The 72,089-nt window shown below is 39.8% G+C and overlaps 3 protein-coding genes across 3 annotated transcripts; 2 read left to right on the top strand and 1 right to left on the bottom strand.

The window, feature by feature from the left end:
* The first annotated feature begins 13,400 nt into the window (after window positions 1-13,400).
* Window positions 13,401-22,612, top strand: LOC130928089 (coxsackievirus and adenovirus receptor homolog). Its single transcript, XM_057854317.1, has 4 exons — window positions 13,401-13,586; window positions 14,901-14,959; window positions 20,189-21,107; window positions 22,461-22,612. Exons 3-4 carry the CDS (start codon window positions 20,190-20,192, stop codon window positions 22,491-22,493), a joined length of 951 nt encoding a protein of 316 aa, XP_057710300.1. The 5' UTR covers window positions 13,401-13,586; window positions 14,901-14,959; window position 20,189; the 3' UTR covers window positions 22,494-22,612.
* A 5,862-nt stretch (window positions 22,613-28,474) lies between these two features.
* On the top strand, window positions 28,475-32,279 carry LOC130928087 (uncharacterized). Its single transcript, XM_057854314.1, has 3 exons — window positions 28,475-28,577; window positions 28,690-28,812; window positions 28,993-32,279. The coding sequence occupies exon 3, from the start codon at window positions 30,057-30,059 to the stop codon at window positions 31,149-31,151; it is 1,095 nt and encodes a 364-aa protein (XP_057710297.1). The 5' UTR covers window positions 28,475-28,577; window positions 28,690-28,812; window positions 28,993-30,056; the 3' UTR covers window positions 31,152-32,279.
* Window positions 32,280-39,568: 7,289 nt separating this feature from the next.
* On the bottom strand, window positions 39,569-70,452 carry LOC130928054 (oocyte zinc finger protein XlCOF22-like). Its single transcript, XM_057854260.1, has 3 exons — window positions 70,089-70,452; window positions 44,662-45,063; window positions 39,569-43,930 (listed from the first exon to the last, which is right to left on the bottom strand). The coding sequence occupies exons 1-3, from the start codon at window positions 70,186-70,188 to the stop codon at window positions 42,690-42,692; spliced, it is 1,743 nt and encodes a 580-aa protein (XP_057710243.1). The 5' UTR covers window positions 70,189-70,452; the 3' UTR covers window positions 39,569-42,689.
* Window positions 70,453-72,089: the final 1,637 nt, after the last annotated feature.

Here is a 72,089-nt window from a genome sequence, read left to right as displayed (position 1 = left end):
TCTTTCCGAGCTGTCACAAATCCAACGTTCAGGACAGAAGATAGAGACTGTGTCCGTGCCTCTTATAGTGAAGAGTAGAAAATATAGTACTATAGGACCGATAATTTTTTTTTTTTTTTTTTTTATATATTTGGCGGAAAACACAGACAAGACTGAAAAAGCTGTTTCTGCTCTTGCACTCCTCTTTAAAATAAACTGCTGTATTTTAAGCCAAAAGAACTGTTGTGTTTGCTAGAATAATATGTCTGTATGCTACCATAGCAGATTCATGGCGCATTAGACCCCAGAACTATTCTAATTTGTCTGTTTTACCCCGGAAAGCTCCGTTTACAGACGTCGCGCAATCGCTTTTGTTTCAACCCAGCCATAAAACGAAGGTAATTAATCATATTTATTATTCAAAATACTGTTATATTTAGCTTAGAATCATTAATTGATGTTTAATATTTTGTTTGAAAAAAAACGAATTAAAAAAATTATTCACTCGCATATTTTAAACTTTTAAACAAATTACGTCACAATGAAAAAAAAATGCTGTCTGTAAAAAAGTTACGGATATCTAACTCAAAACTATCGCTTAATTGTATAATTGTGATAGTAAATAATCAAACCAAACAAAGAAAAGACGGAAAAAAAAACGTTTAGAAGGGTAAATATATGAAAAGGAAATCTCACCCACTCCTTGATGTCTGAATTTTCTGCATCACGACAATTGTTATATTACCATGTCTCACCCATAAAATCCCCCCAAAAATCCAGTTTTGGCCATTCACAGCTGTGTCTTGACACTCGATGATACATGCTACTCGGAGTTTTGTGATCGAAAAGAGGTAAGTACGCAATAATATTGCTACATATATATGACTGTTTTCCGCCAAAATATATGTTACATATATATGGCGGAAAACACTCACGTGACTTGAAGTTCCGCTGTGAGACCCCCAATTTGGCCAAATTTCACAATTTCCCAATATGCACGTGTGATCATTGGAAAGCTTAAAATTTCAATTTTGTAAGGGAAGAAAAATTTTGAACAGGAAGACATTTGAAAAAAAAAAGAAAAAATTAAACAGTGGAACCCTAACTGGAGGTGAGAGCACGCGAGAGCATGATTAAAGACGCCATGATTTTAACGCGATGTTACCGCGTACTTACCTTGTTTCGATCCAAATACTATGTAGCATGTATCATCGAGTGTCAAGACAGACACAGATGTCAATGGCCACAGCCGGATTTTGGGGGGATTTTTTGGGTGAAACATGGTAATATAACAAGGGTCGCGATGCAGAAATCGCAGACATCAAGGAGTCGTCGAGATGTTCTTTTTCATATATTTACCCTTTTAAACGTTTTTTTTTCAATGTTTATTCGTTTGGATCAATTATTTATCATCTAACATTTCGGGGAAAATGCGACAGTAATAAAAAAATAGTTATAGCCATAGTTATTAGGTAGATATCAGTGACTTATTTACAGACACCATTTTTTTCATTGTGATGTAATTTGTTTAAAAGTTTAAAATAAGCGAGTCAATAATTTTTTAGAAGTTTTTTTTTTAAATGAAATATTAGACAACTTAATGATTCTAAGTTAAAAATGACATTTTAAATAATATAATTACTTCCCTTCTTTTTATGGCTGGGTTGAAACAAAAGCGCTTGCGCGACGTCTGTAAACGGGGGTTTCCACGGTAAAGCGGACAAATTAAAAATAGTTCGCCGGCTTAATGCGCCATGAATCTGGTATTGCAGCATATAGACATATTGTTCTATCAAACACAACAGTTGGCTTAAAATACAGAAGTTTATTTTAATGAGGGGTGCAAGAGCAGAAATTGCTTTTTCATTCTTGTCTGTGTTGTCTGCCATATATTTGATTTGATTGAAGCAATTTTTTCTGGGACTGAATGATTTAGACATAAATGTCCTACTCATAATATGGCCCAAACGCAAAAAGGATTGCTTCAATCAAAGAGAAGTTTCGATGAAAAATTAAGTGCTCAAATGCAAATTTCTGAGTCTCAAATATTTTTTCTCATTCAAAAACTTTTTTTCTATATTTGAATTTTTATTTTATTTTGGACTGAAGTAATTTTTCTTTTGAAAATATTTTTTTTGTTTGAAGTAACTTATTGTTTGATTGAATAATAAAGACACAAATGTCCTAGCCAAAATGTGGCCCAAGCGCAAAACTACATTACGTCTAGGGCTGCAGCTATCGATTATTTTAGTAGTCAATTAATCGATGAACTACTTGGTTCGAATAATCGGAAAAGAAACATGAAAAATTAAAATACCTGAGTTGAGCCTCAAACGGTATTAAAAATAAATAAATGAGGATCTATGTACAGCAAAAGAACAATTGGCTAACTTACATGGCAAAAGTCCGCTAGCTTAAATGCTCTAAAATGCTGATGTTTTTTTTTCCAAATGCTCTTAACAAATGGTTCAGACTCGTATTCCCACAAAAAACGGCTAAATATACATATAAACTAAATTACAAATGCATTTTTAAAAAATTGCCCAAAGAAAAACTTAGCTTATGTTGGTCTTAACAGGGAGCAGTTGGATTCAGCCATGTGAAATGGGGCAGACCAAAGGGCAATGTATCCACCCTTATCAATAAACTAAATGTAAACACTTTCAAAATAAAACATTACAACGGCACTTTAATTAAACGAATACTCAAGGCAACAAAATTTAATTTGAATATTTTTTTCTAATTGAATACTCGAGTTAATCGATTAATTGTTGCAACACTAATTACGTCAATCAAAAAAGTTGTTTTAATCGAAAAAAATGACTTCAATCAAAGAAAATTAGTTTTCAAATGCATTTTTTGAGTTTCAAAAATTTATTTTTGCATTCAAACAGTCTTTTTTATCGAAGTGCCTTTTTTTAATTGAAAATATATATTTTGATAGAAGTGCCTTTTTTGGGGGGGGGGGGGGGGGGTTCAATAATAAAGACACAAATCTACCTCCATAGTCTCACAATTCGTTAATTTCCAACACACCAAGCAGGAGGATAATTTGACAATTTGTGGCGTTAAGTGAGGGAATAAAATCACATTGTCCGACTAAAAAGTACTCCGCACAACAATACAATCTTGTACATTATGGTAGGGCTGTCAAAATTATCGCGTTAACGGGCGTTAAACAATTTTTTAAATTAATCACGTTAAAATATTTGATGCAATTAACGCAGATGCCCCGCCCAGACACATTTAAATGACAGTACAGTGAAACGCTCACTTGTTGTGTTTTATGGAGTTTTGCCGCTCTCTGCTGGCGCTTGGGTGCGACTGATTTTTATAGGCTTCAGCACCCATGAGCATTGTGTAAGTAATTATTGACATCAACAATGGTGGGCTACTAGTTTATTTTTTGATTGAAAATTTTACAAATTGTATTAAAACGAAAACATTAAGAGGGGTTTTAATATAAAATTTCTATAACTTGTACTAACATTTTTCTTTTAAGAACTACAAGTCTTTCTATCCATGGATCGCTTTAACAGAATGTTAATAATGTTAATGCCATCTTGTTGATTTATTGTTATAATAAACAAATGCAGTCCTTATGTACCGTATGTTGAATGTATATATCCATCTTGTGTTTTATCTTTCCATTCCAACAATAATTTACAGAAAAATATGGCATATTTTATAGATGGTTTGAATTGCGATTAATTGCGATTAATTACGATTAGTTAATTTTTAAGCTGTAATTAACTCGATTAAAAATTGTAATCGTTTGACAGCCCTACATTATAGCTTACATTAGTATCGTATGATTAAAATTATTCTAAAGTAAGTTATCGTGTCATGAACAGCATATCTATGAAATACCGTATTAATAATGTTTTGTCAAAGCTATGTCACTTGCAAAGTGCAGTTGCACAAAACAACATTTATGGCTTTGATTGTTTAGGAATTTCACGGGTCCTATTATTCTCTTAATGAACAGATGACGATACACAATTGAGGAACAAAAAAGGAAGCAAAAATCACCTAAGATATGTTTATTAAGGAAAAAATAATTACAAGCTGGCCGGCCAGGACAAATATCCCCGAAAGCACTCCCCCAGCTGCCTTTGAAAGCATGGACGTCGCCAGACATCTTTCACTGGGGCCCCAGTATTGATATGCACTTCTGCTGTGCCCCAGTATAAATTTCACTGGAAAAAAATCAAATAAAAATAAAATACTTGGAGTTTTAGGTCTACATAGCATAATCGACAGAATGCACATATTTAATATGGTCATATTACTCTATTCACTCTATATACACAATCTGCACATGGCTCCTTAATATGGTAATTTATGTACGTAACGGCTGTGATAGGCATATGAGTTGACACTTCTCCGAAGCACCTTCGGTAGATACAGTGGGGCAAATAAGTATTTAGTAGGGTTGTTCCGATCATGTTTTTCGGCTCCCGATCCGATCCCGATCGTTTTAGTTTGAGTATCTGCCGATCCCGATATTTCCCGATCCGATTGCTTTTTTTTGCTCCCGATTCAATTCCAATCATTCCCGATAATTTTTCCCCATCATATACATTTTGGCAATGCATTAAGAAAAAAACGAATAAAACTCGGACGAATATATACATTCAACATACAGTACATAAGTACTGTATTTGTTTATTATGACAATAAATCCTCAAGATGGCATTTACATTATTAACATTCTTTCTGTGAGAGGGATCCACGGATAGAAAGACTTGTGACTTTGTATATTGTGACTAAATATTGCCATCTAGTGTATTTGTTGAGCTTTCAGTAAATGATACTGCAGTCATTGAAGCCGAATGCATGATGGGAAGTGGAACCATGACTGTGCGTAGTGCTACCAATGGATATATCTTCTCTGCATTGGGAAATACCATACGGTGTTAAGAAAAGGATCAATTGCTACCTTGCTTCCCCACATTGCTTCCCATGATAATTCTAATCGTAGGGAGAGGGACTGAAGGCCCCAAAGGCTGCCAAAATTCACTCTACTCCTTTTATGCTGCCTTTTATCTCTCTAAATGGGTAAAACGGCGCCATTACAGATTGCGCACGACAATACGTGAGTCGGTTGTGCAACGCATGCATTAATTGCGTTAAATATTTAACGTGATACATTTTTTAAAAATTAATTACCGCCGTTATTGGGATAAATTTGATAACCCTACCTTAATCCTAAACTAAAGACTCTGGATGAGTGTAACATATTATGTCTGTAACGTTAAATACAATTAGAAAACGATTTAATTAAAATATATATATATATATATATATATTAAAAAAAGGCATGGCCGATATTTTTTTGCCGATTCCGATACTTTGAAAATGAGGTGATCGGATGCCGATCGACATCTCTAGTATTGAGACAGATTGTGGGGGGAAAAAAACAGAAAGTCACATTGTTTGATTTTTTTATTTTATTTTTTTATTTCTTTTTAACAATTCTCGGTGGACAATCAGCTCCAAAATGCAAGCCACCCCCAAATTAAAACGTGTGCTATGATCCCACTATTTGTCATAATACAAAATACAATGTTTACTCACTTCCTCGTAAGTCCAGTGGTCCCGCAGTGGTAGGGCTTGTTTTGGCCAATATCCGTGGTGAACGGGAACCTTTTGAAACCCAAAAAGTGCTCACACGCATCTCCCTGGTGCAGCAACAATTTTCTGCAGCCGTGTGGCTAACGTGATGCGATAAATAAACTAATTAATCCGCAAAATTGGCTGAATCCGCAGTCCATCTGTATGCTATAAAGCAATGCTGTATTGTGAGACGCTGACCCAGGTGACATCACATTCGCATTCGTCCTAAACCCGAGACTGAAGCCGAAAGTCATTTTCATGGCGCGGGATTTAAAGAATTGAATATATAAAACAATCGCTTTCACACACATCCAAAGCGGTCCATTTCATTCAGGAGCATAAAACACCGCGTGAAATATGAAATAATCATTCTTTTTGGTGTCATAAGCACTTTACAATGGGCTACTTTTCTTTGTAGCAATCATGTTTTTCATCCCACATTACGACTAAACAACACATCAAAATGATTTTCTAACTTGGGAACTCAGATCTCCCGATACACCTGAACGCAGCATACAGTGGGGCAAATAAGTATTTAGTCAACCACCAATTGTGCAAGTTCTCCTACTTGAAAAGATTAGAGAGGCCTGTAATTGTCAACATGGGTAAACCTCAACCATGAGAGACAGGATTTGGAAAAAAAAACAGAAAAGGACATTGTTTGATTTTTAAAGAATTGATTTGCAAATTAGAGTGGAAAATAAGTATTTGGTCACCTACAAGCAAGATTTTTGGCTGTCAAAGAGGTCTAACGTCTTCTAACGAGGTCTAACGAGGCTCCACTCATTACCTGAATTAATGACACCTGTTTTAACTCATTATCGGTATAAAAGACACCTATCCACAATCTCAGTCAGTCACACTCCAAACTCTACTATGGCCAAGACCAAAGAGCTGTCGAAGGACACCGGTGACAAAATTGTCGACCTGCACCAGGCTGGGAAGACTGAATCTGCAATAGGTAAAATGCTTGGTGTAAAGAAATCAACTGTGGGAGCAATTATTAGAAAATGGAAGACATACAAGCCACTGATAAACTGCCCCGATCTGGGGCTCCATGCAAGATCTCACCCCGTGGCGTCAAAATGATAACAAGAACGGTGAGCCAAAATCCCAGAACCAGACGGGGGGACCTAGTGAATGACCTACAGAGAGCTGGGACCACAGTAACAAAGGCTACTATCAGTAACACAATGCGCCGCCAGGGACTCAAATCCTGCACTGCCAGACGTGTCCCCCTGCTGAAGCCAGTACACGTCCAGGCTCGTCTGCAGTTCGCTAGAGAGCATTTGGATGATCCAGAAGAGGACTGGGAGAATGTGTTATGGTCAGATGAAACCAAAATAGAACTTTTTGGTAGAAACACAGGTTCTCGTGTTTGGAGGAGAAAGAATACTGAATTGCATCCGAAGAACACCATACCCACTGTGAAGCATGGGGGTGGAAACATCATGCTTTGGGGCTTTTTTTCTGCAAAGGAACCAGGATGACTGATCTGTGTAAAGGTAAGAATGAATGGGGCCATGTATCGAGAGATTTTGAGTGAAAATCTCCTTCCATCAGCAAGGGCATTGAAGATGAGACGTGGCTGGGTCTTTCAGCATGACAATGATAGCAAACACACAGCCAGGAGTGGCTTCGTAAGAAGCATTTCAAGGTCCTGGAGTGGCCTAGCCAGTCTCCAGATCTTAACCCCAAAGAAAATCTGTGGAGGGAGTTGAAAGTCCGTGTTGCCCAATGACAGCCCCAAAACATCACTGTTCTAGAGGAGATGCAAGGAGGAATGGGCCAAAATACCAGCAACAGTGAGTGAAAAGCTTGTGAAGAGTTACAGAAAACGTTTGGCCTCCGTTATTGCCAACAAAGGGTACATAACAAAGTATTGATATGAACTTTTGGTATTGACCAAATACTTATTTTCCACCATGATTTGCAAATAAATTCTTTAAAAATCAAACAATCCCCAGATCGGGGCAGATTATCAGTGGTCTTTTATGTCTTCCATTTTCTAATAATTGCTCCCACAGTTGATTTCTTTACACCAAGCATTTTACCTATTGCAGATTCAGTCTTCCCAGCCTGGTGCAGGTCGACAATTTTGTCACTGGTGTCCTTCGACAGCTCTTTGGTCTTGGCCATAGTAGAGTTTGGAGTGTGACTGACTGAGTTTGTGGACAGGTGTCTTTTATACCGATAATGAGTTAAAACAGGTGTCATTAATTCAGGTAATGAGTGGAGCCTCGTTAGACCTCGTTAGAAGACGTTAGACCTCTTTGACAGCCAGAAATCTTGCTTGTAGGTAACCAAATACTTATTTTCCACTCTAATTTGCAAATCAATTCTTTAAAAATCAAACAATGTCCTTTCTGTTTTTTTTCCCCACATCCTGTCTCTCATGGTTGAGGTTTACCCATGTTGACAATTACAGGCCTCTCTAATATTTTCAAGAGGGAGAACTTGCACAATTAGTGGTTGACTAAATACTTATTTGCCCCACTGTATGACAAAAACTGTGACTTATAGTCCAAAAAATACGGGGACATGTTATGATCCAGGTTTTTGAACAGGCGTGTGTACCCAAGGGTACAGATCTGATGTTGCTCACTGTGGTCCGTAGTGCTCAGGGAGCTTGTGTGTCTGCTCACACACATGAAAAATTGGAGGGATCATTGATCATTAGGAGAAAAATTAATAATACCCGCACACAATTTTGTTGTTGTTGACAAACTGACAAACCCACACGCATCAGTACCTCAGGAATTTGCATCTGAGGTGTCCTGTAATGATTTTGCAGCATTCTTTACACACAAAGTACCAAAGATTAGACAGACTGTCTGCAACTCCAGATGAACAATTGTTACACTAAATGCCTCCCAAACTGTCTCCAAGGTCAATCTTAGACAGTTCAGCCGCTTGGACTATGCCACTTTAACAGAAATTGTGTCAAAATTAAAGCCCACAACATTCTGCCTTGACATCCTTCCTTCAATTTTTTTCAAAACTGTTTTTCATTGCATAGCCCCAGACATACTTCAGATTATAAATACTTCTGTCCAAACAGTAGAGTTCCCACAGACTTTAAAAACTGCAGTAATAAAACCTATTCTAAAAAAAAAAAAAAAAAAAAAAACTAATCTGGATGCCTCAACCATTGGTAAATTTAGGCTAATATCAAATCTGACAATCCTGGGGGAAATTATCAAGAGGGTTGTGTTTGAACACATCCAGGTTTTTATGATGCAAAACAATCTTTTTAACTCATTTCACCACAACACAGCACCGAGACCGTGCCTATCAAAGTCCTATGATATTCGTCGGAATTCTGATGTAGGCAAATGAGTTGTTCTGCTACTATTGGATCTCACTTCGACACGGTTGAACACAACATACTACACAGCTCATTGGAACAGTGGGTAGGGCTCACTGACACTGGTCCACATCATTTTTACATGTTAGGGATTTCTTTGTGTCAATCGGAAACCATCAGTCAGAACTAACCAAATTCATGTGTGGAGTCCCTCAAGGGTCCATTCTTGGACCACTCTTATTTAAAATCTATATGCCCTCCTAGGTCATGGAACATCATGGAACAGTATGATCCTATCACACCTATGCAGATGACACACAACTCTACATTTCTGTGTCCCCACATGATTATAGTCCCTTAGTCTCCCTGAGTAAATACATTCATCAAATCAATGAATGGATGTGCCAGAATTTTCTACAGCTAAATGTGGAGAAGACAAAAGTGATCATTTTTGGGCCAAAAAAAGAAAGGACAAAGATAAGCAGGCACCTGAGCACAATGTCACTTACAGCAACAAATCAAGTCAGAAATCTTGGCATAATTATTGACTCAGACCTAAAATTTGATAGCCATCTAAAGTCCGTCACTAAATCTGCCACCTAAAAAATAAAGCCTCAATTAAGGGGCTTCCGACTCAACAAGACATGGAAAAACGTATGCATTCATTTTCAGTAGATTGGACTATTGCAATGGTATATTTACAGTTCTTGATAAAAAAATTAAAATAAAAAAAAACAGTCAGGAAGCTACAGCTAGTACAGAATGCTGCAGCCAGAGTCCTTACAAATACAAGGAAACATGACCACATTACACCGGTTTTGAAATTGTTACACTGGTTCCAGTGAGTTAAAGGATACAATATAAAATACTACTGCTTGTCTACCAAATACTTAACGGCCTTGGACCAATAGACCCTACCCACGTGACGTCACAACTCCTTCCTCCTGACTGGTGCCGCCCAATTGTCCGTCAACACATCATGTTTCCCTGTTACGGCTACGTACATTCCTCCTATTTACGACGTGTTTTTCTGCTCGTTAACATTAATAATCAAAACGGTGAAGGCGTGTGTGGCGGTCGGTTGCAATAACAGAGAAGATAGACGGAGAAGACGGAGAGACTTGAAGTTCTACCGGCTTGCGAGAGACCCGGAGAGAAGAGAGCGAGATGGGCTGCTGCAATTGGACGAGAAAACTAGGCTCCAAACGATTACCACAGATTATGTAGTAGTCATTTTATATCTGGTAAGATGCATTTAATATATATTTAGAGGGTTTTGGGCTGACAACCACAATTAAGAGCATTGCTAGGCTAATCGCCGACAACATACACGTATGTATGTAGTGAGAGTGCTATCGCTAAACCATATAAACATTAAAAGCCCTAACTCCATTGACAAACGACATGAAATACATTAGACTTGACAGTGGATGTTAGCAATAACAAAAGATTTTGAATTGAAAATTTCGTAACTCACCTTTCCAAGCACAAGATAGATTCCTGCCGAATTTTCGTGGACGAGGACCTGTTTCACCCAACCAGCAACGAAGTATTTATAAGCCTCCAAGCTCTTAAAGTTTTTCAAACTTTCGTGAGAATAGGCTGATTTTGTGTGGACAAGATAGTTGTACAGTTCAGGGTAGCTAGCAGATGTCAGGCAAATACGGCGGAGACAGCGGGTCGAAAAACATCGATTTAGGCATCAAATATGGATCTGGCGAATGGATAAACAGAAGCTTTTCCACATAACGCCTTTTATGCAACGCATCAAGTGAGTTTACGGCATCCGAAAGCACCGGGTCTTCCATGAAATGCATTATAAATTGCTCGATCAATTGAGACCATTGATAATACAGACACAAAATGACGGACAAGTGGGCGGAACCATACAGCGAGCACGTGATTTTGTGACGTCGGTGGGTAGGGTCTATAGACAATAGACATGCATTGATATGTTAGAGCCCTATGAAACATCTAGACCTCTAAGGTTGTCTGGAACCGGTCTCCTGTATGTTCCAAAAACAAGAACCAAGCAGGGTGATGTAGCATTTAGTTATTATGCTCCTCACCTCTGGAACAAATTACCTGAATGTCTGAAGTGTGCGTAAACTGTAAGCTCCTTTAAAGTGCGTATGACAGGATAAAAATAAGTCTTAAATAGCATTATTATGTGAATTAGAATCATATTTTAAGACGATTCGACTATATACAACAATTTGGCAAAGCGCTGAAGACAAGAAATTAGTCTTTTAATCTGCCGTTTAGCCCCGCTTGCCATTATAGTGCTATAGTGTCCCCAACAGGAGGATGACATCTGCAGAGTCGTGGTTTCATCTGATTAAGAATTCAGTCCATTGAGGGGGAATTATTCAGAACGAGGTAAATGTGACAGAGAGAGCAGCAAGATGTCATTGTTTCAATCCCTCTACTCCAATGTTTTTACAGGATATTCTTTTTATCCAAATATTTTCCCCCGATTGCTAAATAAATGATATGGTCATGACAAATAACAGTCTTGTGCTAAATGGAATATGAAATATTAAAAATGCATTTATTCAGTACAGCATGGCAAAATTACTCCATAATGGTCAAAACTGTCGACTTCTCCCGAATGATATTTTATGCCACCGGAGTTAGTCCGGCTTTTATCATTTCTCTGCCCCGGCTTCGGAGAGCATAAACAAACCAGCAAGTGTGACAGCTAGGCGATATGCTAACCCGAACCGAGCGGCGTTTCAAAGTCTACTTCTCACCTTTCGAAGCGAAAAATCACATAAAACTACCTGGGTCATGCCACACAGCGGCGGGGTTGTTGATTGCCTTTGCCGATCGGCGGCGAGCAAAGTACAGCTCGTCATTCCCCTGTTGCAGGCAGGAGAGCTCGTTTGCCGGGGAAGCAGCTGGAGAATGAACGCCGAACAAACCGCCAGACGTCGGAGGAGCGCATAGATGCCCGAGCCCAAACCCGAGGATAGTGGTCTATTGCCGGTGTTCTGCCGAATTTTGTACCCTTATATTATTTTGCTCCAAAAGCTGTTGTGGCTGTGAATAAGCCCTCTTTTACATTCAGTTGGACTTTCAATGTCGACAGGTGCTAAATGAATAAGAAACATCATAAGCATACATGTTCAACACGAATATGGCGCAAATTAATGCTTAACTACACGGCGAAGACGTAAACAGTGAGAGAGCGTCATGCAGTTGTTGTGTGCAGCTAACATGGCAGGATGTGTCTGAGGAGAACTTTTCTACATGCACGTCCATGATCAAACATAAGTAAATAGTCCTTTATTTAAAGAAGTTTTGTATTGTTTACTTTGTAGTCGCTGTATTCGCAGCCATTTTTAACACAAAGTTGTGATTTCTGATAGAATTGAAAATTTGACAGAAAACCAGGTACACGAGGAGGGCAATAATCCAAGTATAGTGCTCTCCCGGCGGGGGGATGTGCGACAATAGAAAATACGATGTTTACTCACTTCCTCGTAAGTCCAATGGTCCCACAGTGGTAGGGCTTGTTTTGGCCAATATCCGCGGTTAACAGGAACTTTTTGAAACCCAAAAAGGCTCACACGCCTCTCCTTGGTGCAGCAAACAAACCCTGCAGCACATTTGGCTGGCGTGATACGAAAAATAAACGAATTAACCCGTAAAACCAGCTGAATCTGCAGTCCATCTGCATGCTATAAAGCAATGCTGTACTGTGAGATGCTGACCCGGGTGACGCCACATTTGCATTCGTCCTAAACCCGAGACTGGAGCCGGAAATTACTCATTTTCATGGCGTCGGATTCAAAAATTGAATATATAAAATGATCCCTTCCACACACATCCAAGCGGTCCATTTCATTCAGGAGCATAAAACATCGCTTGAAAAATGAAATAAACATGCTTTTTGGTGTTATACGCACTTTTAACTCAGGGCTAAAAATGCTTTTATCACAGCATGTCCATAACTGTCTATACATTTCAAATTTCAAGCTATTTGCTTACAATTCCTTATCTGCTTTATTTCAATTTCTGAATTCAATGATCTTTTTTTTTTTTTTTTTTTTTTTACATTCATGATTTAATGCAATTTTTATATCTAATTTAATTTCCTGTTTCGATTGTCTTTGTTCTAACGTTCTTTTGATATCATGTGATTTTTATGATCTTCATGTGATGTAAAGCACTTTGAATTGCCTAAATTTGTCTTGCCTTCTCAAATGTTGATATCTAGCTTCCGCTTTATTATTGTACAAGTGTTATGTAAAAATTCATAAATCAGAGCACAGCTGTCTACATCTTGAGGCGAGGGAGGGCAGACAGGCAGGTGCTTTGAAGGGTAAAGCTGTACTTCAAAAGATACAATGTAATTGGTAAGAGCGCAGCCTGACCATCCAGGCTTCATGAGATGACTTATTTTCACATATTTTGTCTGATAATAATGGGACCGTTGTTCATCATATTACGTATTTTGTCTTATCATGGAACCATTTTTACCAGTTAACCCCGCCTTCCTGTATTATAACAGTCCTCTGAACTCCGCCCACGTGAGAGCATCGTTGTACTCTGTGTGTAACTGATTTTCTCCTTTTGATCATAAGTAAACTTTTAAAAGACTTCTGGAGCGAGAGCCTTTTTCTTCTACAAACAAAGGGAAAACGGATTTTCTCCCCTGACACTTCATCCCTCAAAGGTCTGTATTGAGCAATCATCACACACTAAATGTAACTCCTCGCATCCTCTTTAACTGTCGGTAAACTTTTGGTAAGACTATAATAACTATCCGTTTTACTAGTTAATAGATCATTAGTAAACTGTTATAAATGATGTGTTGTTGATTTGTGAAGTATTTGTTAACAGTTTGTTAAGCATTTACAGGTGTTCCAATATGGTTGACCCCATTCTAAATGCCCATGTTAGTTGATGGATCTTGATAAAACTATATACACTTTATGTTGAAGGTCATAAGTTTTATTGGGTAAATATACAAAGAAAAGTACAAATATTTGTTGGTTCTATTGCAGATTTTCATAAATGTGCAACATGAGCGCTGCCTGCAAAATGCCTGATCAAAATGACTTTTCTTTTGAAGTGAATGACATTTCTTAACCTGAAAAGATAGAAATGCCAAATGTTACACACAAAAACTTGAAACGTTTCTACACAAACTGTGTTTCAGGTTAAGAACACCCTGTAAATGCGTAACAAACTGCTAACAAATACTTCACAAATCAACAATAAATCATTTATCAACAGTTTAATAATGATCTATTAACTAGTAAAACGGATTATTATTATAAAGTGTTACCACTTTTTTTTTTTTTTTTACCCACAGTTCGTGCCGTCCAAGTAGGCATAATTAATTGAAAATAATCTACTGTTTTCCTGCTGATTGTGTATTATCACCAAGTTGGGCGTTGTCCTTGTAGATAGACGCTACAATATGTTCCTCGTCTGTCAATGTTCGTTCGAAATAGTTGTAAACCTTTACTTAATTATTTCTGGAGTACATTTTTTTAACTTTACAGATGAAAACATTTTTAGAGGAAGTCGACTAAACTAAGCAATAATAGTCTTGAGTTTTCGGTCAACAAAAACTGGACGAAGACAAACACATTTTGAAATGACTAAAATATGTCTTAGACTAATAAGTATTATCATCCAAAAGACAAATAATTAAAGGAGCTGCGAAAAACAACACTGTGTTCAACATATGTGTCCAAGCCTGTATTTTGTAATGTTTTTGCTTTTGACATATCGTGTAATGATTTTAGGACATTGTTTTGGAATCACCCTGTACATTGTGCTATTATCTAAATTTCCATTTTTTTTTGGTTTTGATGCATTTTTGACAGCAATAGATGACAATAAGATCATTCAAAAATTGCACATTTGCACAAATAGCCCAAAGGGGCAGTTTTGGCCTACGAGCTTCATGTTGAAGACCCATGCGTGCCTATGATCTTCATCATCTTCATCATCATCTCTTTAATCTTTGCATTTATAGCTGGCTGCCTGAACACTGAGGTCCTGCGCTGTGAACTTGGAGAAGCAAAAGTTGAACAGGTAAGAAAATTAAATTATTAGTACTGTTTTGTTTACTGGACATCAGCACGAGATCATTGACTGCTCTTTGGGTTTTTATCACCATCAACGGCACAGAAAAATGATCATTCACTGCTAGTCGATAGTACAGTAGTACTCGGAAAATTACAATAGTAGAAAAAAGTTGTTTCATTTTGGTAATTTAACATAAAAGATTAATCCAACAAATTTGATTTAGCCAAAAACGCATCAAATATTATTTAAATTATTTATAATTCACCTTTTATGTTGAAGTACAACAGAAATTCATTTTTATTAAAACATATCAGTTAAATGCGATTTGTCTTGGTTTTTACGTTGTGTTGATTTAAATGTGATTTTTATGGTCTTCATGTGATGTAAAGCACTTTGAATTGCCTTGTGTTGAATTGTGCTATATAAATAAATTTGCCTTGCCTTGCCTTGCCTACTTGCAATAGATCAAAGCACCTTTTGTGCTCTTTGCATGTTCACCGAATTGGGATACACCACGGTGACAGCTTTGATTTCGCAGCATGAACGCGACCTCCATTAACTGACTTTTTCGGACTTTAAAGCACGCCATCAAAGCGAAAGTTTAATCCATACATAAGGCACACCTCAGTAATGTACTGCATTTGTCTCGTTCTTTATCTTTTAACATTGCAATGATTGTTTTCCTGCTACGACAATATAAACACACCCAGAATTCATACGTTAAGCACGCAAGATACGTTGCCAATTTGAGGGGGGGGGTTGATTGCACTTTATAGTCCGCAAAATACGGTAAAGTCTAAGCGATGGTTAAATGAATTGAGATGTTGCCAGTTGATGAAACGTTTAGACATTGTCGTCCTCAAAATGGATCAAATCGCGTTTTATTTATTTATTTATTTTATACACTACTGTTTAACTGTTTGGGGTCACCCAGACAATTTTGTTTCCCTTGAAAAGTTTCACTTTTTTCAAAGGCGTTGCAAAATGAATGGTTAAGTATAGTCATTGACTAGGTTACAAATAAGGATTTTTATTTCAAATACTGTAATTTTCGGACTGTAAGCCGCTACTTTTGTCCTTAATTAGGAATCTTGTGTCTTATTTGTTGATTTATTTGGGTTAATAGGCAACACATCCCTCCTAGCATGCACTGCAGCACTACAGATGTAAATAACAATCAAAATTCATGTTCTGTGCGAACAATTACTGTTCCAGTTTCATTAATTGCTTGTTATGGTATTTGGTAACACTTCATTTGACAGTGGCGTCATACACTCAAAAAAATGACCCCGGTAGGTTGTAAAGTTTACTAAAAGACAATGTGACATTATGTTGCATCAACATGATCTAATCTAGCTTCTCATTCATTGTTCATGTTTATGTATGGCCTGCATGATTTAATCATCCTCACCTTGGAAACATGATGTGTTCTTGCTGAAAATGCACATTGTCTTTTAGAAAACTTTACAACCTACTGGAGTCATTTTTTGGGGGGTTACTGCCACCTCTGTTGCTGTCCAACCTGCCTCCTATAGGAGGCAGAAGATGTTGACAGTCTCCCCCATTTGGCCAACCAACTGAAGCTTCTTGAAGCAATGAAGCTTTGCAACCAATTGGTTCAAAGCTTCTTGGTTGTTCATTTGGTCCTATGATGCTGCTGTCAAATGAAGTGTTACCGGTTAATATCTTTTCGTGTAAACATCCCATAATACATTGAGGACAGCTGCGGCTTACAGTCCGGTGCGGCTTATCTATGAACAAATGCCGTTTTCGTGTCACATTTGGTGGGTGGCGGCTTACAGTCAGGCGCACCTTATAGTGCGAAAATTACGGTAATAATTTTCTCCTTCAAACTTTGCTTTCATCAAAGAATGCTCCCTTTGCAACAATTACAGCGTTGCAGACTTTTGGCATCCTAGCTGTTAATTTGTTGCGGTAATCTGGAGAAACTTCACTCCACTCTTCCAGGAGCACCTCCCACAAGTCGGATTGGCTTGATGGGCACTTCTTACGTACCATACGGTCGGTCAAGATGCTCCCACTACAGCTCAGGGGGGGTAGAGATCAGATGACTGTGCTGGCCGTTCCGTTACAGATAGAATACCAGCTTCCTGGTTCTACCCTAAATAGCAAGGTCATAGGTTTAGTCTGGACATTGGTAGGGAATATATACCAGCATAACCATAAGCATGTACACTTATTGCTGAGGACAGGACATTAATGAGACCAACAGATTGGGTGAACAGGGTTCCGGGCAACATTTCTCATGTATATGAACCTAATTAATTGATAGGCTAAATCAGGAGTCCCCCAAACTTTTTCTTGTGGAGGCCACATAACTTTTCCCTTCTCTGATGAGGGGCCGGGTCAGTTTGCAACAGAAAAAGTAAAATGTAAAAATGTATTGTATTTCAGAAAGCCACAATCAAATAACCCTTTCTGGATTTTACGGAACAAAAGTAAATAAAATAAAAATAATATAATTTAATATAATATAATATAACATAATATAATATAATAATAACACTATTAATTAAATAGATAATAACCAAATAACCCTCTCTGGGTTCCTCACAGAAAAAAGCCAGGAAATAAATAACACTATTGAAAAAAAAAAAAAAAAATCAGGGGGCCAGTCCAAATGTGGAGGCGGGCCGTAGTTTGGGGACCCCTGGGCTAAATGATTTATGCAAAATAAATCTGAAGTGACTTATACTAACTACTACTAACTACTAACCAATACTACAGTGTATCACAAAAGTGAGTACACCCCTCGCATTTCTGCAGATATTTAAGTATATCTTTTCATGGGACAACACTGACAAAATGACGGTTTGACACATTGGAAAGTAGTCTGTGTGCAGCTTATATAATAGAGTTCATTTATTTTCCCCTCAAAATAACTCAAAATATAGCCCGCAAACAGTTAGCTGAAGACATGTCAACAAAGCACATGGATTACTGGAATCATGTCATATGGTCTGATGAGACGTGCGGGCTTTCTTGTGTACCGTCTTCAAAGGAGGCTTTGTCCTGGGGTGACAGCCATGCACACCAATTTGATGTAGAGTGGGGCGTATGGTCTGAGCACTAACAGGCTGACCCCCCACCTCTTCAATCTCTGGTAAATGACAAGCAGTACTCAATTTGACATTTAGGGATGTACGTAGTTTCTATGCGGTGTACTCACTTTTGTTGCCAGGGGTTTGGATATTAATGGCTTATTTTGAGTTATTTTGAGGGGAAAATAAATTAACTCTATTATATAAGCTGCACACAGACTACTTTTCATTGTGTCAAAGTGTCATTTTGTCAGTGTTGTCCCATGAAAAGATATACTTAAACATCTGCAGAAATGCGAGGGGTATATTCACTTTTGTGATACACTGTAACTTTTACATCTATTGGTTCAGGTGATACACTGTTCGAGTCAAAACTTTGTTTTACAAAAACTACTAAAGAAACATTTTGAAAACTTCCAGAATAAATGTCTGAATTTTATTAGTAAATTTTAATTGCAATATTTGAACATAACATGTAATTATATTAGCATATACAATAAATACAAACTTGTTAATAACAAGTGAAAAGGGGTGAATGTAAGTCTGAACATAATAAATTCACTTGATAATGGTAGTGGTTATTCTATCCTAATAACATATGGGAAGAAAATCTAAATTACCAATTTAACTGAACTCATTATACAGTGACGGAATATAACGATTATATTCAAATTAATATATACAACATTAATATATGATTGTGCATGCATTTGTAATTAAATTTACAGCTACAGTTTATGGAGTTATGTGAACAATTTGCTATGAGATTTGTAAAGACGTTAGCATTCGTAGCATTTAAGCTTTCAGACTTTTTTTTTTTAGGCAAATTAGGCTAATTTAATCTACTTAATGAACACCAATAGTTCTGGGTCAAGTGTTTTATTGTTAAAATTTGTGTCGTTTTGAACATAAGTGTATATATATGTGTTACAGCTTTACAAATTGCCAAAAGTGAAAAGCTTTAAAAAGTACAATTGCCTTGTTTGCTGTCATCCAGCTGAACAACTTTACCTTTAGTGAGGACAGAACATGTCATATTAATAACGTAAAAAAAAAAAAAAGATACTGTGATGTACAATTACATACTGTTTATGCGACAAAAAACAAAATCAACTCAAAACAACTGGTGACAAAATGGCAAACAAGACACCGGCGTCATAAAGTCGAAATTGCGTAAATCGAGTACGTCTACCTGTACTTCGTTACTGCACTTAAGTACATTTTTGTGTATCTGTACTTCTTTTTACTTATCTACATTTTACAGCAAGTATCTGTTGTCGCCTGCGTTACATGTTACTTTATTTTCTTTTTTCTCATTGTGAATTGGTAGTTTTGTTTCGTTTTCATGTCTCCGTCGCAATCGACAAACCCTGTGCAACTATACCGTAACTGAGCACTAGAGGAAGCAACACGCAAGATCAGGCAGGTGAACAAGATATTGACCAATAAAAACCACCACACTCTTGTACAGTAGGTGGATGTATACACATGATAGTTGTCTGCGACTCCCCATTAAGCTAGGTTTTGGAGTTTTTGAGCTTGTCGAGCATCTGTTTACAGTGCAGTCAATGTTATTGCTTGCTTTTTCCATTCTGCACAGTTTTAAATAAAACTGAGAGGTCAATGAATGTTTTGGTTCTTTGAATATTGATTCAGATTTCTGTGGGCCTTTGTCTATATAAATGTGTATGTATGCAATATATAGAGAGAGAGGTTGGACAAAATAATGGAAACACCTTTAAAAAATGAACCAAAACTCATTTAATAGGTCCGCCCTCTGCGGCAATTACAGCCTCAATTCTTTGAGGTATTGATTCATACAACTTGGGAATTTTTTCCAAAGGATTTTTAAGTGATTCTTTAGTTAGAATACCCTCTAAGTCTTTTAGAGACGATGGCGGTGGAAATCGACGTCTTAAATGAATCTCTAAAACTAACCATAAATGCTCAATAATGCTGAGGTCTGGGGATTTTGCCGACCATACAAGATGCTCAACTTTATTAGAATGTTCCTCATACCATTCTTTGACAATTATGTCCAATGATTATGATGTTTAAATGTTTGGTGTTTCCATTATTTTGTCCAACTCCTGTTTCCTGGCTGGCCTGGGAAGCCATTGATGCATTTGATGATGCAACTGCCTTTGATGTGACAGTGTTCTTTATTTGCCAGCATGCAAATGGCGATGATGGCGTGGCGCCTCCTGTGGCCTTTTGTCCTAATGGGAGTGTTGAGCTGCGTGGCTCTGGAAATTCACCCGGAGGAGTCCCAGTATTACGCCGCCGAGGGCTCCGATGTCACAATGCTTTGCCAGTACAATGACACTCTGGACAGGTCGGGGTACATCATATGGAGTTTCACCCGGTTTGATGCCTATAAACCACCACGCATCTTTCTGTTCGGTGACGGCCGCTTGCACTTGGATCTTGACGCAACGATGAAGGGCAGGGTCCATTTCGCTGCACGCGATGCCCTAAATGGAGACGCTTCTCTCACCATTAGCAACGTCAGTCGCTCAGACGCGATGACTTACATTTGCGTTGTGAAAAAGTTACCTGAAATGGAGGAGAAGAAGATAATGACCCTGAGGGTCATGGAGCCGCCAAGTCAACCGATATGCAACTTGCAAGAGGAATTCGCCCGAGGCAATAACGTGACGCTCACATGCTTGTCTTTCCATGGTGAATCCCCTCTGACGTACACCTGGTCCAAGATCAGCGGAAACCAGGTCCTCCCCGCCAATGCTGTGGTGGACTCCGTAAGAGGCACCATGCGTTTGGATAGTATCATCGAGCAGGACTGTGGAAGCTATCTCTGCACAGTGGAGAGCTTGGTCGGAAGCAAAAGCTGTGAGCTCGTCCTCCCCTGCCCGGACGTGCCAGAAGCCCACATGTCCTCCGCGCTGCTGATTACCATTTCCATCACGGTGGTCCTCGTCATCCTTGCCGTTTCCATCATCACCGCTGGCTGCTTGTGGTGGTCCAGAAAGAAGACAGGGCAGCATAACTTCAGTGAGAACGTGGGTGATGTGCCACCTCCTTCCCAATGGATTCCAAAAAAAAAAGAGATTCTGCCGTCTTTGCACTACGAGGTGAGAAACATGCACATCAGACAGAACATTCACATAAATAGCAGGGGTACAGCAGTACACACAAGTCACGGTATGGTATAACAGGATAACCAAAAAGTTTTTTTTTTTAAATCACGGTATTTCAAAGTTATAATTTTCTATTAGCTAACTCTAAAAATAATCTTTTTTTAAAAGTGCAAAATAAATAGAAGAAAACATCAAACTTGTGAATTTTTGTTTTTATGTTTCTAACGTTCTTTAATTCAGTTTATGTGCAAAAATACAACAACAAAAAAAACATAACACAACAATAACACAACATTTTTTGGGATCGACTCAGGTCAGCTGGAAAATTTTGTAACTTTTTTTCTATGAAAATAAAACACTGCCATTTTCAATGTTGTTCAATGTTCAACACATATTAAACCATTTCCAGTTGACCTACACACCGACATATACTATATATATATATATATGTGTATGTGTATATATATATATGTGTATGTGTATATATATATATATATATATATATATATATATATATATATATATATATATATATATATATATTTGGGATTATACTTTGGGGGAAAATGTGAAAAAAGATGTCTTATATGTATCTCTTTCCAATGCTACATTGAACACACACACAAATTGGGGGGGCTAATTTGTGGTTTTTCACTTATCGCAACAGGTTCTGGTCCCGATTTCCTGCGAAAAAGAAAAAGGAGGGATCACTGTATATATACCTACTGTTAGGATTAGCCTAATTCTAACCCAAATGCTATGCTAATGCTATGAGTTACATTTAGTGTGTGATGATCACTCAGCAGAGTCAGCACATACCTTTAAAAGCTAAAGCAACATTGCATATTCTCTCTGGCTACACAAATCTTAATCTTAAATCTTAATCTGAAGCTAACTAAAAATACAAATGTCGAGCAATGTGAACATGTGACAGGAACTATGACGCATTTTCGTCTCGTTGTAGTCTCATCAGACAAAAACTGGGATTTGTCTTACGTTTTAGTCTCCCAAGACACATTTTTAACTCGTTATCATGTCATCATCATGAAAAAAATTGTTCGTTGACAATTTATTTTTGTTTTAGTCATCGTTGACTAAAACAACACTGATTCTCACTCAGTGTTTCAATGACTTCAGCTAGGGCTAAAGTAAAATAAACATTTCCTGATTTGAAATGATAAAATAAATGCACTTTAAATAGTGTTAGTAATCCTGCAATTGATAGTGCCTAGCCTGTACTGTCGCACTTACCCGTGATTCCACATTGACTGACGGTACAGGATGACTACAAATACCATTACACGCTTAATAACTATTCTAAATAATGACCTCCTCTCTGTTGCACAGGCCAAAGACCAGACCGTCACCATGTCCGCTTGATCACAGCGCCATTTCGCTTGCTTCAAGACTGAAGAGTGAGTTTTTCAAATGTAGAAAATTAAATATTCCGGATAAACTGAATACTTTGATGGTTGTCAATAAACTTGTTTGAACTTTGAGTCAAATCTTATTCATTTGGGGGCATTTTTGGGTTGCTACCAATTAATTTTTCTCACTGAAATGTAAGTTAAAATACAGCTTATCCCAAAAATGAGTACACTCCTCGCATTTCTGCAAATATTTAAGTATATCTTTTCATGGGACAACACTGACAAAATGACACTTTGACACAATAAAAAGTAGTCTGTGTGCATCTTATATAATAGAGTTCATTTATTTCCCCCTCAAAATAACTCAAAATATAACCATTAATATCTAAACCCCTGGCAACAAAGTGAGTACACCCCTACGAAAAAACGTACATCCCCAAATGTCCAAATTGAGTACTGCTGGTCATTTTCCCTCCAAAATCTGATGTGACCCATTACAGGAGTTCTGTCAGCATTGCTGCAGAGATTTAAGAGGTGGGGGGTCAGCCTGTTAGTGCTCAGACCATACGCCGCACTCGACATAAATTTGGTGTGCATGGCTGTCACCCCAGGAGGAAGCCTCTTCTGAAGACGGTACACACGAAACCCCGCAAACAGTTTGCTGAAGACATGTCAACAAAGCATATGGATTACTGGGACCATGTCCTATGGTCTGATGAGACGGGCGGCCTTTCTTGTGTACCTTCATCAGAAGAGGCTTCCCCCTGGGGTGACAGCCATGCACACCAAATTTATGTCGAGTGCGGCGTATGGTCTGAGCACTAACAGGCTGACCCCCCACCTCTTCAATCTCTGGAGCAATGCTGACAGCACTCCTGTAACGAGTCACATGACATTTTGGAGGGAAAATGACAAGCAGTACTCAATTTGGACATTTAGGGATGTACGCAGTTCCCATGCGGTGTAATCACTTTTGTTGCCAGGGGTTTGGATATAAATGGCTATATTTTGAGTTATTTTGAGGGGAAAATAAACGAACTCTATTATATAAGCTGCACACAGACTACTTTTCATTATGTCAAAGTGTCATTTTGTCAATGTTGTCCCATGAAAAGATATACTTAAATATCTGCAGAAATGCGAGGGGTGTACTCACTTTTGGGATACACTGTAGTATTGGTTAGTAGTAGTGAATATAAGTCACTTAAGATTTATTTTGCAATAATCATTTTGCCCAGGGGTCCCCAAACAACGTCCGGCCCGCCTCCACATTTGGACCGACCCCCTGAATTTTTTTTGGCTGCTTGATTTGTCTAGCAGAAAAATAACTCCCCTTAAAAACAACTGTTTTCTTTGTAAATATTCTTAATGTATGCCAAATAATTTTTTACAAGAAAAAATACAAATCATCATGAAATCAATTTTTATAAGGATTACGACGCAAATTTTAAGTACTTTCTGAAAACAATCGGGCTGGAATGAATTCAATTTTGAAACCAAATCAGCATCCCCGATAGCAGGTGATTGTGCTTTGGATATGGCGTCAGCTCGCTAGATGTACATAACAATTATGCCTGCTAAACGTCAGTGCGCCAGATTGGCCGGGATCATCAAGCCGACAGTCCAAATGATAGGTTACGCAGTTTCGGCCCGGACCGTGCAGACTGCACGTGCTCAACATCTAAAATTTTTTAACGGCCGACGAGTGACATCACAACTCCGCGCACCCTGAAGGCATCCACGCTGTGACACTAAACAGGACAACACGCAGGATTCAAGACACAGCATCTCGGCGGACTGCAAATTTTGATGGTAAGTGCTTTATTCAAAGTCCTAAACGTGTTTTCTCACTTCTTGACTGTTAAACAAGTTATTCAATCAAGCGTAAACAAAATAGCCAGTGTATTTAAGTTATCTGCCATGTCTCCAGGTCATTCCATTTTTGTTGCAGAAAAACATATGGAGGGAGACAGCATTTACTCTGTATTGCTGTAAATGTTTCAATGTTTGAATACCCTTAGGGCCCCTACCCCATGAGCCAAGCTCTTCCTCCTTGTGTTTTTGTACACTGCTGGCCAAAAGTATTGGCACACCTGCAATTTTGTCAGATAATGCACAATTTCTCCCAGAAAATGATGGCAATTACAAATGCTTTGGTAGTAATTTCTTCATTTATTTTGCTTGCGTTGAAAAAACACAAAAGAGAGAAAAAAAAAAAAACTCCAAAAATAGGCTGCACAAAAGTATTGGCACCCTCAGCCTAATACTTAATAGCACAACCTTTGGACAAAATAACGGCGAACAATCGTTTCCGGTATCCATCAATGAGTTTCTTACAATGCTCTGCTGGAATTTTAGACAATTCTTCTTTAGCCAACTTCTCCGGGTTTCTGAGATTTGAAGGGTGCCGTCTCCAAACTGCCATTTTCAGATCTATCCTCAGGTGTTCTATAAGATTCAGGTTTGGACTCATTGCTGGCCATTTTAGAAGTCTCCAGTGCTTTCTCTCAAACCATTTTCTAATGCTTTTTGACGTGTGTTTTGGATCATTGTCCTGCTAGATGACCAATAACCTCTGAGGGAGACCCAGCTTTCTCACAGTGGGCCCTACATCATGCTGCAGAATCTCTTGGTAGTCATCAGACTTCATAATGTCATGCACACAGTCAAGCAGTCCAGTGCCAGAAGCAGCAAGGCAACCCCAAAACATCAGGGAACTTCTGCCATGTTTGACTGTGGGGATGGTGTTCTTTTCTGTGAAGGCCTCGTTTTTTTCCTGTAAACTGTATGTTGATGCCTTCTCCCAAAAGATCTACTTTTGTCTCATCTGACCAGAGAACATTCTTCCAAAACTGTTTCGGCTTTCTCAGGTAAGTTTTGGCAAACTCCAGTCTGGCTTTTTTTATGTCTCTGCGTCAGAAGTGGGGTCTTCCTGGGAATCCCTACGCTAGAGTCCCTTTTCATTCAGACGCCGATGGAGAGTACGGGTTGACACTGTTGTACCCTCGGACTTCAGGACAGCTTGAACTTGTTTGGATGTTAGTCGAGGTTCTTTATCCACCATCGGCACAATCTTTTGTTGAAATCTCTAGTCAATTTTTCTTTTCAGTCCACATCTAGAGAGGTTAGCCACAGTGCCATGGGCTTTACACTTATTGATGACACTGCCGCGGTAGACACAGGAACATTCAGGTCTTTGGAGATGGATTTTTAGCCTTGAGATTGCCCATGCTTCCTCACAATTTTGCTTCTCAACTCCTCAGACAGTTCTTTGGTCTTCTTTCTTTTCTCCATGCTCAATGTTGTTCACACAATGACACAGGACAGAGGCTGAGTCAACTTTAATCCAATTTAAATGGCTGCAAATGTTATTTAGTTATTGCCACCACGAGTTATGTGCCACAGGTAAGTACCAGGTGCTGTTAATTACCCAAATTAGAGAAGCATCACATGTTTTTCCAAAGGGTGCCAATACTTTTGTCCGGTCCATTTTTGGAGTTTTGTGTAAAATTATCATGATAAATCCCCCCCCCCCATTCTCTTTGTTTTTTCATTGCAAGCAAAGTTAATGAAAATATTACTACCAAAATATTTTAAATTTCAATCATCTTCTGGGAGAAATTCAGCATTATCTGACAGAATTGCATCAGCATTATCTGACAGAATTGCAGGGATGCCAATATTTTTGGCCAGCAGTGTATGTGTGTCACTGCCTTGACTGCAGGATTGTAAAGATGGGTGACCCTGGGACCAGGTGCAGGTGATCTTCAGCAGCTTACGTAAATCGGTCCTTGGCCTCAAATCATCGCCAGATCAACAACTCAACTACACAAGTTGGTGAGGCCAGCTTTCAGCGAACAAAGAATCTTGTAATCCTTATACTGAGCTTTTTTTTCCCCTCCCCCAGATCCTGTACTGCTTGCCTGTCCGTTCACCTGTTCTATCACCAAATTGCCCACCGGATTCTTCAGACGCTATCTGCCACTCCCTCTTATCCTCAATCAACTGCCACTCCCTCTCATCGTCAATCAACTCTTGTTACCACTGCCAGTTTGCCTCGAAACTCCAGAACCTTAAAGCGGAAGTTCAGAATATTTGACAGTAGACTTAATCTTTGAGGAAGCGGGGGTTTAATTAGTTGGTGGAGTTGATATCAACAAATTACATGCAGTTTGTAAGTTATTCGTTAGTTTCAGTGCTCCAGAGTGGCAAAGCATAGCGCGAGTCAATGGTCCCTTCCTAGCATGACAATAAAAAAACGATAGATTTACGAACACGTCCAACATAGTGAAATAAATTCAAAATGCTTGAAAATTGTTCCAAAACACCCATGCGGCCAAAACAATTGTCACAACAAACTGCCGTAATTCATTTCATTCTTCAGGACTTTTTTTTTTTTTTAATGCTTAATACGACCACAATAAAACTGAAAATATAAGTGAAAAAAAAAAAATGATGTGATATCACTCCGCTCTGCTCCTCTGCAGAGCTGCTGGTTTTAAAAAGTTGTTCACAGTGCAATTATTCACATGTAAAGGTAACTTTTAATAACTTCATCCTGAAAACATAGCCAACTCTATTGATTGAATGGGTCATCGATGATTTTCATGTGTGAACATGTTTTTTAATGGCTTGCTAAATTAGCCCAATTGAATCGCGCTAGCTTAGCCATTCCAGAGCATTGAAACTAACAACTATCAAACTACACAGAATTGGTTGAAATCAACTCCACCGACTCGTTAAACCCTAGCTAACTGTAAGATTAAGCCTGATGTCAAAAATTCTGAACTTCATCTAAAAATGGGTAATCTTTAATGTTGAGTTTCTTGTTCCAATTTGTGAAAAAATAATGTAATGTTATGGTACATTAACATGTTAGCATTAATAAACAGCATGAAAAAAAAGTGTTGTCATTATTGCTTTTAATAGACAATGTTAATTTGCCATATAAAGACATTCCAGTATGATACATTGAACAAAATGTACCCCACATTTAATATTGAAAACTGTTTTGATACAAATCTGGCCCTGTGCTGGTCCAGATTGGGTAACATTTGTGACATATCCAGGCCATGCATTAATGTGGTTTCTGCTACTTTGGACCAGTTCTGGCCCAAAATTGTTTGCTGATTCGGCCAGTGAATCCATACTGAGTTCGGCCCATTCTTCAAAATTCTCAAAAAGGCACTGGGGCGGATCCTTTTTATGAAATTGGCATAGACGTGGCCACAAGGGTGGCCGGGGGTGGCATTTGCCACCCCTGAAATTTGGTTGGCCACCCTAAGTGCCCCCCCAACCAACCACCACCTCAGTAAGGCTACGTTCACACCGGCCGCTTAATTTGCTTGTCGCGCCGCGGGTTCCCATGAAAGTCAATGTGAACGTGTCACGCATGCCGCGTCGGGGCGATGCGATGACGCCAAATTGACTGTCGCTCGTCAAATTTAACGCACCGCCAAGGAGATGGTTTGGTTGAACTTTCTGCGACTGAGTTCGGCGTCGAGGAGGAAGCAGCCAATCGAATACTTTTTCCTCATTCACGTGGCGAATAGGATGCACAGGAACGTCAATATCATGCATTCACAACAGACCAAGTTGGACAATTTGGTGTGTATATTGTTCTTGAGAACACTACTACCACGGCGGTGGTTAGACACCATTCATAATTGAGGTAAGTGAGAATGTCCAAACTGTGGAAAAAAATGTGAATGTTAGTGTTTAATGTATAGGCATGTCACAGGTGGTTGGGTAACGTTTGTGTAGCTGAAGTTAAGAAGCTAATGTTAGCAACACTAGCTCAAATCATGTGACAGAATTTAACTGATTAGAACTTGGTAGTTTTTTTCCTTTTTGCCTTTTTCTTGGTTGGGGTAATTTTCACTTGAGTTTGTTTGCGTTTGCTGTGATTTTAGTTTTTTTCAACATGACACATGATAAATGCCTGAGCATTGTGGCCTCATTTTCTCGGGCAATTAGGGAAAGAACAATGAAGAGATCTCAAAACATTGAGACATTCTTTATTGTCAAGAAAAAAAAAGATCAGCTGCTGGAGACAGTGGGGCTACAGCATCCTCTTCAGGACAGCATTCAGCAGGTAAATATATCATAAAATTAATAGTTCTAAATGTGTACTTATCTGTAAGACAACAAGTTGAAATATATTCCTCATGTTTATGCATTAATTGAATATTTCTTTGTGTGGTCAGAGATTCTCATCAGTGAGGGTGACAGCCATTCAGATGAGGATCCACAAGCGTCTATATGTGAAAGTGGCAGCGACACAGACGAGGCTCCACATTCTCCGCTCCCCACATCGTCCCAGTCATCAGGTATTTAACTTCTAGTTTTGTTTGAAGATTAAAGAAAACTTGTACAAAAAATATGGATGAAGCAGTTGGGTGCATTATTTAATTGCTGACCCAGGATTAGATCACAACAACACTTACAATTTATTATCATTGCATAAAAACGTTCAGTAATTAAAAATATACATATATATTTTTTCCTAGATATATCACGGTGCCCAGCCGATGGACCAACACGGCCATACCTGAGGATGTATCCCAGGACAGTGCAGGCAGGGAGGAAGAGATCCTTTAACAGCTCATGGTACCAACATTTCCCATGGTTGGAATATTCAACAAGTCAGGACTCTGCCTATTGTTTTGCATGTAGACACTTTAGCTTGCCCAATATTCCCGAAACACCTTTTGCTGCCAAAGGAGGCTACTCGAATTGGAAAAAAGCCATGTATAAAGATGGGGGGTTTAAAATGCATGAGCAGTCAGAAGGGCATGTTAATGCCATGTTTGCATGGAGTGAATTCAAGAATAATATAATTAAAGACTCCTCTATACGAGAGGCTTTGGACAAAGCCTACAAAAAAAAAAATTGAAGAAAACAGGATGTACATAAAGACAGTAGCAGAAGTGCTTCGGTTTACAGCCATGCAGAATGTTGCTCAAAGGGGACATGTTGAAAGTGATAGTTCACAAAACAAAGGAAACTTTGTAGAAATGATGGAATTGATTTCGAAACACAGTGCTCTGGTTGAAAAGAAAATGAATGGTGCAAGAAATGCCAAGTATATCAGTAACACCATTCAAAATGAAGTTTTGGAATGTCTGTCAGATATGGTCCGTGAACAAATAATTAAGGAAGTTAAGGAAAGCAATTATTTTTCTGTTATTGCAGATGAAACAAAAGATCTTAAAAAAAAGGAGCAGCTGTCATTAGTACTAAGGTACTATTACAATGGTGCAGTTCACGAGAGCTTTTTAGATTTCCAAAGAGCCAGTGAATTAGATGCAGCAGGACTCAGTCATAAGATAGTACAGTGTCTGGAGAAGTATGGCCTTGACTATAAGCCACATCTTGTAGGTCAAGGTTATGATGGTGCAGCAGTGATGTCAGGAAAGTGCAGTGGGGTTGCAGCCAGGATCAAAGCAGAGGCAAAATATGCTTTTACATTCATTGCAATGCACACTGTCTCAACATTGTAATTGTTGACTCAGTGAAGGCTGTGCCTGAAGTTGACTGTTTTTTTTCTTTGCTGCAAAAATTGTATGTGTATATGTCAGGCTCATACGTTCATGAAAGGTGGCTGTCAGTTCAGAAGGACATGTATAAAGAGGCACCCAGAGAACTACAGAGATTGAGTGATACACGATGGGCATGCAGGTATTCTGCCTGCAAAAACCTTTTGGACAGACTGCCAGCCGCCTTGCGTGTACTTCATGAGATGGCTGAAGAGAGCAGTGGTGAAAGATCTGTGGAAGCAAGAGGTCTGCTTACCCAGATAGACTTGACATTTAATGGAACACTGGTAGTGATGAAAAAGATTCTTGGTGATGCTAAGTGTCTCTCCGATATGCTGCAAGCGCCATCCCTTGATCTCGCTAGGGCTGTGGACCTAATAAATGCGCTGCAGGACACCCTACAGGGCTGCAGAGCTGGATCTTGTTTTGATGAGCTATGGCATCAGACCATCGACACAGCAAAGCATTGTAATATAGCAGTTGAAGCTGTTGAAAAAAGATCGAAACGTGGGAGCTCCAGGCTTAGTGAGTATCTTGTAATGTCTACTGTAGGTCATCGTAGGCCCAAGGATGGGGACAAAGAGAAGTTCAGGACGGCTGTATTTTACCCAGTCTTTGACAATATGAACGCAGAACTTACAAGGCGATTCAGTGAAAACAACTGTGATATAATGAAGGGTATACAAGCTCTTAACCCTAAGGGGAAAAGCTTTCTAGAGGAAGCAACAGTTTTACGTTTTGGCTGTCTGTATGACTGTGATGTTGATGACCTAAAACATGAGCTGTATCAGGCAAAGAAGGTTGTTCAAAGAAAAGCACAGTGTGGGACTGAAATGACCAATATTTTGGATTTTACAACTTTCATTGAACCATACAAAGAGGTGTTTCATCAACTTTTTTGCTTGTGCCGAATAGCTCTGGCCTTGCCAGTGAGCAGTGCTAGTTGTGAGCGCAGCTTCTCAGCACTAAAGCTTATTAAAAATCATTTGCGAACAACAATGACTGATGACAGGCTTAGTAACCTTGGAGTGCTCAGCATTGAGAGGGGAAGGGCAAGGTTGCTGAACCTAGATGACTTTGTTGAACGCTTTGCTCACAGTCATGGAAACAGGCGTATACATCTAAAATAAATCCACATTAGTGTGAAATGATTCCCCTCCTTTATTTATTATTATTACTTTTTTGCTCTGGGGCAATAGCACTTTATTATTATTATTATTTTTTTTTTGTAAAATTGTGCTAAAATGTGTCAAACAAAAAGAAGGAAGTTGTGCAGACTGTGAAATTTAATTTATATTCTATTTTGTAGACTACAAATTGCTTTATTTATTTGAGTTTTGATACTTGATTAAAAGTTCTTTATTTAAGTATCCTCTGTTTACATTTTTTGCACTTTATACTTGAAAGAAGCTTTTAGTAAGTTGGTCATTACTTCTGTTTGTGCAATTCATTTGTTTCAAAATATGTACAATATCTGACTCTATATACTTTATTTGTTGTTTGATGTTGTGATATTTGACTTTCACTTTATACAACAGTTGTGTACTGTTGTACTGGTTGTGACTGTACAGTACATTGTGAGACTGTGAAATTGTTTAATTTATATTCTATTTTGTTTACTACAGTTTGCTTTATTTGACTTTTGTGAGTTTTGATCCTTGATTAAAAGCTTAAAAAATAAAAGTTCTTCCTTAACTTTTCTTTTCCTCTTTTAGAAAAAGGTTTTGCACCATCTACTGTAAGTACTGACAATCATTTGGGGTGAGAAGTATGCAGTGTAACAAAATCTGATTAATATACAAAATATGGACGTATGGGTTGGATTGCATGTATGGGTTTCCCAGTACACTGTGATGAAATGGTGGGCCAAAAATATGGGCCCCTTGGCATTATTTTGCTAAGGGCCCCCAAATGGCCTGGGCGGCCCTGATGAAGTCATTACTTGTAATCTAGTTTACTGGTTATTATCGTCATCACCTAAAATCAGAAGCTGTCATTGGAAACTTTAAACCATTTTATGTCAATACAATAGGGGTGTAAAAGTACATGTATATTTACCAAACCGCTCGCAATCGAATGTTAGGTTCAATACAGTGCTGTATTGAACGCTGGCCTGCAGTCAGTTTACGTAGGCCATGATTGCATGCTGCCACTACATTTGCAGTAATATTCAAGAGGGTATTCATTCATGATTGGGGTGATTAGGTAAGGATTTTAATCATTCATGAGGAAGCAAATCCTTGATTTGTGCTACTGTGATCATGTGAGTTTTGTTTTAATAAACAACATGCTGAGCAAGCAAATGGTTTAACATGTTATTCCTGTACTTTACTGAAATGAATTGTGACCCCAAAACTGAGGTAATCGTGACTTTTTTTGTATCGTTACACCCCTACAGTAAAATATGCCACCCCTCTACAGATTGTGACCCTGTTTGGCCCCCCCAAGAAAAAAATCCTAGACACGCCCCTGGTAATATGCCAAACGGTAATTGAGCTACTGTGGCGGATGCGATGCGGGAGTCTTGTTGGCCCGTTGAGCAGACGAGTTGCTGTGTCCGGTGTTATGCCGAAAAATAGCCGCCCCGCGTGAAATGTCCCCCCTGACGGGAACGCTTATTTATAACGCTTTATTGAGCGTTTATTTTATTTATGTATTTTTATTTATTTGTTTATTTATTTTATTATTGAGCGCCCACACGTCACTCGTACAAACAGCTTTTTCTTACCAATCGATGGAAATGGAAACGATTTTCTTATACCGTGAATATGTATTATTTTGCTCTGCTTGAACTAATAAATGTCATACCTGTGTGATTGTCATATGGATATGGTCGTGAAAACCTGTAGACATTTCTGTTCAAAGATGGTTATGTGGCCCAGTCCACGATTTGTTACCAAAATACAGTACAAGTATTTTGTGTAGTTTATTTATTTAAAACTGATTTTACAGTCGTAGAGCCATTACTGTAATGCAGGGGTGTCCAAACTTTTTGCAAAGGGGGCCAGATTTGGTGTGGTAAAAATGTGGGGGGCCGACCTTGGCTGACGTCCTTTATGTAAAACAATATATTTAAACAAATTTTCTAGCAAGCCATTCAGTGTGTCACATTTGCTTAATTATTATTTTCTCTTTCGACTCTCGGGCTCTTGTGAAATACTGCTGCTGTGACATTAAACTAGCTTCAAGTTGCTTCAATTTCTCGCTGCGTATCTTCCCTGTAATCTTGCCGTACATGTCAGTGTGTCTTGTTTGGTAATATCGCCTCACATTGAAATCTTTAAAAACAGCGACGTCTCTTTGCAAATGAGGCAGACACAGTTTTTGCATATTTTAGTGAAGAAATAGTCTAATTTCCACCTATCCTTGAAGCGGCGGCCATCACAGGCAACTTTGTTTTTTTTGTTGATTGTCACCATTTTAGAATATGTGTAATAAGCGCTCTATATCTATAACCCATGCTTAATCATGTGTTTTTTTTCTCATGGAACCTGCAGATGCATATGTTGACTTGCATCCATCACTTTTTTATCAAAAAGAAATGTCAAAATTCTAAATTAGTCTCAAAATCATGAAATTTTAGTTGTATCAAATGTGATACATTTGGCAATAAAGGGTTAAACTGCTGCTGCATTTTAGTGGGTAAATGAGGGGCAGCAGTTTGTGTGTAAACTACTTCATATGCTGGTTGCAGTACTGCTGACCAATTCATTAAGTCTGTGTTCGGGCCAGACGTAATTGATTTTATGACAGAGGCTGGGGGCCGGATGAAATTTGACCACGGGCCGCATTTGGCCCCCGGGCTGGACTTTGGACACGTCTGCTGTAATGCGTCCATGAAAACATTTGATGTTTTCACCTCAATAAAGCGTTATAAATAAGCGTTCCCATCAGGGGGGACATTTCACGCGGGGCGGCTATTTTTCGGCACAACACCTGTAGGCCGCTTGGGACTCTCTATGAACTCTGAATCCAGCCGTAACGTGCAGTCACGTGACTGACGTAGCCGGTAACGCGCTCGGCCAACTATGCACACAAGTTCCGTGGGTGAATTATGTCATATAATGAAGGGTCACCATACTACATTGTTAGTCTGAGGCACTTCAATCTGTTAAAGCTCTTTGCTGTATAATACAGACAATTTATTTTATTTTATACGTCCTAGTTGTTAAATAAAATTTTAAAACTCTATTTGGTTGAGTATTAATTCATTCACACATCATACATTTAATCTTAAAACAAATTTTAAGTGAATTATAGTATTTTCCTAGATTTTTTTTTTCCTGAAGAGCAACTTTATTCATTCCGAGGGAAATGTGATTAATCATGATTAATCACACAGTTGACATATGATTAACTAGATTAAATTTTTTAATCATTTGACAGCACTAATATATATATATCGAAAAACACTGAGGTGACTTGAAGTTCCGCTCTGAGACCCCCAATTTGGCCAAATTTCAAAATTGTCCTATATGCATGTGTGATACATCATTGGAAAGCTTTAAATCTCTATTTTCTGGGGGAAGAAACATTTTGAACAGGAGGGCATTTAAAAAAGAAAAAAATTAAACAGCGAAATCCTAACTGGAAGTGACAGCGTGAGAGAGCATAATTAAAGACGCCATGATTTTAACGTGATATTATCGCATACTCACCTTGTTTCGATCCAAAAACTCAACTCCATGGAGCATGTATCACCGAGTGTCAAGACACAGCTGTGAATGGCCACAGCCGGATTTTTAGGGGATTTCATGGGTGAAACACGGTAATATAACAAGGGTTGCGATGCAGAAATCGCAGACATCAAAGAATGGTCGAGATTTTCATATATTTACTGTTTTAAAAGTTTTGGTTTTTTTTCAAAATTTCTTTGTTTGGATCGATTATTTATCATCTAAAATATTGGGGAAAATGCGACAGTAATGAGAAAAAAAAAATACAATTAAGTGAAAGTTATGAGGTAGATATCCGTGACTTATTTACAGACGCAAATTTTTTCACTGTGATGTAATTTGTTTAAAAGTTTAATATGCGAGTGAATCATTTTTTTAAAGTCGCCAATTTCTTTAGCCCTTAAAATTGACTCCCGCACGATACCCCACGCAACCTGGCGCTGTAATGATTCCTTATTAGATGACCCAGCATTTGATACATTTGTTAAGAAAGAATGGAAAGACTTTATGGAACTTAACGATTCCCCAAACATCTCACCGTCATTGCTTTGGGAAACAGGAAAATGCGTAATTCGAGGCAAGATTATCTCATATTCATCATATAAAAAAAAACAAGAACAGAAGTTGGAAAACGAATTAGAAATAAAAATCAAACAACTGACGGAGGAATTCGGCAATAATCCCACAGACAATACCACAAAAGAACTTTTCAGCGCCAAAGAACGGCTCAATAGTATTCTGTCTAAAAAAACTCAGTTTCTGTTACAACAACTACGATATACCAATTTTGAGCATAATAACAAATCCGGGAAATATTTAGCAAACCAACTCGAACGTAACAAAGAAAAAACATTAATTACAACAATACAAGATTCAGCCGGCATAATAACACAATCAAAAAAATTAACGAAACTTTCTATAGCTACTACAAAAACTTATACTCGGGGACAAACGATCATAATGAAGACATTGACCTATTCGTTAATAATCTTGACATCCCCCAAATAACTTTAGAAAGCCAACAATTGCTAGATACCCCACTTGCCCTCGCTGAATTATGGAATGCCGTAAAGGACATGCCAATAGGTCGCGCACCGGGGCCCGACGGGTTCTCGACATCATATTTTAAACACTTTTGGATGATGCTGGCACCACTTTTCTATAGAATGGTTCAAGAAATCAGTGCCAAGGGTCAAATTAGAGACAATATGAACACTGCAGTAATCAAACTACTGCCAAAAGAAGGGAAAGACCTAACCCAACCAGCAAACTATAGACCAATATCCTTAATGAATACAGATATTAAAATTATTGCAAAGGCTATAGCTACTAGATTAGAACAAACTCTTCCCAATATAATTCATAAAGACCAGACCGGCTTTATTAAAGGACGTAACTCTACAAACAATATAAGACGCTTGTTAAATCTTATTAATATTGCACAGAATTATAAACAGAAAGCAATTATCCTCTCTTTGGACGCAGAAAAAGCATTTGACAAAGTCAACTGGTTTTTTCTCTTCAAAGTTTTGGAAAAATTTGGCTTCGGTGCGCCATTTATCCGCTGGATAAAAATATTCTACAACGCCCCAAAAGCCACTGTAAACACAAATGGGGTCATTTCACAAAGTTTCTGTCTTCAAAGGGGAACTCGACAAGGCTGTCCACTCTCACCCCTATTATTCGCTCTATTTATTGAACCATTAGCAATTGCAATAAGACAAAACGCTAATATCAAAGGGATCTGCTCGCACACATCAGAACACAAAATTAACTTATACGCAGACGATATACTTTTATATCTAGAAAAACCAGAATCCTCCCTACATGAGACTTTTGAACTAATAAAGACATTTGCACAAATATCAGATTATGCTATAAATTGGTCAAAATCAATTATAATGCCCTTATCAACAAACTCATGGAATCCTGCAAATCAAAATCACAATATTCCAATAGGGAATATAAAGTATCTTGGAATCAACATTTCACCAAAACTTACAGAATTAACTAAACTAAACCATACACCCCTCTTAGCAAAAATATGTGAAGATTTGACACACTGGAATAATCTACCCATCTCACTTTTGGGCCGGATAGCAACAGTCAAAATGAAAGTATTACCACAAATAAACTATTTGTTCTCAATGATCCCCTTTAAACCCACTCAAAAATGGTTTCAAGACCTAGACTCAGCCATCACAAAATTCTACTTTAAAAACAAGAAAAACAGAATTAGCCTTGCCAAATTGCAAAGAAATAAACCAGAGGGGGGTCTAGAGGCCCCTAATTTCCAACACTATTATATAGCAAATCAAATACAATATCTTATTAGGTGTTTATATCTTAACACTGAACAACAGTCATGGCTAGAATTAGAGCAAACAGACTGCAACCAAATACAATTGGCAAACCTCCCCTTTATTAGCTCTAGTATTAAGCACCATAGCTGCTTCAAAAACCCACTGATAGCATGTACCTTGAAAGCCTGGTGGAGAGGTATGGAAATTACGCAATCACAACAAGCCCCGTGTAAATTCTCACCAATCTCGCACAACCCAGACTTTGGAGTTAATAAAATTCCTATTTATTTCAGCGCATGGGATGATACGGGAATAAACCAGTTACAGCATTTGTTTAAAGATAATACATTCATGTCATATGAAAAAATAATGCAAGATTTCCAGATCAAAGGGGTCAATTTCCTGCAATACAATAAAATCAGGGCAGCCATCAGAAGCAAATTTCCATCACTAACGGGTACGTTAGACCCACCACCTTTCGTAAATAAAATAATAAATATACATCCTCAACAAAAAAAATACTTTCAAAAGTATATAAAGCCCTCTCATGTAACAACTCTACTTGCCTACCAATCGAAAAATGGAATAACGAACTTTCGGTAACATTAGATAATAACTATTGGTCCAACATCTGTAAAAATACATTTATAATGACAAAGAATAAGAACCTTCAGCTTATACAGTTCAAAATACTGCACAGATGAAATATTACTCAATCTAAAATGTACAAAATGGGGTTCTCCAAATCCGATAAATGTACAAACTGCAACGAAGATACTTCAGATACATACTTTCATGCTCTTTGGCAATGTAAACCAATACAAGATTTCTGGGCACAGGTAACGAAGAAACTCTCTTTCCTATTGAACTGCAGGATTCCATTGTCTCCAACTCTTTGTCTGCTTGGCGATCTGAATACAGTGAATATCTCTATCCATCAAACCCGTCCACTACTAGCAAGTCTAACGATAGCCAAAAAAACAATATTGTTGAATTGGAAAAACAAACAAAACATTAGCATTAACCAGTGGCTAAATCTAATCATTGAATATATAACATTAGAGAAAATATCTGCCAAACAGACAAATAAAATGGAAAAATACGAACAACAGTGGGAAACGGTCGCAAGAATGATGAACATAGAATAAGGATTCTCTCTCACCTCCAGCAGCACGCAGGCCCCACCGGGCGCGCGACAGCCACGCAGACGGGCGGAGAAGCCGCGCGGGCGCCAACCCAGGGCCACGGCCCCCACCCAGCCAGCCCGGGGAGGGAGGGCGGGCGGGGGGGCGGGTGGCCATGCGCAGCCCATCCCTCCTCCTGCCGCCCAGCAAAGGAGCCATCGTCCCCCCCCCCGGGACCCAGGGTGGTCCCCCGGGCCACCCGTGCACCCATCGACCGGCCTTCAGGGATGGCAAGAGGGGACGCACCACCAACCCCACGTCTACCCCCACATTCGCCCGCCCACCCGGGCCACGAGCCCCAGCCCCCCAACCAGCACGGCACGCCACGGGACCCTCAGCAGCCCACCAAGCCCAAGGCAGGGCAGGGTCCCCCGCCGACGCAGGCAACACCCCGCTGATACACCGGCGCCCAGCCAGCAACCCGCGACGGAGCGCAGGGCGGATGTCCAGTCAGAGAAGAGAGGGGAAGGTGGAGGCAGGAGAACGCCGAGGAACTGCCACGGGGCAATGCAAGATCGGAGCCCCGACCCCCCACCCCACTCCCGCAACCTTGGTGTGTGGTGCATTAAAAACGGGGGAGCTGGGCCAGGACTGTAAAGCCCTGTCCAAACTCTCCCCGGAGAAATGTATGAGCATGTAAGTGCCCGGGTGAAAGATATTTACAGTGCCGAAGTGAGAAGTGCGTGAGTTAAGAGGCAGGCTCCCGCAGGCGTGGCCCCGTCCACCAGAACCACCGGCCGCAGGGCGGGAGAAGCGTCAGGGCCCCGATCAATCCCCGCCCCAGACCACCCACGGCGCTTCCGCGAACGCCCACCCTCCCCCACCCACCCGCACTCTGAGCAGGCGCCACGCCAAGCGCCAGCGACCAGGGGACGTCCACCCCACCGGCAAGGGACAGCAAGCCCCACCCAAGGCCCCGTGGGCCCCAAGAAGCCCCGTCGAAGACCCCGCCGGCAGGGGGGCAGTGGCGGCCGCCGCGGCCCAGGGAGGCGGACAGGGCCGGAGACAGACCAAGGGGACGGAAGCGCACCCCCCACAACCAACCCCCGGGCCAGGAGGGGCAGCGGTATGACACCAGAGGGCACCTCCCCGGCACCCGGTACAGGGAGACGCGGGTCCGCCCGGGTGGACCCGCGAGGGAAACATGGCCGCCACATACACCCCCCGGCCGGGGAAGTGCCGTGGCCCTGTGTTTTTTTCTGATTTGACAAAAAAAAAAAAATCTTCCGTGTCCCTCAAGGAGCACTTTTTTTTTTTTTTAACATCACCCCCCCCCCCCCGTCTTTTTCTTTCTTCTTCCATGTGCCCTTAGAGGCTCCGTATTACTATACTATACTTATAAAAATAACAATTCATGCAGATGAAGTTGTGCTGAAACAAAATGTTTAAGAAATACCATTAAAAAAAAAATATCAATACCATTATTTAAAAAAACAAAAACAAATTGACATGGTAAGCAGTTACTCACAATGTTACTCATTACTTGAGTCTTCTTTTCAACGAGTACATTTTTTTTTTCCTTAAAGTAATATTATTTAGAAGAAACGCTCGTCTTACTTGATTAAAAACTTTGGCTACTCTACCCACCACAGAATATTAGGATAAAATATAAAAAGTACATTTAAATGTAGTGGACTGAATAAAAAGGTATTAATTATGACTAAAAATAAACAAGTGCTGAGGTACAAGCACTTTGAAGCAGAGACAAGAGATTTTCATCGGCGGGGGCTGGTACAGGGACGCTGGAAGTCACAGCAGTGGGTGCTGAGGATCCGTTTTAGTTTTTTCCATCCAAAAACAGCCGTTTCGGTCCAAATTTGTCATGATCGCGCGTTTTCTCCATACAAGGCGTGCGCGATGGCAGTACAAACGCATGCCGAATAGTTTACGTGATACTACTAAGCTACTATAAAGACAGCGTTCGATTTCACCTGGAGTTCTGGTATTGGAAATAAAAGTCACCGTGTATGATTATGCAAATCCCCGCAGCTAGACGGCGCAATGACACACGAACACATTTGAAAACTAAAAGCTCCAATACGCCTCGGTTTAACACCCCCTCTTCACAACACTAAAATAAATAACCAACAGCTCTTCACGCCGGAAGATCAACAGCAACACCAAGTATTATTATTATGGCTACAAAATATAACCTACCTATTTGAAGACACCAATGATGGATTTCCTTTCGGGACTCCTCAGTCTAGATCTGCAGCTAACTTTTCCCCACTGGGCACAATTATAGAACCATCATCATAATCATGTTCATTTTCGACCTCCAATTGAATTTTAGAAAATGTCAGTTTTTGCACAGTAAAAATTCATTTTTGCGCCATGGTAACGTTAACCCCCCCACAAAAAAACTCAGTAGTGAGCCAGAATTGATTTTTTTATAATTAGTATTTTTGCAATATTGAACAATATATTCTAATTTTCCATATTAATTTCATTACAGTACTTTGAATGATTTTTAATTTTTGGAATTTGGGGTCTGCTGTTTCAAATATTAAAAGTGAAAACTAGTTTGAAAGGGAGAGTAAATAAGGCCACTTTGTAATGAAACGGCAAGCCGTATAATGTGGATTCAACACAGACGAGGAAGTTTGTGTAGAATTTATTACAAACAAACCATGGCAACAGTGAACTTTTCCATTCCAATAGCGCATTATTCAATGCGACCCCTGTAGGTATCAGGTGGTGAACATGTTATTAACAAACAAAAACATTTTCAACACAAAACATAGATAATTTGCAAAGTTGAATACAGAAATGATTCTGTGTGCTTTATTTCTTTATTTTTAACAAAAATGATATACCAAAACTTGACTTGCTACAAGAAAAAAAAAAAAATTTTGTAGTAAGAACATGACTTTACTGTCAGTCCTTTATTCTTTTTCATTTTTCTTTATTTGGCCCTCATACTCTGTAAATCATGAGTAATAATAGTGATTGTTTAATATATATATATATATATATATATATATATATATATATGTTAGGGCTGCAGCTATCGAATATTTTAGTAATCGAGTAATCACCTGAAAATTCTATCGATTAATCGAGTAATCGGATAAAAAAATTTTTAGGTAAAGAGCAATTATACATATACATGAGAAAAAAGACATTCAATCCAATATTGGACCATTTTCAGTCAATCAATGTCTTTATTTTCGATGTACATTGTTGAGACCAGCCAACAATTGCCCCCAAAAAAATTCACTGCTTTCACTCAAAAAACTTCTAGATCTTATATAAAAAATAAAAAATTCGTACCAATTACGTACTAATTACGCTTGATAACGCACATCACTTGAAAGCTACGTGTTTTTCCCCACTTATTTCAATTTAATTTCCATTTGTGTCAAGCTAGTTTTAAGTTCTATTTAAGTTTTGAGTTAGTCTAAACTGTAAGTACTGATAGGATTTTGAGTTTTTGCAGTGATCAAAATAAATGTATGATACCTGCTGTATTGGAGCACATTAGGGACCAGTGCTACTTGGTGACTACTGAGCTAAAACTGACAGTGATCTTTATTATGTTTTAATTTTACACCCTCATCACTCTACAGCGCTGTGTTTTTACTGATTAAATAAAGCCTGTATGTAAGACACGTTAGCCACGCATCGACAGTGGTCATAATCAATAAAAACCTAGCCCTCCGAGTAGCTAACGTTACGTGATCGTGTGACAGTAACGTTATATTTACTAGCGAAGAGAAGTCTACTGCTTAAAGATGGCGGCTGTTTACCAACGCTGCCCAGATGCGGCCGAGTCCGTCATATCGCATCTATTCCTAAATGCATGCGTTATCTATGAGACGCATCGGACACTATCTGCTACCACACTAGCATCATGTGGGCGTAGTTTTTAGCAACGTCGGCGTAGTTTGTAGCGGCTGTAGGGCCTGTCGGCTGCGGTAAGTTTTTTTTTTTTTTAATTATTGCGTCTTCCTGTACGCACGTGACGTCAGCGCGTTGTCCCGCATTAAAAGTAGTCCGGGCAAAACGTGATGCTTTGAGCTGGCAAAATTAAACGATTCCTCGAGGTGAATAAAATTACTCGGCTCAGTTTTTAAACTCGAGTTGCTCGAGTATTCGTTTCAGCTCTAACATATTTACATTATCCCCCACACAAAAAACTCATTTGTGAGCCAGTTTTTTTTGTTTGTTTTTTTTTCCAATAGTGAACAATGTATTCTAAACTTCCATATTTATTTAAAGACAATTTTTATAAATTATTTTAAATTTTGGGGGTCTGCAGTTTCAAATATTAAATGTGAAAAGTGTAGTTAAAATAGGAGATTATGATAGAAATAATGCCAGTCGGCGAGAGAACCAAGGGAAAGACGTTAAGGGCCAGAGAAGGTAAAACACAAAATGGCAAAGTCCAAACTAAAATGCAATCGCAAAAAAAAAGTGTACCACGAATATGAACATAACCCCCAACCCTAACCTCACCTGCGTGCAAAATCTGATGAAGCCAGCATGGATGACAGGCAAAACAGTCATTGGCCACTACTTTTCACATCAACACACACATGTCTCTTCATCTGATCCTTCCGAGCGAATCTTTGACCACAAACTGAGCAGGAAAAAGGTTTTTCGCCAGTGTGAGTTCTTTTGTGTACTTTCAAGTATTGCTTTTGAGCGAATCTTTGACCACAAACTGAGCAGGAAAAAGGTTTTTTGCCAGTGTGTGTTCTTGTATGTTGTTTTAAGTTGCTATTGTTACTGAATCTTTGATCACAAACTGAGCAGGAAAAAGGTTTATCACCAGTGTGGGTTCTCATGTGTATTTTCAAGTTTTGCTTTTGAGAGAATCCTTGATCACAAATTGAACAGGAAAAAGGTTTCTCGCCAGTGTGAGTTCTTTCGTGACTTTTTAAATATTGCTTTTGAGCGAATCTTTGACCACAAACTGAGCAGGAAAAAGGTTTTTCGCCAGTGTGTGTTCTTGTGTGGTTTTTTAAGGAGCTCTTTTGACTGAATCTTTGACCACAAAATGAGCAGGAAAAAGGTTTATCACCAGTGTGGGTTCTTATGTGTACTTCCAAGTATTGCTTTTGAGCGAATCTTTGACCACAAACTGAGCAGGGAAAAGGTTTTTCGCCAGTGTGGGTTCTTGTATGTTGTTTTAAGTTGCTATTATTACTGAATCTTTGATCACAAACTGAGCAGGAATAAGGTTTTTCGCCTGTGTGGGTTCTTGTGTGTCGTTTTAAGGTGATCTTGTGACTGAATGTTTGACCACAAACTGCGCAGGAAAAAGGTTTTTCACCAGTGTGACTCCTCATATGCACACAACATGATTGCTTGGTAGCAAAGGTTTTTCCACACTGACAGCATTTATAGAGTTTGTTGTCACTGTAAGATTTCTTATGACCATCATCATTGTAAAGTGAGTGTGACGTGGTGCCATTTCTGTTTGATGGAGCGATGAAAATGTCTGCTTGCAATTCTTCTGTTGAGCTACTGCGACTCCCCTCGCTTGGAGGCTCCGCCCCTCTGCCGGCGTTACTTGGACCATCTTCACTCTTCAAGTGCTCACCAGTCCACCTGGTGATATTCTCCTCCTTTTCCTCCTCTTTACCATATAGCAGCTCCTCCTCCTCCTCCTTTTTGATTGGAAGTTGCTTCTGTTGACAGGGCTCTGGCTCCTCCTCCTCTTTGATTTGGGGGAGCTCAACATTCTCTTTACAGCCAGGAGATTCTGGCTCCTGCCATTCAGCAAGATATCTCCTAAAACCTGCCAGCACAGGAAAACCATTGATGTATTTTATGGACTACCACCGCGTCTGAAAAAAGTACAGTGATCCCTTGCGGTTTCGTGGATTCAGTGCATGGTGCGGTTTTCAAAAGTATTTATCAAAAAAAACAGTGGGGGGGAAAAAAATATGCGGTTTCATTTTGCGGTGCGAGAAACATTGTTTAGTGAAAATGAATCAATGCTTATGACAGATATCATTTTGTGTCATCCAGCAAATTGCACTTTTGAATGGATGTAAAGAATCACAGCTGGACATAAATGTATTTAGTGACATAATCTGCCAGATTAAACTTAATGACATCTGTCATATGCATTCATTAATGCCAGTTATAGGGACTTTCAAATGAAAAGCGCACTGGCTGTACTTTCTTAAGTCGGAATGAGCATAGCCAAACACCACATAGCGAAGGCGGGTTGAAAAGACAATTTTTCGTTTGATTGAAAAAAATGAATTTACCGACATGGTCATAATTACGTTGGTCATCGTGAACCATCTAGGTAAAGGTAAATTTTTGGTAAACTGGCCGGCTCTAGTTGCACCTTCAAATCGCACTGATGCGCCCATGTCAAAATGAGTCAATTAAACATCAAGGATTGGGCACACTATCGCATAAAGACTTAACGGATTGAACAAACGCCACCAAATGACAGTTCCGACTTCTTCAGACAGAGCCCCGCACTCCCCTCAAGTTGAGTAACTTGATACTCACAGAACAGTGATGTGACATCGTCGCTATCTGACGGTCGAGTGATGAAGTTGTCTGCTTTGGATCCTGCTGTTGAACTGCTGCTGCCACCACTCTGAGGCTCCGCCCCTCTGCTGGTCTTACTCAGACCTCCATCTTCACCCTTCAAAGGCTCACCAGTCCATTTGGGAATGCCCATCATCTCCTCTTTAACATACGGAGGATCCTCCTCCTCTGTTTTGAGGGGATGAGGTTGCTGCTGCTCCTCAATGCGGGGGTTCTCAACTCTAATGAAATACTCCTCCCGCTCCTCTTTAATGTGGACACATTCTTCCTCTACCTTCTTAATGCATGGCAACTCTTCCTCCTCCTCTTTTTCCATGCGAGCAGAGTCCTTGAGTTCAGGACGATGCAATTGACTGCCATCTACAAGACAGATACCATTATCACACATGGGCCAAATCTTATTTCTTCATTTGCAATATTCAGTCCTCAAAATATTTATTGCCTAAGAAAAATTCCTCCGTGACAATTTTGTATTTATTCGTTTCTTGTTGTCTTCCACTACAGCACAATGTAAATCAAATTGCTTGACATCACATTTTAATATGTAACACACATATTGTCTTTTTCAGGGGCATAGGGTCAAGCCTCCTGTTGAAGGCGCACAGCAGTGACATTATACAACACACCTATGGTGCGCCATTTGTAAAGCGGCACATGCTTAAGATTACAGCAAGATTTTGTCACATTTAGCACCACACAGTGTTAAAATGTGGTGTAAAAAGTCACCCTTTTTTGCACATTTACAACAATACAGGTAGTCGCCGGGTTACAAACGAGTTCCGTTCCTACGCTGGCAACGTCACCTGAATTTCCGCGCAAGTCATAATTAATCCTTTAACCCTTTAACACCTAAGCCTATTTTGGCTGAATTTGCATGTCTTTCGATGTTGCCTTTATACAGTGGGGCAAATAAGTATTTAGTCAACCACTAATTGTGCAAGTTGTCCAACTTGAAAATATTAGAGAGGCCTGTAATTGTCAACATGGGTAAACCTCAACCATGAGAGACAGAATGTGGGAAGAAAAAAAAACTGAAAATCACATTGTTTGATTTTTAAAGAATTTATTTGCAAATCATGGTGGAAAATAATTATTTGGTCCATACCAAAAGTTCATCTCAATACTTTGTTATGTACCCTTTGTTGGCAATAACGGAGGCCAAACGTTTTCTGTAACTCTTCACAAGCTTTCCACACACTGCTGCTGGTATTTTGACCCATTCCTCCATGCAGATCTCCTCTAAAGCAGTGATGTTTTGGGGCTGTCGTTGGGCAACACGGACTTTCAACACCCTCCACAGATTTTCTATGGGGTTGAGATCTGGAGACTGGCTAGGCCAGGGGTTTTCAACCCAGTCCTCAAGGCACACTGTGGGTCCTGGTTTTTGTTCCAGCCGATCCAGCAGAGACAGTTGAACCAATGAGGCTTCTGCTAAAACAAGCCACACCTGACTGCAATCAACTGATTGCACTTGTAAAACACCAGATTGGGGAAAAAGTGTTGTCATCTTGTTTGGTAAGAATGAAATCCTGCACCCACAGTGTGCCTTAGTGGAATAGGTTGGGAACCCCTGGGCTAGGCCACTCCAGGACCTTGAAATGCTTCTTACGAAGCCACTCCTTTGTTGCCTGGCTGTGTGTTTGGGATCATTGACATGCTGAAAGAACCAGCCACACCTCATCTTCAATGCCCTTGCTGATGGAAGGAGATTTTCACTCAAAATCTCTCGATACATGGCCCCATTCATTCTTTCCTTTACACAGATCAGTCGTCCTGGTCCCTTTGCAGAAAAACAGCCCCAAAGCATGATGTTTCCACCCCCATGCTTCATAGTGGGTATGGTGCCATTCCGTATTCTTTTTGCCCCAAACAAGAGAACCTGTGTTTCTACCAAAAAGTTCTATTTTGGTTTCATCTGACCATAACACATTCTCCCAGTCCTCTTCTGGATCATCCAAATGCTCTCTAGCGAACCGCAGACGGGCCTGGACGTGTACTGGCTTCAGCAGGGGGACACGTCTGGCAATGCAGGATTTGAGTCCCTGGCGGCGTATTGTGTTACTGACAGTAGCCTTTGTTACTGTGGTCCAAGCTCTCTGTAGGTCATTCACTAGGTCCCCCCGTGTGGTTCTGGGATTTTTGCTCACTGGTCTTGTTATCATTTTGACGCCACGGGGTGAGGAGGGAGTTGAAAGTCCGTGTTGCCCAACGACAGCCCCAGAACATCACTGCTCTAGAGGAGATCTGCATGGAGGAATGGGCCAAAATACCAGCAACAGTGTGTGAAAAGCTTGTGAAGAGTTACAGAAAACGTTTGGCCTGTTATTGCCAACAAAGGGTACATAACAAAGTATTGAGATAAACTTTTGGTATTGACCAAATACTTATTTTCCACCATGATTTGCAAATAAATTCTTTAAAAATCAAACAATGTGATTTTCTGTTTTTTTTCCCCACATTCTGTGTCTCATGGTTGAGGTTTACCCATGTTGACAATTATAGGTCTAACATTTTCAAGTGGGACAACTAGCACAATTAGATGTTGACTAAATACTCATTTGCCCCACTGTATGTCAAAGAAAAAAATGTTCACAATGGCCAAATTGGGTCCCATTTTTTCAGGACACCATAACCTCCATGTCCAATCTGTTGTTTTCTTCACTGACCAATTATAATCAACATTTTGGACCCATAAAGACAAAAAAAAAAAAAAAAATCCCAAAATTTGTCCTGTTGTTGTCCCATTGACAACCAAACATGCTCGACTAACCGTTTTGAAGCTTGATAATATTTATTCAACTTGTTAGCATAAACATTCAATAGAAAAAAATGAGACTGAATAGTTTTATGTTTGACAATTCAACGCAAACAGCAGTTATGGTCATAGGCGTTTTTGGCCTTTACACATAATATGTTCAAAACAGGTTATATACAGTGCAAAATTGTGAGAATTTGTTTTTCAAAAAAATATATATATTTTCATCACCTAACACAAAAAAGGGTTTAGACTGGGATATCTCTTTGTGAGGTTAGGTATTGTACCCATCACCTTATCAAACGTATACGTATATAGAGTCTACCCACGTACCACGTGTTCGCTGTAGGGTTCCGCCCACTTGTCCGTCATTTTGACTCTGTATTTGCATTGTTTTCAATTGATGGCGGAATTTAAAATGCATTTCATGTAAGACCCGGTGCTTTCTGATGCCGCAAACTCACTGGATCTGTTGCATAAAAGGCATTATGAGGAAAAGCTTCGTTTTATACAGTCGCCAGATCCATATTTGATGCCCAAATCGATGTTTTTCGACCCACTGTCTTCGCCCTGTCTGCCTGACATCTGCTACGCTGATATTTACAATGATCTTGTCCACACAAAATCAGCCTATTCTCACGAAAAACTTCAAGAGCTTGGACGCTTATAAATACTTCGTTGCTGGTTGGGTGAAACAGGTCCTCGTTTGGCAGGATTCTATCTTGTGCTTGGAAAGGTGAGTTACGAAATTTTCAATTCGAATTCTTTTGTTATTGCTAACATCCACTGTCAAGTCTAATGTATTTCATGTCGTTTGTCAATGGAGTTAAGGCTTTTAATGTTTATATGGTTTAGCGATAGCACTCACTACATACATAAGTGTATGTTGTCGGCGATTAGCCTAGCAATGATCTTAATTGTGGTTATTTGTCAGCCCCGTAGACGAGGCCAGTTTCTTTCACTTGGTACAGCTAAATATTATTCAAAAAATAACGATGGTGGAAGAAAGGGAAGTCACAAACATCTTGAATTTGAATCTATGTCGTACTACGTCGTATGTTGTCGGCGATTAGCCTAGCAATGATCTTAATTGTGGTTGTCAGGCCAAAACCCTCTAAATATATATTAAATGCATCTTACCGGATATAAAATGACTACTACATAGTCTGTGGTGATTTTTTGGTGTCCAGTTTTCACGTCGAATTGCAGCCGTCCATTTCGCTGGTCTCTTTGGATCCCTCGGAATACGGTAAAACTTCAAGTCTCTCCTTCCATCTTCTCTGTTAGTGCAACCAACAGCCACACACGCCTTCACCATTTTGATTATTAATGTTAAGGAGCAGAAAAACACGCCGTAAATAGGAGAAATGTACGTAGCCGTAATAGGTTAACACTATGTTTTGACGGACAAGTGGGCGGAACCCTACAGCGAACACGTGGTACGTGGGTAGACTCTATATGCAATCAAGCTTGTTGAACACACACATCTATATACAAATTGAAAAGATTGATAATGAAAAAAAAAAATCAAATATAACCTTGAAAAAAAGTATTTTAAAAAATAATGACAAGTATTTCATTTCAATTTTTTTCAGACAAGCGACTCAATAAAGTTTTTTTTTTTTTTTTTTTTGCGACTCAATAAAGTTTTCTCTTGAACAGGACACGGAGCTACGTCACACACGTCGCACAGCCCACTCTTCCGCCATTTGCGCGCTGTCACTTCTACTCGCCGAGACGCCGACTCATCCGATGAAAACGACGACAAAAACGTCTCATCCTCTTCCTTGAGTTAATGAAATAATGCATTAGCTTGCGCTAAATTTAGTTTTCGATACATTCCGCAGCTTTCAAAGTCGCTCGCTCAATCCAACCGGCCGGTGCTCGCTTCGCATGTCTCCCTTTGCTGAGGTGGCGTCTCGCTCGGCAATTTATAAAAAATGTTAACATTAGGTTTGTCCTTCTTGACCTCACAACGGCTGTAGGGATATGTAGTCTTTCGTGCTGCTTTCGGTTTTGAGAAATGACAAGAAATGATGGAAATGTGGAGATAAACACATGGTCCATGCAGCGTTTTAATGCTTATTTATGAGTGCAATAAAACTATTTAACTCAAATGACATTATTTCCCGTTTTACTTGGTCGATTGAAAACTGGTGTGGACATCAACTTCCGCACTTTCAAATGAGAGCAACCAGCGGTATGTGGGTGACGTAATTACAGCGTGACGAGGCTTCAAAGATGATATGCGTAAACACGCCGCCGCCAACAAGTTCAGTGTTAAAGGGTTAAATACCCCAAAATACTCCCTAAATATAACAAAAACTATCCAACTGCTTTGTTTTAAAGTCCCTGTGACACGAAAAAGCATGTTTATTTCATAATACACGCGGTATTTTATGCTCCTAAATGAAACGGACCGCTTGGATGTGTGTGGAAGCGATCGCTATATTTATTTAGTTTTTTGTACCCCGCGCCATGAAAATGAGTGACTTCCGGCAACAGTCTCGAGTTCAGAAAGAGGGCGCTGTGACGTGTACGGTAGAAGGAGTCCTCTTCATTATACAGCCGTACTGTTGCATGAGAAGGACTAAGGATTCAGCTGATTTTCCGGATTAATACGTTTATTTTTCACATCACGCCAGCCAACCGGCTGCAGAAAAATCTTGCTGTAAGAGCTAGAGGAGTTCCAAAAAATCGATTATTACATGCATCGCGATTCGACACGTGACGATTCGATTACGATTCATAAAGGTTAAAAAACAATTATTTTCACTCCTAACAACGCTCGTAGCGAAACGAAATTCAAGACACGTCTGCGGCCCGGACACCGTTAACGGACGCACACACAACGTTATGATGGATGCTCCCAGTTACTGGAAGATAGATTTACTCCTTTTTAAAAGACTGGAAAATAAATTTGTGTATATGGCAGGCAGGACCAGAAGCCGGTCGCGCTTTTGTGCGCATTTTTAGAGCGAGAGGGGAAGAGAGATAGTTCTTTGCTCGTTGCTCCTTGCCTTTCAGATGACCAGCTGTAGTTTTAAGGCATTTCAATTAAAAAAAATATCCTGAGTGTGTTGCTAAGACCCGTGTGCATCTATAAGAGGTGAGTACAAGAACCCTCTTGTACTGTTTAGCCTTTATTGTTGTTGTTTTTGAGATGTTAATAGTTAGCGCCGAGCGCTAAGCTAATGAGCTAATTCGCTAACGTGTATTTCATATGCAGAACTTATAAAACCATGATAAAGTACAGTGGTAACACTACAAACATGCGAAATAGAAAGAGAAGAAAGTGCGCGCGCTGTAATGAGTGTGAGTGTAGCAGTGTCAAGACCAGTTGAGATTTCCACCTGTTACTCCAAGAGGTAACACTGTGAAAACAAAGTATATTGGTTAAAAGAAGTCTTATTTCTAAAGACACTTTGTTTGTGTCCAGAAAATGTCGAATTCATTCCACCAGTGTAAATTTCATTGCATTGTTGAGAGAAATGAGTACTCCCTTTAAAATAGTTAAGCATTTTGCACTTTCTTGTAAAACGAAATAAATAAAAAAGCAGCTTAAGGGCAGCTTTTTGTTGTATGGGCATTATTCCATCTTTCCTGTTGAATCATAAGGATATTTTAAATAAATAATGGACATAAATTTGCTTGGCTGCTTTAGTAATCAGTGCTGCACGATGCATCGATAATCGTGATAACCGCGATCATAGACGATATCGCGATAATCGATTAAAAATCGAATCGTGGCGTCCTGAATCGTAATCGAATCGAATCGTGGGGTGCCTAAGATGGCACACCCCTAGTAAGAGCGTGTGCGCCTTTTTGGGGTTTCAAAAGGTTCCCATTCACCAGTGGATGTTGGCCAAAACAAGCCCCACTACTGTGGGACCATTGGACTTACCAAGAAGTGAGTAAACATCGTGTTTTGTATTATGTCAAATACTGGGATCATTTTAATATGTAGGTGGCTTTCATTTTATGGCTGATATGCTCCTTGTCCCCTCGCCGACGACCGGCGGCTTGTCGCACATCCCCCCACCGGGAGAGAGCTATCCTCGGCTTATTCCCCTCTTCATGCGCCCGGTGTTCTTTCAAATTTTCCGATCAATCAGAAATTGCAACTTTGAAAAATAACTGCAAATACAGCGATTACAAAGTAAACACTACAAACTTTCTTTAATAAAGGACTACTTACGTTTGATTATGGATAGGCATGTAAAAAGCTCTCTTCATGCACATTAGCTGCACGTGAGCTGGGGGACGAACTGTAAATTGCTCTCCGCTGGGTGGTTTGCTGATCGGCATGTCAAATGATACGGGCGAGTTATGTGTGATTTTCCGCTTCGAAGACTTTGAAAAATCACCCGGTTCAGGTTAGAATGTCGGCTAGATGTCACGCTTCTTGGTTTGCTTACATTCTCCGAAGTCGGGGAAGCGAAATGACATAAGCCCGATTTAGGTGTCATAAAATATCGTTCGGGAGGTGCAACAGTAAAGGTGAAGTCGACAGTTTTGACCATTATGGAGTAATTTTGCCATGCCGTCCTGAATAAGTGCATTTTTATTATTTCATATTCCATTTAGCACAAGACTTATTTGTCATGACCACGCCATTTAATTAGCAATTGGGGAAAAATACATGGATAAAATGAATATCCTGTGAAAAAAATATTGAAGTAGAGAGACTGAAACAAAGACATTTTGCAGTTCTCTTTGTCGCGTTTTCCTCGTTCTGAATAATTCCTCCTCAATGGGCTGACTGGTCCTTCTCAAGCCATTTATTTAGCTATTGGGGGAAAAAATAATTGGATAAAAAGAATATCCTGTAAAAATATCGGAGTAGAGAGAATGAAACAATGATATTTTGCAGCTCTCTCCATCGTCTTTTCCTCGTTATGAATAATTCCCCCCCCAACGGGCTGACTGGTCCTTCTCAAACCATTTATTTGGCTATTGGGGAAAAATACTTGGATAAAAAGAATATCCTGTAAAAATATTGGAGTAGAGAGACTGAAACAATGACATTTTGCGGCTCTCTTCATCGCATTTTCCTCGTTCAGAATAATTCCCCCTCAATGGGCTGAATAGTAAAACCGATGAGCCCATTCTCCCACTGACGTCATCCACCTGTTGGGGACGCTAGAGCCCTATAATGGTAGGCGTGGCTAACCGGCGGATTAAAAGACTAATTTCTCGTCATCTGCACTTTGCTAAATTGTTGTATACAGTCGAATCGTCTCAAAATATGATTCTAATTCACATAATAATCCTATTTAAGACTTTTTTTCTCCTGTCGTATGCACTTTAAAGTACTGTATTGTACAGGTAGTCCCCGGTTCACGAATGAGTTCCGTTCCTAGGCTGGGGATGTAACCCAGATTCCTGCGCTAGTCGGAATTAACCCTTTAAATACCCAAAAACATCTACAAATGAAAAAAAACTATCCAAAAACAAGTGATGTTACACTCAAAGTAGACGCTTGAGACAAGTGCCGAGCGCTCGCGGCAGAAGCATTACAAATCAGTCGTCCTGATGTCTCGCTGGATCCGGTGGAACAGCTAGTGACGTCACGCTCAAACCAGACGCCCGACAAGTGTCGGGCGCTCGTGGCAACAAGTATCCAGATATGCTGTACCGATGTCTCGCTTCATTCAGTGGAAGATCACCTGGCCGCGGAAGCGAAGCGTTGTGATGTCACACGCGTGTCGGCCGCGACCGTGGACGTTTCACTAAGGTAAGGAGGGGTCGAGTCAATTTGGTTCAGTCAAACTCACAATGTTTATAAAAAGGGGAAATATCGCTCAAAATGTTGTGGGTTGTGAGGAGGAGAGCTTTTGCGCGCATTACGTCATATTGAGAACGAGGGAGAGTAAAGTGAAGTTAGACCAGATTACACATTAGATTAATGGCGTACCGCAAGCAACACGTCACTTCCGCTCATTAATATTCATGACATTAGCTACTGTTGCTAAATCGGGACAAGCCACCGTTTGTCCCTAATAGGAAATGAATGGAAATAGTGTACGAAGGAGATGTTTACAGAGCTAAATCTACCAATTCTCTTCGAAAATGATGTGCCTGGTGCCAAATTCATTGGCAAAGATGTGGAAGAAAATAAAAATGTTGAGTTAAAGAGATGGCTTGAGTGTCGAAGGCTGAAAAAGACAAAAAAAAAAAAAAAAACGAGCCGACCTAAGCATAGCTATAGCTTTTTTATTGATGCGACTGACAATGACAGTCTCCTGTTTTAACAAGCTATCCTTTACCATCAGCCCTGTCTTTCTTATATATCCTCTGGTTGTCCTACGTCTCTTACCGTTCTTGGGGGTAATTTAGTTAGCTTTGTGTAGCGATCGCAAATGCTACTCAGTGACAGCCAACGAACACTTTTTTTCATTGATAACACATCTTAATTCTATAATTTATTTACACTTCCCCCTTACTAAAGTTGTTTTTTCAATATATATATATATATATATATATATATAACAGAAACGGTAACAGTGGCAGTCAGATACCATTGTAATTCTTTTCAGGTCATTCATTGTCAGACCGAAGCACTACGGCACAACGTTACACTAAAAAAATAAGTTAAAAATATAAAAATGGCTTACCTCTTTGTCCTCTACAAGACCATGCCAACCCAACATAATGTTTACTGCATATGAAATGTAAATGGATTCACCGAGCTGGTGTTAAAAGTCCGCGCAAGTTGATTCGGTCTTCACATTTTTTACTCCCGAGTTTTTGGTTTCCGGAAACGTATGAAGAAAACATCCTTCATGTGTCGTAATGTCTACAAGTTCCAAAAAAGCAAGGTGTGATCGGCATGTTCGTTTTTGAAAGATTACCAGAGAAAAGTAGCACTTTTTACGTTGGGTCTATGTGAGGGCGGGTCTGTAATGTCCCACTTCAGCTTTACTTCCGCTCTACGATGCGACGCGATGCGACGTCACGGTCTAAAAATAGCCTGCGTGCTGTACGCCATTTGCAATTGCACATAGTATAGGCATTCATTGACACACGATACACTGATTTATATGATACGCACACACACACACACACACACACACACACACACACACACACACACACACGTTAGTTTTTGTGTCTGTCAGTTTTTGTGCTTGTTTGTCTATCTGCCAGTTTGTATATTTGTTTGTGCCATGTGAGAGAATATTCTCAAAAGCTGGAGAGGTCATTAGCAAAAAGAGGAACCGGCTGAAACCAAATGCTGCTGAGATGATTTTGTTTTTAAATAAAAATGTGTGAAACACCCAAATCCCCATCCCAGTGTCACTAGCATTCTATACACCTACCATCAAGAGCTCCCTATTGCACAAGGATTTCTGTTTTTCATTTAAAAGTAACAACAGCTTTTTTTTTTGTTTTCTTTATCATTATTATTATTTTTTTTAATTCATCCTGGGGAAGAATGAACCCACTAATGCTTGCACATTAGGCAAGGTATGTAAGCACCATACCACCCACAGGTTTAGCTATTCAGTTGACACTTTGTGGTTTGGGTATATGAAAGTTCAATATGTTTTTGTCCAGCAGATGTCTCCACACTGAATTGTGTCAAATACCTCGTAGCATTGCACCATTTCAACACATTTGCTTCAGTGGTACAGAAAGCATTGGTGAAGCAGTGTCGTGACTTACCACACCGATTCGTGGCAAATGCTTCATAACACTGAACCATTTCAACACATTGCTTGATAATGATTCACTGCTTCAGAAAGTTTCGGTTTCTCCATCACTACCAAAAACACGTACAGTATCATAAGTCATTGTACTGTCATCGCCATGACGTTTGAGCCAAGTCCTAGCTAGACAGCGAGCTAAGCTCCAAAATGACGTCAGACATCTGTGTGGTTTGCTGACTTAAAGTTCATACGACACGAGAAAAAATATTCGAGAGGCCTGTAATTGTCAACATGGGTAAACCTCAACCATGAGACACAGAATGTGGAAAAAAAAACAGAAAATCACATTTTTGATTTGTAAATAATTTGCAAATCATGGTGGAAAATAAGTATTTGGTCAATACCAAAAGTTCATCTCAATACTTTGTTATGTACCCTTTGTTGGCAATAACAGAGGCCAAACGTTTTCTGTAACTCTTCACAAGCTTTTCACACACTGTTGCTGGTATTTTGGCCCATTCCTCCATGCAGATCTCCTCTAGAGTAGTGATGTTTTGGGGCTGTCGTTGGGCAACACGGACTTTCAACTCCCTCCTCACCCCGTGGTGTCAAAATGATAACAAGAACGGTGAGCAAAAATCCCAGAACCACACGGGGGGACCTAGTGAATGACCTACAGAGAGCTGGGACCACAGTAACAAAGGCTACTATCAGTAACACAATGCGCCGCCAGGGACTCAAATCCTGTACTGCCAGACGTGTCCCCCTGCTGAAGAAAGTACACGTCCAGGCCCGTCTGCGGTTTGCTAGAGAGCATTTGGATGATCCAGAAGAGGACTGGGAGAATGTGTTATGGTCAGATGAAACCAAAATAGAACTTTTTGGTCGAAACACAGGTTCTCCTGTTTGGAGGAGAAAGAATACTGAATTGCACCATACCCACAGTGAAGCATGGGGGTGGAAACATCATGCTTTGGGGCTGTTTTTCTGCAAAGGGACCCGAACGACTGATCTGTTCAAAGGAAAGAATGAATGGGGCCATGTATCGAAGGATTTTGAGTGAAAATCTCCTTCCATCAGCAGGGGCATTGAAGATGAGACGTGGCTGGGTCTTTCAGCATGACAATGATCCCAAACACACAGCCAGGGCAACAAAGGAGTGGCTTCGTAAGAAGCATTTCAAGGTCCTGGAGTGGCCTAGCCAGTCTCCAGATCTCAACCCCATAGAAAATCTGTGGAGGGAGTTGAAAGTCCGTGTTGTCCAATGACAGCCCCAAAACATCACTGCTCTAGAGGAGATCTGCATGGAGGAATGGGTCAAAATACCAGCAACAGTGTGTGAAAAGCTTGTGAAGAGTTACAGAAAACGTTTGGCCTCCGTTATTGCCAACAAAGGGTACAGAACAAAGTATTGAGATGAACTTTTGGTATTGACCAAATACTTATTTTCCACCAGGATTTGCAAATAAATTCTTTAAAAATAAAACAATGTGATCTTCTGGTTTTTTTCCCACATTCTGTCTCTCATGATTGAGGGTTAACAATGTTGACAATTACAGGCCTCTCTAACTAATACTTATTTGCCCCACTGTATATATACAGTGGGGAGAACAAGTATTTCATACACTGTCCCACTGTATATATACAGTGGGGAGAACAAGTATTTCATACACTGCCAATGGGAAAACCCATTGGTAGTGTATCAAATACTTGTTCTCCCCACTGTATATATATATACTTTTTAAACTAATTTAGCAATTAGGTTTTTGTTGACACTTATTAATTCAGAAAAACATTTTGGAACACCTAAATCCTTTATTAAAGTACTACTAAACATATGAATAACAATAATTAATCACACATAAACAATGAGGTCAAAAGCTAATAGTAGGCCTGAATGATATTGGAAATAACAACCATTGTGATTTTTGGAGAGTTTGCGATATTAAAACGAGAAAATTTTAACCAAATAACTTGAACAGCTCAGTTTGAAATAACTGCACTGTTGACCAAGAAAAACAGTTTGGTCGCTCTGCCTAGCAGGAGGGAGAGTGAGACGCTGTCGCGCTGTACGAGCATCAAGCAGAAAAACATGAATGTATGCCGTTTTTAAATATAAACCGGATCCTTTTCACCCGATTCCGATGCTCTGGAAAATGGCGCCATCGGCCCTAATTTATATAACGCAGTTTAATCCAGGATCTGCACACTTTACTTATGAAGTAAAACAAAAGTTTAAAAGTTGAACAAAAGAAAAACAATTGTACTTCCTGCCATATGACTATTGCACATGCGCACATTGAGATGGCGATGTTCAAACGATATATTGTGCAGGCATAGCTGATAGCATTTACAAGTGCGAAAGAACGGAATGTAAACAGATTCAAAACACTGACTTCGCCTTTCCAACATTATTCAGAACAATTCTTAAAAAAAAAAAACCTAGCATTATTATTTCAGCATACTACTATATACAGTATAATAGCATTATAATGATTATAATGTTCATTGCCAATCATATTTTTTAAAAAGGGTGTCATTTTATAGCTATTCTTAGTGTAGAATCTGAATTCCGTAGTATTATAGTACTTTACATATTATAGTATTAATTATAGAGATGTCCCGATCGGATATTTGGATCGGATCGGACGGCGATATGGGCAAAAAAATGCCCATCGGTATCGGAACACAGAAAAATTCCGATCCAGACTTCCGATCCATTTTTTTTAAAAAGTCCGGTCCGGGATTTCCAGCGCACCGATTTATATAATCCATCCCAGTTTTTGCTTCGGTTTCCCTAAATCCGGTCCGCATTTCACGGCACACCTTCAACACACTACATTTACACTACTGTCTCCCAATTTACCGAGAGACTTCATCGGTAAAAATGTCAGCTGTGTGGGATCATTTCACCTTAAAGGACAACAAAGAAGATGAGGCAGAGTGCAACATATGCCACAATAGAGTCAAGCGTAGTGGTAAAGCCGTAAGAAGTTTTAATACAACCAACCTAATCAAGCATTTAGCGACATACCACCACAAACAATATGAGGAGTATGTTAAGAAAACCGAAGACAAAAAGAAAGGTCCTACGCAACTAACACTGGCAGAAACTTTTGCTATGCGTGACAAACTGGCACTCGACAGTCCCAAAGCCCAGGGAATAAAAAGAGTCATTGCCGAAGAATTCATTCTGGATGACGAGCCATTATCCCACGTGAGTAAAGACGCACCATCCAACAATTAGAACCACGGTACAACATGCCCAGCCGTCATTACATCCTTAGCGATTCGGCAGTGGAAGATTCGAGAACGATTCACAAACATCCAAATTCAGATTATTGAAATATGTCAAGTAAAGCGGAACTAATACACAGCGCGGTCTTTGGGACACAATGCGGTCAGTTTCTCATTTACTTCCGGTACCTTCGGTGCAATACGGTACTTTCGGGACCACATTGCGTCCCGAAAGTAAACATAATGCTTGTCATAGACCCGGGTAATGCCAATGCTCAACTCACGGCTTTAGCTCAACTCATGCCGCTGGATAACAAACACAAGAATACCTGACTGCTGCTGAGCTGACACGCGCTACAAACTACGTCAACGTCATTTTATTGGAGATAATAGAAATCATATGTACCGTAAAATCCGGACTATTGAGCGCCCCTGATTATAAGCCTCACCCAGTACATTTTTAAAGAAAAAAGCATTTTGTACACACATAAGCCTCTCCTGCCTATAAGCCGCGTGTGCCCACATAGAAAACTGAAATATTTATAAAGGAATACACAGTTTTCTAAGTTTTAATACCATACTTTAACGAATCCGGAAATTACGGTACCGTAAATTCCGGATTACAAGCCGCTACTTTTTCCCTCATTTTGAATCCTGCGGCGTATGCAATGATGTGGCCAATTTATCAATTTTTCTAACGACCGCCAGGAGCGCTCGAGCATAAAATGCAAGCATAAGACACGTGGAATATGTGTGTCGAGGAAGACGCTAGTTGGCACTCTTACCCGTATTTTAAGTTTGTGCTTTGTGCACGAATAAAAGTAGCAGACCCTCATCTTTGTGCATTAGTAGAATTAGCATAGCCTGGTACTCCAGACTCACCGCTGTTCCAGCTATTGAGTCTGGCCACCATTAAGTGGATAAAATTTTCAGAGTGGAGCAAGCCACAGCAAACAGACAGCGGAGTGGACCAATCAGCGACGGGCGGGACGAGGGACTTGCGCGCGGAAGTAAACATACGAGGAGAGCGGAGTTTATTCAACATGGCTAGCGCGAGACAGACTGTTGTCACTGACTTGTGTCGATGTGTTTTTGGTCATTTAAAACTGATTTTACCGTGGATTGGAACATTTTCGGCTCTCCTGTTCGCCATCTGTGTTTTGGAGACGACTTCCGACGCGGAAGAGTGACACCGCTCGTTAAGAGCACGTCACGCAAATAAATGAATCTATCGATTGATTTTGTACTTGCTCGAGAGGGCGTTAATGGGCTGGGTCTCAGACTTCTCTCAGTGTTTGAAAAACACACGGAGAACAGTCTGGCCGTGTCAGGCAAGAATTAGCATACCCGCATCATGCTAGAAGAAATGGATATGATGTGCCGAGTTGAATTGAAGGCTTGGATGGCCAGCGGCGTCAGATCGTTTACAAAAGTGGTCGTATGCGAAGAGCAACTTTTGCAAAAGTCTGACAGCGTGGAGCAGCGTGAAAAAAATCCACCATCACCAACGGGTTTCGAAAAGCCGGTCTGCTGCGTGATGAAGAGGACGACACGCTAAGGAGTGAGCTTGAGGAGTCAGCTAAGTGCCGTGTTGCTGGCGCTGTTTGGAAAGAAAAGTTAAGGTATTGTAACGATGACAAATAGTAACCCGTTAAGTTAGGTTGCAATTCTTTATTTTGGAAACTCGTCGAACAACACACGACTGCTGCCTCTAGCAGCCGACGCACACACACAGACACACCCGCAACAACAACGACAGCACGTCTCTTGCTCTTCCGCACCGGGGCCGGATGTATGGGGGGGCCAGGGTGGGCACGGCCCACCCAGACGTGAGTCGTGCCCACCCAATCAAAATGACGGTGTTCTGTTATGCATAAAAGATTGATGGGTTTTGTGATTGAATACCTGAGTTTCTTTTACGTCTTATTAGCATCATCTAGTGGACGCCTTAATTTACTGCATCTCATGCGCACTTTATTTGAATGAAACTGCAACACGGAAGGGACGTTGTTCAGTAGAGAATCAGACGACGACGGCCGCAGTCAGTATGCGCCGTCTCTGTGACCACTTTGCCTTGAATTTGAAGTTGCATCGCCGGTATTTATTGTTTAAATGTGTTTAAAAACGTAAATATGTGAACTGTGTGTATTTCAGTGCAAAAAAAGTGAGAGATTCACTTAGCATGAAACTTGTGATATGCTAATTACCCACGAGTTAGAGGGTCGGCAAAATGGCGTCTCGGGCGCTCTGCTAATTGTTTATTCATATTTTCATATGCAGTTTGCTACAGATAGTGCAGTACATATGCAATTTCATATATTGTGCATATTTTGTGTTGAGGTGGTTGCAGCTCAACGTTGCATTCGTAGGAAGAATTGACGGAGAATAAGTTGTCTTTTAGCCAAAAAGCGTGTTTAATTTCCACTGACATGCGGATACATCCTCTCTCATTGCTGTCTTCACAGGCAATCCCACAATTCTTTATGAGGTAGTTGTAGATGTTTCCGAACTCCACTGCAGACAATTCCTTTGGATTGTTTATTCGGCTATCAGCTGCAACTTTGTATGGGCAGATTTGCAGGCCAATACACGCTAATTTTAAGCAGTATTGCCTCCTCGCGTCTGTCGGCAGTGACTCGTGATAATAATAAGTGATGTTTAAGACGTTTTTATGAAAAAAGACGCAAAACACAGCTGAAAATTATGAATTTCAGACAGCGTTTGTCTACGGCTGTTTACCTGTGCGTGCCCCCATCTCAAAATGGCGACACGTTGCCATGCGAGATGACGTCATCATAACATCATGCCGACTGCGAAAATAAGTAGATAGATGAAGAAAAAATTAAATAATTAATGCAGCCTCAACGGGACACAAGCCAGTGTCCTACTTGCGCCGGTCCCAAACCCAGAGAAATGCAGAGGGTAAAAAAAAAAAAGCCTGCATTGTGGGTGCCCCCTCAAGTTTTCTTAGTGCCCACTCTGGTGGGTCAACCTAGATCCGGGCCTGTTCCGCACCTCCCTTACCTGTAAGTCACGCGCTGTATCATAACCCGATTTGTTAAAATATGGTATTTAAACTTGGAAAACTGTGTATTTCTTTATAAATATTTCAGTTTAATATGTGGGCACACGCGGCTTATAGGCAGGAGAGGCTTATGTATGTACACAATGCTTTTTCCTTAAAAAATGTACTGGGTAAGGCTTGTAATCCGGGGCGCTCAATGGTCCGGAATTTACGGTATATAGAACTAGATGCAAAACTACAGACTCGACTGCGTTAGCAACATTGAAGTAGGGAAAACCAGATGCGTTTGTAAACAGCCGCCATCTTAAAGCAGGAGACTTCCCTAGTAGGCTGTTGTGAACCTTCCAAGCGGAGCTAATTAACTTTTTATCTAAAATACTCTTAAATCGGCAAAATCTTGACTTGAATCTATCTTCAAAACAGTTTTAAAACTTTCACATGTCGAAAGTAGACAGAAGGGAAATTATGGCATAACGGGAGCAATTTTAACAACTTTAACAGTTGATTCGCAAAATTAAATGAATTGAATGTATTTTAAAGCTGCTGATATAGAATGGGGACTTGAGTATTTTATTTACCGTTTTAAAATGTTAACTTGATACTGAAATAGTCGTTTATTTAAACCTGAGAGGCTTTTTATACAATTTTTGTAACTAATGCACAAAACATTAAAAGCATCTAATAGCTTGGGGGATTTGTGGGATTTTCCACTGAGGTTGTTGGTGTGTTTTGCTTTTTTAAGACTGTTTACAATATTATTTGCCCGTTTTACTGAGTGATTATGCCATTTCTGTTTGTTATTTATAATGTTTTGTGTTTGTCACTGAATAAACAGGTCAGTTTCTTGTTACCAACCGTTGTGTGTTATTCAAACACACCTGATTCAGCTGGCTAGTTGTTATCAAGAGTACTAAAACCTTTTTCAACATGAGTCTGACAACTAAGTAAGGAGGCTAACTTTAAACTTTAACACATGCTCAGATAGGTCGGTATCGATCAGTATCGGTATCGGATCGGAAGTGCAAAAACCTGGATCAGGACATCCCTAATTAATTCTGAAGTATGTGGGATTAACTCCAGAAATCCTTATTCATATGACGAACGTGACACGCTTTTATTTTTTAAATGTTCACCGGAAGTACGTTCGCTAAACCACCAACAACTTTAAACTCCGCAAAAAGCACTTTTCGTCATTGCTTGTGGCGTCACAAATAGATTTTGTTTTTCATTTTTTTGTTTGCAAATATTGTTGACCAGCGATTTTTCATGTTTGAAGTGTCACCTTTTAACTGCAAGTTTGCGTTTTTGAGAAGACTGACAATGTTTTATAGCAGGCAGCAAGTAGGTTGTCTTTTTTCCTGATTAGTCTCAATGTAGCAATGCTAACGTTTACAGTGTTTAATATCGATGCGTTTCCTTATTTTGTATGTGTGAACTGTAATTCTAGGGCATGTTGATGACCAATAAACATCTGGGCACAACAATTGGAGTCTCATATGTCATCTACACGCACACACAAATATATGCACGCACGCACGCGGTGATAAAACGCAGCCGTGAAAATGAACGCCCATTGTTTACCTACCTTGCGATAAATGGACTCATTGCATATCGCAACAGGCTTAGCAACTTCAACATGTAGTTAGTTAGTTAGTTAGATGGACTTACAACCCACCCCCACCCCCAAAAATTTTCTCCTCGGATCTACGCAATTCACGTAGGTCACCCTTTTTTACTTCGAAACGGCGAATTTCGTCGAAAGGTGAGTGGTTTTCATGCCTGTAAATAAATGGCATGGTCATGACAAATAACAGTCTTGTGCTAAATGGAATATGAAATAATAAAAATGCACTTATTCAGGACGACATGGCAAAATTACTCCATAATGGTCAAAACTGTCAACTTCACCTTTACTGTCGCACCTCCCGAATGATATTTTATGACACCTAAATCGGGCTTCTGTCATTTCCCTTCCCCGGCTTCGGAGAATGTAAACAAACCAAGCGGCGTGAGAAGTAGCCGACATACTAACCCGAACCGAGTGATGTTTCAAAGTCTTCGAAGCGGAAAAAATCACACATAACTAGCCCGGAACATTTCACATGACGACTGGGTTGTCGATTGTCTTCACTCATCGGCAAACCACCGAGCGGAAAGCAATTTACAGCTCGTTCCCCGGAGCAGGGCGGCTCCAGTTGTTGTGCAGCTAATGTGCATGAGGAGAGCTTTTTACATGCCTATCAATGATCAAACGTAAGTAGTCCTTTATTTCAAGAACATTTGTAGTGTTTACTTTGTAATCACGGTGTTCGTGGCTATTTTTAACACAAAGTGGCAATTTCTGATCAGTTGGAAAATTTGACAGAACACCGGGCATATAAAGAGGGCAGTAAGCCGAGTAGCCAATAGCGCTCTCCCGGCGGGGGGATGTGCGACAAGCTGCCGGTCGTCGGCCGAGGGGACAAGGAGCATGTCAGCCATAAAATGAAAGCCACCTACATATTAAAATGATCCCAGTATTTGACATAATACAAAAAGCGATGTTTACTCACTTCCACGTACAGTGGGGAGAACAAGTATTTTATACACTGCCAATGGGTTTTCCCATTAGCAGTGTATCAAATACTTGTTCTCCCCACTGTAAGTCCCATGGTCACACAGTAGTAGGGCTTGTTTTAGCCAATATCCACCGGTGAATGGGAACCTTTTGAAACCCCAAAAAGGCACACGTGTTTCTCCCTCGTACAACAAGTTTTCTGCAGCCGTTTGGCTGGCGTGATGCGAAAAATAAACGTATTAATCCGCAAAATCAGCTGAATCCTTAGTTCTTCTCATACAACAGTACGACTGTATAGTGAAGAGGACTCCTTCTACCGTACACGTCACAGCGCCCTCTTTCCCAACTCGAGACAGTTGCCGGAAGTCAATCATTTTCATGGCGCAGGGCTTAAAAAACTAAATAAATATAGTGATCATTTCCACACACATCCAAGCGGTCCATTTCATTCAGGAGCATAAAATACCGCGTGTATTATGAAATAAACATGCTTTTTCATGTCAGAGGCACTTTAAGTCAGCTGCTCATGACATCAACACTTGTAGAATGAAACTAAAATAAAATTAATGTGCTGTGGAGCTGGGATTTAAGAGGTGACACAGAATTTCAGAAACAGAATTTCAAAGTAGTGACAACAAACCCAAACTTTTTGGGAAGAAAAACGTTTTTATATGTCAATGCGACAAAAAAAAAAACGGCCACTTAGGACTTAAAATATTTGTTAGATGATGTAATCTCTAATATATTATCACAGGTAGGTGAATCAAGGAAATCTAGACATTCTCTGGAAAAACGGTATTCTAGTTATGAAGAAAGAAAAACCTAAATCATCCTGCATTTCAATGAAAAAGTCGACTTCCCGTGCTAATGCTAACACAAACATGAAACTTCCTCACCACAACATGGGAAAGTCCCCTTCTGTGTAACAGTTTATAGTTTTCAGTTGTCGCCTTACCACTCCATGAGTCCAACTAGCATTTACAAATGTTATAATGCAATGACATAAACAATCAAACAAGTACTCAGATACATTATTTCAGCACTTTACACATAAAAATGCAGCACAAAGTACAGATGATAATGCAACATAAAAACCACCTTGAAAGTGGCTGCCTGGTGAATGACCTCACAAGCATTGGTGGAAGTTCGCTTTTATTTTTAAGAAGAGTGAACACCAATATGATCTTTTTTTTTCCAGCTCTGCAGCCAGGGGGAACGATGTGAAAAAATATATATATATCCGTCGTCACCGTCAGTGTGGCCGTCTAGATTATTGCATAGTCGCAGAGAGACCAGCTGCTCATCCACGCAGGTGTCCCTGCCGGTCATCTGCAGGCGGCTGAGCCACACATCCTGGATCGGTGTGAACTTGCTCAGATGATGACGTTGCAACTTGTCGTCAAAGCACAGGGCTCTGTTGATTAGGCTAAACTTGAAGACAGACATCGTTGCAGCGAACATCAGACGACCCAGTTCCTTGTCCCACAGGGTCTTTTTGATTTGTACATTCCAGCTAAAATGAGAAGCCCTAAGTAAGCACAGAGTTGCTGTGCAGTGATCGTGGTCCAGTGCATATTCGTTCTCTGCCCTTGGCTACTGATGCGGGCAATGGCGTACGAAGTTGGCCCGGGGTTGCGCAGTGTCGGAGGCACAAACTCAAGTGGCCGGCCATTTCGTGTGATGGAGAACACGCGATTTTTATTTTTGGATCGCCAAATGTTTTGTTCACTCAGACTTCAGATTTTTACGTTTGAAGCAGCGCCCGGGTGAACACGCCCACAAGTGCTTTGGCCGTGCCAAGAGGCACACACGCAAGTTCAAGTTCACAACACTAGATTTTGCAACATCAAGGGAACCATCAAGGCATTGCTTTGCAGAAACTTCTGCAAAGCAATGCAAAAGAATTGTCGCGCGCATGCATGCGCGTCAGCGGGAGCGTGCATACGCATCCAGTGCGAGTTTACAGGCAAAATTATTATTTGGGATTTGGCGCCACCTGCTAGCGTAGTGGTGTAAACACTCAACAATTCCCCCCCCCCCTCACAATCAATAGACTCCACGGCACTGAAGAGACGAACACCAAAATCCCGGGAAATGCATTGAAATACACCAGGTTTATGTTATATCAAAGATTATGAAATATAATGGATGTCTATATGTCCAAATAATGTACATAGCATGTTCTGAGTATAGTTTGTGGTTGGCTCCCAAATGCAATAACATATTAGGCTCGAGCGTTTACGTCACAGCAGCACGGGATCGTGCGAGATTTCCGACAACGCAGCCATTTCGGAAGCACGTCTGCATCACGGGACATTTAAACTTAACGGCAAATACAATTCAACTACGAGTGCCAAAGATGGAAAAATGTAGGGAAAACTTGCCAGTTCGATACAGAGACAAACGTGTTACCATGGCGAAGGACAGATATGTGAGCAATTTTAAGGATGTGAACAATGTTGACTAGGAGTGGGAACCTCAGGGCACCTCACGATACGATACGATTCGCAATACAAGGCTCACGATAACGATTATATCACGATACAGCGATTATCGATATATTGGTCAGAAATTGGATACATGAAATTCTACGATACAACTGTTGAAACGAAAAGAAAAAAAAAAAGATATTGGAAAATAGAAAAAAATACTGTTTAAGTCATTTATTAAACAGTGACACCTTTTCTGTGCAACATTGCTGTAAAATATAAATCTACTGCAAATTGTGCCACTGCACATATAGAGGAAACCAACCACGACCACTGATATCGCTTGGAGAGATCACGATGAATGGCACCGTTAATTTCTTTAAAGTTTTAAATCTTTAAAAAAATAAATAAATAAAAAGTGCCGTGGGTGTCAGCAGTTGAGCTTGGAGTGGGGCAATGATAAAATTGGTGGGTCTTTTCTTCGTATATGAACTTTGTTGCTTGGTTTGAGCACTTCCGCTATCTGCTTCAGCATTTAAGATGTCAGACTTCCTCAGTCACAGTCTTCCTCACCTTAAAAACAACAAAATAAAACAAAAAATATTAGCTACTTCATAGCGTTTGAGTTGAAATCCTGATTTTTTTTGTTTTGTGTTGGAAGTATTGAATTAAAAAAAATATGAACTGAATGTATAGAAATTAAAAATTCAATAATTACCTATTTTTAATATGTAGGCTACATTAATTATCATGCACATCACTTTATATATCTTGGAACCTATTCAAACCATTTTTATAGCTTATTGAATCAAAATGACAGTAATAACAGTTTGTGTAGTAAACTAGATGGAAATTGGTTCTCAAATAAATCGGTAAATTCATGTGGGCTTGTTCGATATTCATTTTCATCCAGTTTAGGGTCCTGGTTTATTTTATATCATTCAACACCAAATGTTATCAAAATAATACTTGTAAATTAAAAAGTCAATTACATTGCAAAACTTTCTTACCTCAAGTGATGAAAGCAAAGCTCACAAACTCCAGTGTCCACTACGTCACCAGCTCCCAGTGAAACTTATTTTTCTTAGACAATTCTTGCATACAGCAAAGTCCTTGTTCACCTTACTTCCTTTCTTGTTGGTGTAAAATCTAAAGTGTGTCCCCATGTGTGATTTGTAGCAATATTTTTCTCATTTTTTCCCTCCACCGTTCTCACAGAGCTTTTTTATTTTTTCAACCCACTTGGAGCTTCTCTTCTTCTCTAGACAACTTGTGCGCACTTTACCCTCACCGCCACTCCCGAGCGCCCCTAGTGGACCGCCAAGGAATTGCTCAACAAACATTGAGCAGTTTACAGCATCCATACTCCATTGTATGGCCAATATGTTAAATAAAAGTATCGATTCTTGGCGGGAGCATATCGATAACCCATCGGGTTGCAAAATATCGCGATATATCGCTGTATCGAGATATTGTCACACTCTTAATGTTGACCCTCACGAGCAAGCCGAACACAAATGGAATAAAGATGTCGACAAGCTTCCACCACTACGCGAAATGGACATCATGCTGTATTTAGTGTTTAGTGTATGTTACTACACTCAGCAGCAATTCCGAAACTACAAATCGCTACAAAGCTACGAACAGTTTTGCTGCGGATGGGTGCAGGATTTGCACATTATAACCATAGCAAACGGCAATACCATCTTTCTAGCAAAGGTAGGCAATGTGTGTTTACATTAGTCTGTGACCACGGATGTACAAATTTTTTGTTGCAGAAAATGTAGCCTGTGTACAAATTCTTTGCCACTCTCTCACGTCAAAATATTACAGCTTTTTCATTTAGCAGTGACAGGATCATGTCTTATGAAGACAATGCACATGTCTGCATGCTAGTTGTTTAGCTATAGACCCTACTCACGTCACGTCACAGCCACGCCCCCGCGCCATGTTGTCCGTATACTCGTCATGTTAATGCATTAGCGCTTCGTAAATTCCTCCTATTATGGCGTGTTTTTCTGCTCGTTAACATTAATAATCAAAATGGTGAAGTCGTGTGTGGCGGTTGGTTGCAAAAACAGAGGAGACAGACGGAGAGACATGAAGTTTTACCGTATTCCGAGAGACCCGGAGAGGAGACCGAGATCGACTGCTGCAATTTGACGAGAAAACTAGGCTCCAAACGACTACCACAGGTTATGTAGTAGTCATTTTATATCTGGTAAGATGGATTTAATATATATTTAGAGGGTTTTGGGCTGACAACCACAATTAAGATCATTGCTAGGCTAATCGCCGACAACATACACTCAGACGTTGTGAATGAACTACCTGAAAATATATAATTATAAGGGGATAATCAGACAGTTGTCATACAATTAATTTAGAATTTCACTATTGAGGTCAAAAGCCAAAAAATAAATTCAACTAGGGACAATCTGGAGTAATGCTATCGCACTTCATATTTATTACATATTATATATGTATGTAGTGAGAGTGCTATCGCTAAACTATATAAACATTGAAAGCCCTTGCTCCATTGACAAATGACATGAAATACATTAGACTTGACAGTGGATGTTAGCAAGAACAAAAGATTTTGAATTGAAAATTTCGTAACTCACCTTCCGAGCACAAGATTCCTGCCGAATTTTCGTGTACGAGGACCTGTTTCACCCAACCAGCAACGTAGCATTTATAAGCCTCCAAGCTCTTAAAGTTTCGAGAATAGGCTGATTTTGTGTGGACAAGATAGTTATAGTAATATAGTAATATATAGTAATATCAGGGTCAGGCAAAGATGGCGAAGACAGCAGGTCGAAAAACATCGATTTAGGCATCAAATACGGATCTGGCGAATGGATAAACTGAAGCTTTTCCACGTAACGCCTTTTATGCAACGCATCCAATGAGTTTACAGCGTCAGATAACACCGGGGCTTCCATGAATTGCTCTAAAACTTGCACGACTAATTGAAAACAATGAGAATAGGTCTAAAAAATAGGTACAATATGGCGGCCGGATACAGCGACACGTCATTTTGTGATGTAGGTGAGTAGGGTCTATAGCTATAGCTAACAGGCCGACTTAGGGCATTAAGTTACTGGAATTTGCGTAAACAAAAGAAATTAACTTACCGGAGTGGAAGTGCATAGAGCAAACTCTGTGTGTAACTGGAGAATCAAACGTTATGCCCTTCCTTCTGATCGAGGCCACCCATGCCATTTTTCGACGATTGGTAAGTTCAGATATGACCTTTCCCTCGCCTTTTCTCCATGTAGGGATCCAGAAGAAACTCAATGGTGTTCCGTCGAGCTGTACATTCTCCTTTCTATTCGATCGGTTGTTGCAATTCTTTACCTCACAATAATTTCCAACCATTTTTAAAGAGCGACCTGTGTTGAAATGCCTCACTGTTTATGTTTCTCGCTTCCAAAATGGCGATAGCGGCGGAAACCTCGCGAGTGCCACGTCATACGCTCGAGCCTAATAAATCAAAGCACAATGCCATTTTTTAGTTTTACATGTTTTCACAACCCGGGGGACATTTGAGCTCCCAAGTGTTTACTTTTCAATGCTCTCTCTCTGATTTAATATACAAAAAACATGAAAATGTACATAAAATGTACCTGCATGCCACGAGGGTTAAATATGAGTTTTTTCTTCTGTTCTAATAATTAGCAAGTCACTGTATTTACGATGAAGAAATGAACGTCAAAAGTGAACCAACCTTCTAGTCTGTGAAGAACAACGTTTGCGCCCCAAAGTTCTTCAGGGAACTTTTCTGCCGCCGGTGTTGTTCTCGCGTCCTGTTTCCACACACGACGCATTCTTCTGGTTAGCCTCTAGGCTAATCTAGACTAGGCTGAAGTAGGCCTCAAAGCTTCAACGGGCGCTGAGAGTATATTTGAACGAACAAACCGGTGCTCGACACGTCGAGGGTTTGGCTCAGTGAAGCGAGGGAACTCATGGAGAAAAAATATGACGGGTGAAAAGAAAACAGTCACGGTGTAGCTACCAGAACTGTTTGGGAGTTTATGTCCGTTCGGGGGGCCTTCGTGGCACACTATTAAAGGTATGTGATTGGCTACGGAGTCCTGTCCTCTCGTAAATGTGCCTGATCAAAACTGCAAGGTGCTGGCGCTCGTGCCTGATTAAAAAACTATATTTATATATTTCTAAGATGTACATTTGATTGTCAATTTGACCCCCCCCCCCCCCCCAACATTTTTTTTGCTTTGATAAAATTAACTCTGTAACATACACACACACACACACACACACATATATATGAAAATATTGATTATATTATGATAATTATGATATCACATGTTTTTAATAATACTATAGTTGAAATTCTGCTAAATGACAGTCATGTTGGCCACATCAGAGTACTTTTTTTTTTTTTTTAATCACCTCTTCAGATTTATATTCGAGTACTTTAGTTCGAGTACCAGCACAGTCCAGTGCCCCACATACTTGAACCTTTTAATGTATGTCCACCACTTGAAGCATAGCTCTGTTGATTGCTTAGAGCAGCATCTTCACACTAAGCTAAACTGCCATTTTAGAGTCTCACATTGGGTGAGCTTTGAACTACATGTCGTTTCTGATTTTTAGGCCAACAGTCAAATTCAACATAATTCTAAAAATGACATTAAAATGACATTAGAGTCAAATGCTTTTTTTTTTTTTTTTTTTCTTGGGGGGGGGGGGGGCGTATTGTGGTTTGATTTTTGAAGCATTTGCTCGTGAAAGGTGAATTTGCTTCAGCTTTTGACACCAATCTTTCGATAAAATGTTTTCCAATTGCAGTTTGAATTGGCTCTGGAAAATAAGGTCAAAGTTGCACTCTTGCATTAATTAAACACACATTAAACAAACATACATTTTAAGATGTTAATAATGAAACATTGACCGTTAAAGCTGAATTATTTTGTGTTGCTTGAAATGAAAATAATACAATCGTTCTATTTCTTCTCTGTTGACCGCCAGAGGGCGTTGCTGACCGCACTGAATGATTTCTGTGTTGAACTACACCTCCAATGATCCTTGTAGTAGAAATGATAACTTTACAATCCCACTGTTGATTTTTTTATTATTATTATTATGTCATAAGATTGATTTAGTTGTATAACAGAAATATTTTTTATTTTGAAAGGGAAGTTGTAATTTGGGCTGTTTTGTTTTTTATTACCAGCCTTTGTCAGACACGTGCCCAAACTAGCGGACACGCCCCAGGCGCCATTTTGGGTGTACCGAGGATGTAAACAAACCAGAACAGCTCGACACTTCACGAACGGGAGCGTGGTTAAGCCTGAAGGGAAAAGCTACCGTCATCGCACACACCATATAATTGTTTGCATTAGTCTAACACATTCATCTAACTATTGTTTAAGCACACTCCACTACATGCCCTTTGACACAGTGGGGTGAATCACCTTATCCGGTGTTCGGCCATTCCTTACTACGCGGCGAAACGTCCTACACAATGCTCAGGGCGCTTGCGCATGCATTCACACGCATGCGCACATCGGTTAGAGGCGGCGATTACTCACTATTTTTGTTTTTATTTAGTTATTTAGAACCTTTTCACAGCCTCAAAGATACTTTTTGCATGTATTACCCTCTCATACTTTTAACCATTGTGTTTTTTTGTGTTAGCTTTTAAGCAGTTGACCACATTAGTCACGTAGTGTGTTTAAACCGTCCTTATTTGATATAACTACAT

Source organism: Corythoichthys intestinalis, chromosome 13 (genome assembly GCF_030265065.1).
Source record: "Corythoichthys intestinalis isolate RoL2023-P3 chromosome 13, ASM3026506v1, whole genome shotgun sequence".
Classification (NCBI taxonomy): domain Eukaryota; kingdom Metazoa; phylum Chordata; class Actinopteri; order Syngnathiformes; family Syngnathidae; genus Corythoichthys; species Corythoichthys intestinalis.
This window is presented reverse-complemented; position numbering and strand designations above follow the sequence as displayed.

Coding starts and splice junctions, on each gene's coding strand:
- LOC130928089 (XM_057854317.1), top strand. CDS start 20,190: ATGCAAATGGCGATGATGGCGTGGCGCCTCCTGTGGCCTTTTGTCCTA. Junction 21,108..22,460: donor TGCCGTCTTTGCACTACGAG/GTGAGAAACATG, acceptor TCTGTTGCACAG/GCCAAAGACCAGACCGTCAC.
- LOC130928087 (XM_057854314.1), top strand. CDS start 30,057: ATGTCAGGCTCATACGTTCATGAAAGGTGGCTGTCAGTTCAGAAGGAC.
- LOC130928054 (XM_057854260.1), bottom strand. CDS start 70,188: ATGCGTCGTGTGTGGAAACAGGACGCGAGAACAACACCGGCGGCAGAA. Junction 45,064..70,088: donor TGTTCTTCACAGACTAGAAG/GTTGGTTCACTT, acceptor TCTGTCTTGTAG/ATGGCAGTCAATTGCATCGT. Junction 43,931..44,661: donor CGATGTCACATCACTGTTCT/GTGAGTATCAAG, acceptor CTGTGCTGGCAG/GTTTTAGGAGATATCTTGCT.